Source organism: Mixophyes fleayi, chromosome 9 (assembly GCF_038048845.1).
Source record: "Mixophyes fleayi isolate aMixFle1 chromosome 9, aMixFle1.hap1, whole genome shotgun sequence".
Classification (NCBI taxonomy): domain Eukaryota; kingdom Metazoa; phylum Chordata; class Amphibia; order Anura; family Limnodynastidae; genus Mixophyes; species Mixophyes fleayi.
The window spans coordinates 3,270,825-3,342,913 of record NC_134410.1 but is presented as its reverse complement, the minus strand read 5'-3'; the positions used below and the strand labels follow the sequence as shown (position 1 = coordinate 3,342,913).

General features: G+C 39.4%; 1 long non-coding RNA gene across 2 annotated transcripts; it reads right to left on the bottom strand.

Annotated features, from left to right (window-relative positions):
- Nucleotides 1-28,317: 28,317 nt before the first annotated feature.
- Nucleotides 28,318-58,496, bottom strand: LOC142101395 (uncharacterized). Of its 2 annotated transcripts, none has more exons than XR_012679002.1 (3): nucleotides 58,397-58,496; nucleotides 32,143-32,281; nucleotides 28,318-29,166 (listed from the first exon to the last, which is right to left on the bottom strand). It is a non-coding gene; the product is annotated as an uncharacterized LOC142101395 (long non-coding RNA). The 2 variants fall into 2 exon arrangements; XR_012679003.1 differs by lacking the exon at nucleotides 28,318-29,166 and adding an exon at nucleotides 29,819-30,027.
- Nucleotides 58,497-72,089: the final 13,593 nt, after the last annotated feature.

Genomic DNA, 72,089 nt, shown 5'->3' with positions numbered 1-72,089 from the left:
GTCTTTTCATGTAACACACAAATATTTGATAGCTTATTTGTACACTGAAATTTAAAGTTGATATTTGTGTTACATGAAAAAACAGTCAGTATTTAACCTTTGTGTAAAACAAAACATTTATTTGCACCCCTTGCATTGTAACATGGTTTTGTCCAGGAGACTGAAATGAGAATCCTCTTCATTTAAGAACCTTAATGAATCAGGCCCATAGTCGGCTGTGGGGATTTACGTTATAAAATACACCTGACTTTTTCGTGGGACTGCTGCTATAAATTATCCCTATATTTTACCCCTTTCTCTAACAGTCTATCGGCACTGTCTATAAGGATTTAAATAAAGGCATTGTATAAGGATGAATACAGCACAGGATGGATACAGAGGATATACTGGATGACAATTTATAACACAAGACGCTGAAAACGTCCAATATACGATTAATTGCTGTTTTTACAGACCCTACTCGGCATTGATCCATACATTCTAATCGTTATTATACTTGCCATTTTAATTACATATCCATCTCATTTTACCCGAGAACATGATCTTTTTAATTACATTTGTTATTTTTTCAAGTTATCATTTTACAATTACTATTGATTAACATTCCGTAAGCTACAGTGAGATGAAGAATATTCATTTATTAAATTACTAATGAATTCCTCTGATTATTCCTCTAAATAGGAAAATCATTAAATGTGAGAGACCGACCACTGTATTGTATTTAATTCTCCCTTAATGGCATTTATTCATAATGCACTATTATACAGCACAGTATTCCACATTGTTGTACATTTAAGGGGACACACGAAAACATTAATATGATGGCTCATCTAGTAACATTAACAGAAATATATAACAAAAGCTATCGCTATCTGTTGTTTTATACTCAGTCTGTTTAGGGGATCATAGTGCGCTGTGCATAGGGGAGAAAACGTCCCCCAGGATCACAGGTTTTTCACAGATATCTTCAGTTCTGACGGGCTGTAGGAATATGTAGCTCTATACTTGTGAATGTTACCAATCAATCTTTTTTATAATTCAGGTGTTTTGTTTTTATGTAGGATCCTTTATTTACAAAAGTTACAACAGTAACTCATGAGAGTTTTTACTGAGAAATAAAACCGTATTTGGTACATATCGTTATAAGACATTAAACAGTACGGACTCTGCTTATCAATGGTCGAAAAAAATCCAGTTTGAAATGAGCTTTTGTTGTTCGTAGAAAATTTTTTTACTTCACCCTATACAACTAAGGGGTTAATATCGCTACCACTGGTAAGTTTAGCTGGAAAAGGCTCCCAATTGCTTTTACTGAAATAATTATTTTTAGGTTGTAAATATAACTTCAGTTTTATATTACATCTATCGTGTTTTTATAAATAACAGTTTTGTTGGGGTTTTTTTTTTTTCATTTTTTTTGTTTAAACAGTATAATCCAGGCTTCTAGATCTTATAACATGATAGGGGTTTTATAATTCTTAACCATATCGTTGTACTAGGCTAAGGCTCATAGTAATAATGCCGCATTATGTTTGAGTGGAGTAACGTGCATTGGTGAAGGAAGCTGCATATCTCGTTCTACGTAGTTGAAGGGGATATAGTGGCTATTTGAAAAATGCGTATGTTATGGTACTTTCTCTAATGACTTAAACATGTGTTCTCTATTTTATTTTGCTGAGGGATATAATATTCTCTCCCCTCTGCAAATACCCATCTCCTGATTTGTGAGTTTTGCAGGAAGTGATGGAAAACACACAAACTTCTGTGGACTATATCTTGGTTACCGTGGGGATCCTAAAGGACTAGTAAGAGTTGGATTTTTTTGGTAGCATATTGAAGCCGTATCCATCTATTTTATTTGGATCATACAAAGGCTTGGACTGGCCATCAAACTTGCTTATAGGTCCACCAGTGGACCCCCAAACCTCCATGTGCCATTGTACCAAATGACTCCAAGAGTCCCCTTCTATTTTCTTAAGCATTAACCGGATATATCTGTTGTATTCAGCTGTGTGCGCTGTATGCAGAGATGTAAATCTGGCAAATCTAAGCCCGGAGGCTGAGACTCGGTTCAGCAGCCAAAACAATGCAGGTAGCCGAGTGACCCAACTAGGGGACCGGCCCCGGGGGCAGAATCCCCCCTAGCGGTGTAGCAGGGAGCCATGGCACCTGGAAAGAGCACCTGCCCCTATCGCTATTGATTCCAAAGTGTGAGAGTCTGCGTGCAGCCATTGGTGGCGTGACAGAGGGGAAGACGAGCACGTAAGACCTCCCTCTAGCCACCTTCTCCAAACTCCCTGGTCATTGTATAACACAGATGGGGGAGGGGGGTAATTAGTTGCAGTGATATAAATACCAAACCAGCACTGCCCAACAGTTAAAAACTACATTTATTTCAAAACATGATCAACAAAAATGTCCCCACGGTATATAAAATGTATTAAACACCCTATCAGTTCATGTCTTTACCTTGAACTCTCCAGTATCTGTGCACACATCACAAAGTACGTAGTAAATAACGACAGACGACCAGTTCAATTTAAAAAGAAAAAAGGAGGTCACAGCTTTAATTGAATTGCTGTAGAAATTTGTGGCAAGAAAAACAGTGTGTCAGTCAGCTATAACATCCAATACTATAAAGAAATAAAGTAGGGCATGGCCATACTTCTCCCCTTCCCCATGTGCCATACGGACACTAACCACCCCCTCCTATGGCTCAATCAGAACCCCCTGCAGAGGAAGAACTAATACATACAGCTGCTCAATTAAGGGGGCAGTGCTATGTGGCCCGACTCATCTCAAACTTCCGGCACCAATGTATTGGTCGCCGACCGTGGAGACCCTGGAGAGGAGGTGAATTACAGATGAGAAGGTGGATGGGGCGCTGTGAACCGCATAGTGTTGGCCCTTCTTCCCACGATACAATGCCGTAATTGGGTCATTTTGACATGGGTTGCAGGGCCAAAATGATGCGATTCTGAATGAATCGCGTCAGGGAGGCCAACTGGGGTGGAAAATGTGGACTTTTGATTCGCTGAAAAGGTAACAGGGAAATAATTACTACCCACTAAGTGCTCTACAAGCTCATCTAACCGGGGCATTGGGTAGGCATCAAACCACGTGCCACTGTGTAATTTGCTGATGTTATTGGGTTTTGGTACCAGTACAATTGGACTATTCCACTCGATCATATCCAACTCAACCATGTTTTGCACTTCCAGCTTTACTGCCATTCGGCTCGCTTCAGGGATATGATGTGGCTGTTTGACTACCACCCCAACATGGGAGGTCTATCAATGTCATGTTCAATTAAGGTGATGTCCCTGTTCCAACATATCATGTCCTCAGTTTTCTGCCTTTGCTGGGGAGACAAAGAGGACTCTATTGGCCACTCGGGCTCTTTAACAACGGTTAGAACTAACCCGACCTCTGCGGTTCAGGAGATTTACTTGATAGAGATGTTCCTCCCTTCACCTACTGAACTGCCGTACTTTGTAGTTTACTTTGCCCACTGCCTCTATCACCTCATATGGACCATGCCAATGAGCAAACAGCTAACGCTTTTTTGTTGGCACCGGTGCCAGGACTTTTTTCAACCTGCAAAAAAACCTGAACTACTGCAGACTTTTTGTAGTTCTTCTTTTACCGTTCTAGGGCACTTTGACAATTTGTTGGTCTAAGGGACCTGTTTTTGCCGAACTTTCATACAGCTGTGATACAAATTCAATGATATTTGGTTTATTAGGATCCTGTTGCCTCAACCTTCTTTAAGGACGTCTAAAATAGCTCTTGGTTGCTTCCCATTGGCAGCAGACGCGGAAGCCGCGGCCACCACCGCAACTCTCTGTGCCCTGCTGGTGGCGTCCCGGCCGTCTCATGAAGACCGGGACATCACTTCCGGTTCCTGCGTCCCGGTTGCCTAGGCAACAACCAGGACGCATCAGGCTCTCTGCCGCCGCGCCCGGCCAGCTATCAAACTGCCAGGTAAGCGCGCAGGGCTGTTCAAGTTCAGCCAATTATGACTGATTAGGTTAATGCAGCTGGGTGCTCTGATTTTTCATTGGCAGCAGTGCCAGCAATTTAGTATACAGAACCTGGGAGCGCTTGCAGGGCTCTGCCCTGGTTGGTTCTTAGCACTATTTATGGCAGTGAGGACTGAGCCTCACTGCCGGTTATAGCGTTCTGTTTTCAGTATCGCTGCTGTGCTGTGTTGGTGTTTAAACTTAGATTATTCTCCCGTGTATGACATCTGCCCGTTCCTGGATTCTGAATATTTGCCTGTGACCCTGACCTTCTGCCTGTACTCGAACTCTGAATATTTGCTTGTGACCCTGACCTTCTGCCTGTACCCGAACTCAGAACCATTGCCTGTGGCCATTATCCAGCTAGCACCTGTCATCTCCACCTGTGCTCTGCCACTCCGCAGATCTCTGACCGGTCTCTACTCCGTGTATTACTTCCTGTACCTGTGCGCTGCAGTGTGAAATTAAACTTGTACTGCACTGAGTGTAAGTCCTGGGGGCATCCGAGTACCTGAGAGCATATCCAGTCTCTGCGGGAAAGGCGGCTGCTAAAGTTCTTCTACAAGTTTATGCCGCACTGATTGCCATAACACCCATATAGCAGTTTGAAAGGATTAAAGCCTGTTGACGCTTGTGGCATCTATTGTACCACAAACATTAAGTATGATAGGAGAAGGTCCGAGTCTTTCTTCTTCTGTACTACAGCCTTCCTAATCATGTGCTTTAGTGTGCTATTAACGTGCTCCACCAGGTCATCAGTTTCTGGACGGTACACAGAGGTATGCAACACTTTTACTTTTATGAGCTGTGAAAGAGCAGCAATACATCTGTACTGCCATTCACATGCCTGTCTTACTCTGGTCTTATCCTCTCCCTAATGTCTACCACAAACATGTGAATGTGCTCCCTTTAAAACTAATGGAACTAAAGTATTTGTGGTAACAACAATTGCTCAATCATTTTCCCCTGTACATTACCAACTCTATACAACAAATTGTTTATAATAATATAGTAAGGTACACCTTCAGCTGGCATAGCAGCATTTTCTACACCATTAACTTCAATCACCTTTTCCAAAACATTTTCATGAGTGGCATCATTAACCTGTTCACATATAAAGTATTGCTGACCAGTCAGAATCCTCCTCTGGAGGCCGGGAGACCCTATCTACGACATCCCCACCAGCAACACAAATGGATTGTTCTTTCACCAGTTCAGCTGCCGTGCCTCCTACAATTACGGGAAAGAGTTGCCATAGACTCCTGTACAGCATTCAAAAGTGGCCATCCACAATTTCAGGTTATCCCCTGTATCCTCAAGCATGTCTGTCAAAATCAGATTTTCGGCCTTTAGGTCAGTTGCTGATATATCCGGTCGGACTTCTTGTTGAAGAACTTCTATAAACAACAGAAAGTCTCTGCCCAAAATGAGCGGGTAAGGAAGCTTTGGTGCAATGGTGGCTACCATAGTAACCATCTGGTCTTATTCAGTGAGCGGCAAGAGTGTCCTCTCCTATTCTTCGGTGGTACCATGGATGCACAATACTATAACTCTGGGCAGCCTAATGGTTATGGATTCTGGCACAGCTCTAGACACTAAAGTGAGTTAACTCCTGGAATCCACCAAATCTAAAACTAAGTTTTTATTTACAAGACCAGTCACTCAAAACAGAAAGGGACTACTTACTGTAGGACTCATGGTGCAGCAGCTTGGATACACCTGCATGACCTGGGCAACGGAACAGTACATAGGCTCCTGTAATGTAGGACACTGGGAGTGAAAGTGGTCTGGTTCAGCACACTCAAAGCATAATGGAGCAGAAGTGGCCTTCTCTAGTTCCTTATCTAAAGTAGCTTTCCCATTGACCCTACTTGAAAGGACAGCTAAACCTGGCTTCTGTTGAGACATTGACTTTGGAAACCATATCAGAGGTTTGGATATTTGTTCCAGTGCACCAATCCTCTCTACAACAGTAGCTAGTTCTTCAGATGTCTCTGGATCAGATTGCAGATCCCACCTTTGCAACCTCTGATCGAAACTCTGGGTGCAGTGGTCTATGGTCAGTATTTTGATCATCCGGGTGGGGGAGAGTTTCTCTGCAGACACTTTTTGAGAATCTTGGAGAGATCGGATAGTTGTGACCGAACAAAGAGTCCCTTATGAAGCACTGGGCTTTGGCCGGCCCTGTAACGCCGAGCTAATATTACAGCGTTCAAGTGTGGATAGTTGCAGGCTGTACCTCTTCCAAGTCCATGGAAGGTCGCTGGGCTTCACCGGCCAGATAAGGTGCCAGCTTCTCTGCCCAAACTTCAGGTGCTCATTTGGCCTTTTTTGCAGACCTCTCAAAGGATACCAGATATGCTTCCACATCGTAAAAAGCTGACATTTTCTGTAGACCCGCATCGGACTAAGTAAACCTGTCACAGCTCAGCCTGACTCTCTGCTACCAGCACCACCTGTCTCTGTCATTCCTCCATTTTAACTGGTTGCTGGGTAGGGATGCGGAGTCTGGCTTCCCTGAACAACCCACAATGACACCACTGTGATAAAGACACCAGGTAGTTAACAGGACAAAGCTCAGCTGGTTCACTATATTTCATTTATTTTGTCAGGGTAGCATTTGAACCTCTTCCTTTCCTTAAAAGACAAACACAGCTTGCATCCCTGGTGGTCAAACAGCAGCATGCCCCTGAAAATTATCTTTACACGTTATATTATGTTTCTGTGTAGCTTGAGAAGCTTTTATAATAGTTTTTACTGGAGACCTTATTTATAAATGCCTCTGCAATTCACTACACCATCCACTACTTAAACATTCCACTAGATGGTGCTGTAACATTTGTAGATGTAGAATATCTGCAATTTAAAGTCCAAATAAGAAAACTTAGAAGTCCTGATGCTGCTGTTTACGTTTCTCTCTAACAATTTTCCATTGTTTCTATAATGATGATAAAAAGTTCCTCCCTGATGCTAGTGGGATTCTATGCAAATATCAAACCAAACAGCCGCTGTCACTCACACAGTGGGAACTTTCGCATTACTGGCACACACTGTACCCGGTCGTGGGAGGACTGTGAGATTTTTAGGAAGGTGCCTATTTCTTGCCCATGGGGCCGGGAGAGTATACATGGGCTGAAGAGACATCATAAAGGCAGACGTAGCAGAGGGGTAGTACCACAGGGCAGTGATTGGTCACTTTGGCTGCAACTCATCTCTTATGTACACTGAACTTTTCGTGTTGAAAAAGTGCCTTCGCCACTCTGGGGCGCCAACGGGTCAGAATAGACACAGGGAGGCAAGTGGAGACAGACCTAAGCAAAAGGGGCAGATAACACTCAGGGGGGTAGATATGAGGATCTCAGAAAACACAAAATGCAGAGCTCCCAATCTATTATAATAATCACACTGTGGCTACTTGTACTTTAACAGTGGCTCAGCGGCCAATCAGATCTCACTGACGGAGAAGCAGTAACAGAGTTATTATTCTTATTATTGAACAGTTGTTGCTGAGTTATATGTGGGTCACATTATATTACATCAGACACCATCTGGACGGGTCCCAGCGCGCACTGTCCACAGAACCGGCCGACCAGGTGCCAGTCGGCCCCACGCCGTCTGTATTTGACAGTATTTTGGATGGTCATACTCAAAAATCATGATGCAAATTCCCTCCCCAGGGTGACAGGTCAGCAGGATTTCAAGTTTCGGGCTTCCAGCAGAAATATTGTCATCTGTACATGCAGAAAAGGAACATAAAATTATTTACATCATGTCGGGTTGATGTTTTTCCTACATAGAAGAACTTGGGAACAGATCCTGTGAGTTACATGTAACACACAGATTAATTGTTTCTGGAGCTGTTCCGAGCTGTGTATAGTTTTTGGGCTGAAACATACCCAACATTTCTCATTCATTGGCCGATGTTACCATTTAGACAATTGCCCCTTATTTATCCCCAGCCGGCAGTATTGATGGTAAGGGGGGGTTCAGTGTGAGTCTTGAAAGATGGGAACGAGAAGAAGAGAGGAGGCTGAACACAGTGATGACACAAAGCCTACTGGGGTGTTATTAAGATAAGGGGGATAGAGCGCTCGGTGAGAGGTTTGGTGACAGGTATAGAAGGGAATTGGGCAGCGTACATGGAGCGAAGAGAGAGTTGTGGAGGAGCAGACAGCTCTCCTAGAAGTGACAGAGGTTATTAGAAGTTACAGAGGGACGGTGGAGAGTAAAAAGAGAGAGCTGACAGGCACAGCCACAGGTACAGCAGAAACTTGTGTCGCATACGTGGAGCGCTGAAGCAGCACTGAAAAGGAGGTAAGGAGGTGTTTTTTGTCACCGCTGATCGTACCGATTAAATAAATCCTTTATCGCTACAATTTAGCAAAACTTTGCCAGGGAAGCTGAGCACTAATTTACCGCTTCACCAGGCCAGTCTCTGCTCATCAGATGGTGACACCGCTCCTGTGAACTTATAAACCAGTTTGTAGTTAGGGGGGAATGTTCAGCTTAGTTACTACAGATCGAGTGATCATGTTCCTGGTAGAGAGGATTTTCGGAAACGTTACAGGGTTGAAGATTGTGGGAATGTCTCCAATCGGCAGTATGGGGCAGATTTACATCGACGGAGAATGAAAGCATGCGACCTTAGGCACTCTAAGCCCCGCCCCATCCACGCATCACGCCATTTTTACTGAGCTCTCTGTAACTTCCCCGTCTGTCTTACAGAGTACCTCATAGTGGCAAACTTATGGCAAGTATGATCCGGGAGCCTGCTGGGGAAGGTGGGCGTGCAGGGGGCGGGGTTCCGAAAATCGCGTCATTTTGGCCCCGTCCCCATGACATAATGATGGAAAACGCATCATTATACAGCGGGGGCGTTTCCCGGTGAATCACTGCGTTTTGGACCCAGTTCTGCCCACTTCACTAGGAAGTGGGCAGATCCAGGAGATTGCCACACTCTCCCGGGAGTCGGTGAGACTCACACAAAATATGGGAGTCTCCCAGACATTCCGGGAGAGTTGGCAAGTATGGAGTACCTCTGATAACATGGGTCTGCCATTTTGTTCCTCTCTGCTTTTTCTCGGCTTATCAGAGAATCAGAGATTGTCTAAACTCCACGATCTGACACTAATAATTTGCAGAATTCATAGAACAAGAGAATCAAACTGAGCTAGTGCAATATTTATCACTTAATACAGCTGGTGTCCTCCCTGAGCTCATCTGTGACATTAATAACACCTTAAATTTTACATTTTCTGACTGACTCATTCTGTATTCTATTACAAATGGATTCTGAAGAAAAAAAAAGACTAAGTCAGTTCAATGACAAATATTGCTCTCAGGAGTTTACTTTTTTTCTTATATTTAACAGTTTTTTCCCCAGTGGGTTTGTACAGAGGAACGATTCGATCAGCAGCCATTTTGTACAAACATTTCCCACGTCACCAGCCACCAGCAGCCATTTTGTGCAGCGTAAACCCGTTTTTATATCTGCCCTCAGCTAATTTAGCTGAAAAGATGCAACTGTGACAGAACTTCCCCGTCCGATATTTACCATGAATTATGTTGTTTTGCTGAGGACATTATCAGACTATAAAAGAATATTTTTCCCTCTTTCAACCTTTTCAATGTGTTATTTCACCAAGTCGCCTCATTTCAAGATGGATTAAACTCCTCTTTAAATCATAGAATATTTCTATCTTCGGAATTATTTTGCAATGCTTTGCTGTCTGTTTTATCTCCCATTTCATTTCCTTTAATACCTACACGAGCCGAGATCCACGGAGAAATGTCATTGTAGCCTTGATGTATGGCCGTGTTCTATACATCAATAATTCCCAAAGCCTCGCACTCCGTGGTGATTGAAATTTCCGAGATATCATCAATGGCACATAAAGGATCTGAAAAAAGTGACAGATTGTAAAGGTTGTACTTCTGCAATCTAATTCAGTGTCATCATGACTTCAAATAACTCAACAGCATTAACCTGATAACTAATCCGGCAACCTTAACCGGCTTGTGGGGGCAGGTATGTGACTTGTCGGCTGTGGGAGCCAGTACAGTATAGGCTCCCACAGTACAGTAAGGTGTAGATTCAGAGTCGGACGTACAATCAGAGTTATTTACTATTACAAAAAAAAAGTGCACAGAAATCGAGCGTATGTGTGGCCATATGCAGAGCTGTACGCATCTCAAGATGGATTACGGAAAGTCATCATCGTCCAAGAGTACCTGCATCTGCCCTATAGCAGGTGCAAAACATACATCTCCTAACAAGTCGCTTATGTGAGTTTCAAGAGGTCTACATGTTCCATGTTTGTGTGACCATACCTTTAATGTACTCCAGAAGGCATAAGGATCAGAAACACGCAAGTCTGCATAGAAACAATTTAATGCAAGATGCGCTATATGAACTGGTGTACATCCCACTGAGAACCCACCCCATGTGCAGATTATTCAGTCAAGGGACTCACAGAATAATCCTCAGAGGAAGAAAACCAAGGTCTACATAATTATTTGGGAATATATTTATTCAGTCGTCATCATCATCATTTATTTATATAGCACCACTAAATCCGCAGCGCTGTACAGAGAACTCACTCACATCAGTTCCTGCCCCATTGGAGCTTACAGTCTATATTCCCCAACATACACACAGACACGGGTCAATTTGTTAGCAGCCAATTGACCTACCAGTATGTTTTTTTGGAGTATGGGAGGAAACCAGAGCACTCAGAGGAAACCACTCAAACACGGGGAGAACATACAAACTCCTCACAGATAAGGCCATGGTTGGGAATTGAACTCATGACCCCATTGCTGAGAGGCAGAAGTGCTAACCACTGAGCCACCGTGCTGCCTCAATGGAATTTCCTCCAGGAAATCCTATATACTATCTATTCGTCTGTTATACGCTCATGTATATAGTTGCTTCATTTATCGCCATTTCCTGATACACTTCTGCGTGCAGACTGTATAAACGTGAGTGCATTGCATAAGGATCAGCAATCCCTACGCTTAAAGAGCAGATTATTGTGTCAGTGGCCGATTACATCTTTCATGTGGTATTAAATCCGATGGCCCAACTTCACATCATTTTTTATGCTAGACCACCCACACAAGTACACAGTAATCTTACTACCGAACCCCTTTATAAAACATTTTTCATCATAACACTGAACAGCGATATCTTAAGTTTTTTATTATGTACAATACAATGACCACTGGCTGCCGGCTAATTTCTTGTTTGTCAAAGTTATAATTGCTCAACCGAGATTCAGTGGCAAGGTCTGGGCACTGGGAAACTGCCCTAAATGCCCCTATTATAATCTGTTATGAGGGTCATAATATTTCCATGAAGAACATAACAGGATGCACATAATAAATCTCTGTGAATGACCCAATAAAGTCGCTGATTAACCTTTTCACTGCTGAGCCAAGTTTAGCACTTTTTGAGCTGGTCACTTTCCAACATCAATATCGGCAATTTATTAATACAGGACCCATACAACTTATACCCTATCAGAAGACTCTGGATTATCACAAAATGCCATTAGTTTGCTTCTACCTCTTGTCACTGCAAAAATAATCTACCCAAAATGGCCAAAAACATTTTTTTAAATGAAATTGCAAGAAAGTGACCTAAAAGCATTTATGTTCCCTAAACACGACTGAGAAATAAAGGATTTGACACACAGTTTTTCATAATTAAATCTGCAGTTGAAAATGATAACCAATTCTTTCTTTTATTTTTTGCTAGTTTACACAGTCTTGAATGCAATGCAAAAAAAATGTGTAGGAACAATATGGATAGCCAACAACTAGTTTTGACAACTAGATAACTTACTGCATAAAATGAGGGTGAGTTTATGGGGGAGATGTTGGCATTATAACCCTCCTTTCTGGACCTCTAAATGATTTCTGTAGTGTTGGGTATTATGGTCTGGTGATCACCAGAAAATAAGCACTGAGGAGGCACCTTATATGAAAGAGGGGACTCGTCCAAACATAATCCTACCTCAGGAGAGGTAGGATAATGTTACATATATTCATATGTCATTGAAATAATTAATACATATACTTTATTTTTGTGCAGGAAACGCCTGTCATATCCCCCCCCCCCCCCCTACATTACAGACTTGCTGAGGGCCCAGGGGTGAAGGGAAAGAAAGACATTTAGAAAATTAATTTTCATTGGCATATGGGTAAGGCTAAAAAAAAATGTTAAGTGTCTTAAGGGGCATAAACTGTTTTTTTTTTTTTAATTTAATGTCAGACTATAAAAACTTGATTAAAAATGAGATTGGAAAACATAATACAACACAAATATTATTACAAACTTATGGAAAGGAAAACAGAGAATTATACAAGATTACCTCTCTCAGACCAGTGTTAAACTGCACATTGTGAATCAAAGGTTATGGTTAGATACATTGGTTAGATACATTATTGGCTAAACAAATGATTGGAAAACTGTCAGATTATTTTTTAGATTTACATAGTACGATTAAAAAGTACACAGATCTATCAAAATCAAACTTCATACAGTGTTTGTTGGTCTAAATAAGGTTAAACAACACCCCCAGTGTGTCAGAAGTCAATTTACCCTCACAGGGGGGGCATCAAATTCATTCTTGACCAAAACGATTCTGTGAATCAATCACCCCCATAATGTCCTCTACTAATTATATTGAGAGATACCATACATTGTAAGAAGTTCCAAATAGTTTTTTAAATTGTTAGTGAATTTGCTATCCCCAAATCGTGTAGTGATTCCACAGCTCTTCCGCTCTTACAGTAGAAAACCCTTCCTATGCTAACGTTGAAACCTTCTGTCTTCTATTCACAATTGATAACCTCTTCTCCTCTGTGGGGTCCTTGGTATGAAAGGGTTGATAAATGATACAAACAACAAGATGGTGGCACACCTCAAACTGGATCCAAATTAAATTTGTGTTCAGATGTTTGTATTTAACTTATTACTAGGGGCACATAGTATTCACGTGCATTAAAATTCTGTTGACATACACTAACTAAAGGGTAAATGAAATGGAACACAAGATTTGACTAATTACGGTGGCTAATATCCAGGTATAAAATCTGCCCGGAGGCCATATGGAATTAAATCAGCAGTATGTTTCTGTACGTTGTGTATCGAATTTCACATATTAAGTTGTTAGACCTAATAATACAATATCTGTACTTAAAATGTTTCCTGTTGCAAATAGGAAATACAGAAACCAGGACAAAAGCTTTGTTTGTAGGCTGGTAAACTGATTTGCAGAGCAGAAAACCAAGTTGGATGTTTGAAATTTGTTTACTATAAAGCAGGAGCGCACACATGTCCTTGTGGTCCAAGGGAGGCTGGATTCATTTAAAGGGGCATCACAAAAATGTTAACTACTTAAAAATGTTAAATACATAGAATTTACTACAGGAAATTAGGAACCTATTTGCAGTTATGCCATAGCTATCGGCATTGTCGGATAGAAATGTTTGCAATGCGATGTCACAACACATAGGCACGGCTACGTCACATTGGGGGCAAACCATGCCCCTCCCTCTAACACATTTGGTCCCTCTCACCAACAGACTATAAGCAGAGGGCTCTGCTTCCTACGTGTAATGCATACCATTTATCATAACTGTGAAACCACTGGGGATGTTGGGGGGTGATTTTTGGACTCGTACGATTGAAGTATAAAGACACTTGTGATCCATCTCTCTTTCTATGTACTCTGAACTGTTATTGTCTTTGTGCCTTTCAGTTTAAAGTCATTTGTTGTTACTATGCGTTTGCATTTGGGTAACATGTTATTGTATGGCATGCGTATTTATGTTAATTGCTATATAAATTAGACAAGGTATTCTTAAATGTCACAAAGTATAGTGTTTATTCATGGATTAGAGAGACCAAGAGTTAAATAGGTCTGGGTTAGACAATCAGCGTATACACATATAATAGTATCAACCTTTTCATATTTAGCCAATAAGGTCATTGCTATAATAGTTCCCTGGATTAGAATCTTGGAACCTTCTCCATAGGCAGCCAGCGGTCCCCAAGTATCATGGGGGAGAGCCCTCAGGGCTAAGCCTTTCATTTTCCCATCTATCACAATCTGGCTACGGCCCCTAATCCGTCGCCCACTAGCTCCACTAGCTGGGACTATTGAAGGGGATATAACCAGTGTTTTTCAGTATGGAAGGGTGTTCATGGATTGGTGATTTCGTCATGTGTATGCTGTACCTGCAAAGAATCTTATCTGTCTGGTGATTGTATCGCCAGACAGATGAAAAAATTTGAAACCAAAAAAGAGCAAAAATATGTTATTTTAGCATATTTTAGGATTTTCTCTAAAAAATACCAAAACCAAAACCAAAACACGAAGCTAATCCAGGTCCAAAACCAAAACTAAAACCAGTTCACGGGGGTCAGTGAGCATCTCTAGTAACAATCTACCTAAGTTATTTCAAAGAACCCACTAGGACGTGCGGTCCTCACATTTACCTAAATTAATAAATGACCACTAAATAAAGTTAACTCAAATAATGGACTTCAGAAGGGGTGACTGCAGAATCATGACCTTGGCCGTTGATCTAGGGTAGCGGGTGACCCTCACACCCTATATACTATACGATTAATAGATCTGAAAAAATATCCATAGAACTTCCTGGGACAGACAACTATTTGACATTTATAATAAATTTCTCATTAACTGCAGCACTGTTGAAAAAAGATGAAGATACCATCTGTAATCTGATTTTGAATGAAGGTTTAATGTTTCTGATTCATCTTGTATTGTTCAATTACAAAACTGCAGAGGATGACCTAGAGATAAGTTATCATTCAGCCACCCTCCTAAATATTTATATTCAGCTGTAAATGTCATTCTACTTTCTTATTATTGGAGATATGTGGTAATGAATTATCAGTGTTCTGGGAGAAATCATGGATAATTTAAATTGCTCATTGTATTCAGTGTGGATGACCTGTAAGTTACCCTCTTCCTTCCGCGAAATCAAAAAAGTGTTTTGTCTTTAAACTCTGACACCTCACATCATGTGACGGTAATAGGTCGTCCAAATTATCCTCCTTTTATGAAAGTGGAGATTGAATTCCTATAATAGAGACACATAAAATGATTGAAATTAATGAGTATTTGATATCGTGAAATAAGTTGTAAAAAGGCCAGAATTGGTCTCTGCCAAGACTGGTAAAAAGTGGTATTATCCTCATAGATAACGTATTGCTTTTAGCGTTTGTTTCCAATTTGTTGCTACTTAAATTTGCTGTCCTACAAATAAAGTATGTTTAAGTTTCTTTTCACTTTCATTTTGAAGGGTTTTTACACTGGATTCTATGCTGACTTTCTTAATATAACAGAAATAATCTTAATATGTATTATAGTATTTAATAAAATACATTTGCTGTGGAGCTCTTGTTTCTAGCGTTGTATAATAATAGACTGTTACAGATTTTATGTGTGCATGATCTTGCATTAAAGAAGCAATTACCAAATATAACTGTACTTATAAGAAGTTGAATGCATGATATATATATATATATATATATATATATATATATATATATACACACACACATTAGAGATGCTCAGGTTCGGTTCCCCGAGAACCGGACATCCGACTCGGAATTGAAGACGATGCAAAACGTTGTTATGTCGTCAGATCTCATGAGTTTTGGATTCTATATGTATCTCTCTCCACGGCGATCCAGCACCATTTCACAGAAGGACACAGAAGGAGTAGCACAGTTCTCGGCAGTCTCTACAGTTCTCAGCGTCATAGGTAGAAAAGAAAGAGGAGGGGTTGCAGTGTTCTTCAAAGTCTCCAGTGACATTCTATAGAATGTATTGAAATAGAATTAATAGGTCTGGCAGGCTTAGTCTTTTAAATCTGCAGTCACATCATACTGCGTTATATAGGTAACACACAAAGAGGAGAGCTCCATTGCTAATTGTCATGGCTGAAATGTAAATAATATGGCTGCCCGTCTTGGTGTGATTCTGCAGCCACATTGTACTGTGTTATATAGGTTACACACAAAGAGGAGAGCCCCATTGCTAGTTGTCATTGCTAAAACAGAAGTACGAGGGCTGGCAGGCTTGGTTTTCTGAAATTGTAGTCAAATTGTACTGTGTTATATAGGTAACACACAAAGAGGAGAGCTCAATTGCTCCATTGCTAATTGTCATTGCTGAAATAGAAATACTAGGGCTGGCAGCAAGCTTGGTCTTCTGAATTTGCAGTCAAATTGTACGGTGATATAGAGGTTACACACAAAGAGGAGAGCTCCATTGCTCCATTGCTAATTGTCATTGCTGTCATAGAAATACTAGGGCTGGCAGGCTTGATCTTCTGAATTTGCAGTCAAATTGTACTGTGTTATATAGGTTACACACAAAGTTGAGAGCTACATTGCTAATTGTCATTGCTGAAATAGAAAGAATTGAGCTGGCAGTCTTGGTCTAAATCTGCAGTTGCATTTTACTGTACCATAGCTCACTCAGAAACAGGAGAGGTGGCAGGGTTCAGTGCTGAAACAGAAATTCTAATAGGGCTGTCAGTGTTCTTCAAAGTCTCCAGTGACATTGTATTGTGCCATAGGTCATACAGAAACAGGAGGGGTGACATTGTTCTTGTCACTCTCCAGTCTCAGTCATGATGATACTAATCCCTCTACCTCATGTGCTAAAGTCTATGTTCAGGTGCATAGTGGCTTTAAGTCAGGAAAACAAGAATGTAAATAAAAAGCTTGTACCTTTGTAAAGAAAAAAACACCTCTCTAATAAAGATGAAAGTTTACTGTACAAAAACATAAAATTGCCAACATGCCATTCTACCCGAAATATTACCAAGCATACCAGCATCAGCTAGCTCCCTTCTCTCAGCTAGATCTCAGCATCTGCAATCTACACTGTCATCATATTCATCCTCATCAGTGTGTACATCATCCTCAAACAATACTAATTCATCCCAGCTGGAATCCACCATCACAGAAGTCTGTGTACTTTGATGTAATTGCTGGTAATGGCCTTCTTTATGGAATTTGTAGTTCATTTTACGGAAGAACTGTCACTATTTTTGGGCAATTCTTTTAGACCTGTCCAAATGTCAAAATGTTGTGCAGACTCATCTGCATCACCACTGGATGTTGTACTTACTGTTAAGAGACATCTCCTAACAGGTGCATCTTCTCTCGCTACTCTTACATGTGAACACAATTACTGTTAGTCATTCATACTTATAACCCCCAAGCCTCCCCACCCATTTGTCTCTCCTGACGTAGGAGGCACAAGTACAACTTACTGAGCACACATATGTGTCCATAGTCCATGCACAGTATCACAAAGCAGAATGTAAAAGCCACAGTCAGCACCACACTGTGCCAGGCTGGGCCCACTATAACACAGACACCCGAAGCATGGGGTCCATACACACTGCAGGATTGGAACGACATTGTTCCATCGTTTATACAGATTTTTAGTCTAGTTATAAAATCAAGTGAAATGTTACAGTGTGCTTCGGAGAGATGAAACATGATCGTGGGAGCGTACACACTAATGCGATATCGGACCTAACAATCCTTTATAGTGTGATTGGCCCGATAATTGGCTGAAAAACCTGTAGTATGTACCTAGCTTTAGACATACATTATGTGTGGAACTACAAGTCCCAGTTATCTCTGCAAGCCATTAACTTCTTAGGCATGTTGGTGTTTGTAGAACTACAAGTGACAGCATGTTCTGGAAGCCAGAGCTCGCTGGTAACTGCAGTTTCAAACATAAAATTAAAATACACTAACATGTTGTAAAAAATAATTTATTCTGAATAAAAACTCCCTGATTCGCTCTGTACCATCTTCATTGCTATACTAATTACTTAGGGAATCTTCTTTTCTTCTTTCTTCAAGTAGTGAAAGAGTGAACAAGATAGAAAGGTTGAAGGAATTTTGAGAAATTGTGTATTAGATTATTCTGGAATTTGGTAAAACTCTCAGCAATGTCAGTGCTCTCTTTTTAACTATCAGGTGACCTATAAACAAATATGAAATGGGACATACGCACAACGAAAAAATCTTTCCATACAGATTAAATGACAGGTTAATGTCCGATAGTTGTGTAAAGTGAGGGCTTGAAATATCTATAGTGATTAGCAGTGTTATTGTCACTATCTGCTGTTGTCATTATCTATCCGCCACACAAAACAGAGCAAGAGAAAATAACATATACACCGCGATACACTTTAATCTTTATAACCTAAAAGCTCTCAGTGTTTCCTAATTCCCCGTCTCAATTAACTGTGTCAGTATAATGAATCTAGCTTCCTAGTGCACGGTGGAATTCTGCAGATGCTGATCAGACAATTCTACCATTCCCCATTAGGCAGATATTCTATTGCTTATAGATTATTTATCATTTGTATAGTACCTTACAAGTTAATAATGCATTTAACTGGAAAATTATCCTTGCCAATGGGATTTTCGAGAGCCATTTTATTGACATTTATGTGCTGTGTAATGAAAAGTCTTAACTAAGCATTTCAGCGTTGAATAGGAGCATCATGTTCGAAGATTCCTGAGTAATCTCATGATAACCGTAGTCTGTAAAACACTCCAGAGGTCATAGCTACATTAAGTTAAATGTAAAATAAGCCGTTGTATAAATTAAATACAGGGAGTATATGGATGTTTATACCCTTCCATATTGTACAGTAATACTGTGGACAGCTCCAACTTTAAACCACTTTGCTTTTTTAAGAATCTTAAAACAGTTGCAAAATCAGGACAAACGAAACATCCTCAGTGAAGCCCCAAATGACATTGACCAATGTCATGTTCCACCTGTGCTATTTCCTGTTTCACTAGTTTGTACCTGTGATCGCACCTTATTGCTTCTACTATTCCACTGAGCCGGTTTGTGCTTTATAACCCATTAACTTTGCTCCATTTCCCCCTACCCTGACCTCGGCTTGTTCCTGCAATTTCCTGTCCACACAGACATCAGTGAGATACACGACATGAACAGGAACCAGAGAAAAGTATGTCTGCATTATCCGTTCTCCTGACAGTAGCACAGGTGGATATATCAGAATTCTGGGACAATAACCATTAAGCCTGAGCTCCTCTGCTGAGGCCTAAGGACAAATTTGAGGGACCCTGTGTTTAACATAGACACCTACCAACTGTGAAACTGAAAGTCAGGAAACTTTCAGGTCATGCATTTAAATCTTGCACCGGGAGCGACCAGGTTAGGCCCTGATCTGTCAGAACCACACTGTAATCAAATCAACTACACGCCAATTGAGATGTGCCTGCCCCCATTTTGCAGGAAGAATCAGGACTGTCAAAAAAAAGGTATTCTCTCCAATTTTTTTGTTTACATAGAGCTAAAGAACTATGTAGCTGGAAAAAGCTTGTGTGACGACCCAGAATCTAGATTATAATGGGAGGTAAATGCAGAGATTAAATGCTACATCTCGTTTGCCACAAAACGATGGACCTTTGTAGCCCTGTTGGATATTATACACAGTTTAGTTGCACATACATAACCTATTTCACTAAGTACAGGATGCTCTGCAACATGTTCTCCCCACAAACAACTTGAAAATCAAAGGGAATAAAATAAACAGAGCATTATGTAGCTAATGAAATGTTTCAGGTGTCACTGTTGCTTTTGCTGTCTGTGTAGAGGTAGAATTGTTGACTAAAAGCTTTCTATAGCCATAAAAGTTAAAAACTTGCATTCTACAAGAAATTTCTACACATCACCAACATAAAATGGTTATAAATATGTACATAGATTTAAGACAGTAAGCCTCCCGTAAATAGGAGTCTATCAAAAGATGAGTGACATCACAGCAGAATTTTGCAGAAATCGGGTTTTGCGGTGGAACAGGACGATTCACAGACTTCCAGCAAAATAGTCTGTGAGTTCTGCTTTTGTGCGACCATTCTGACCTCTAATTGTAAACTTGCATTGTGTGGAATGAATTGAGCTGGGGCAACGGTCCATTCTGCTGGGTGGTGCAGTTGGGATAGGACTAGGGACACATAAGGCTGATTTCTGTACGGAAAAAATTCTAAAATCCCATGCCCACACTGTCCTGCTAATGACAGCCGGGATATCCAGGGAAGGTGATCGTAAATGTTACTGGCAACCCGATTGCAGTACAGTGAATTCCTTGTCTGAGCAAGAAATCCTGTGATGTCACAAATACATGCACAAGCAAAAAGCAGCCCAAAGTTGTTGAGTATGAGTGTGAATCAAATAGGAGCAGCTATATTAGATCCAGGTTACACTGGATCCTTTAATGTTGGTAAAAGGGAAGACCCATCAAACAAACCGGGTCTCTCCAAGCTAAAAATAAGAATGATCAAAATTTGTAAAAAAAATATAGCTATTACTTTATGTTCATCCATATGATATCCTTCACATTTTACATTTTAAATAAATGACACATATTTGGTATTGCGACTTGCAGTCATTGTTTAAGACTTTGTACACATAGGCATTGAAAACAACACTACTTAAAGTGTAGACAAAACCTTCTACTTTGTCATCACTTTAGCAGAAGTCTTGCTTCAGTGTAGTGTACTATGTACTTAAGGAACATCTCTGTCATGACAAGACCCTTCTGGGTCAAGTGGGTGTAGAAGGGTTAATAGGTCCAAAACCATCTGGCCTAAAAATGATTAAAAGCCCCCCAAAATCTCTCTCACTATTAAACAGATACCAGTCCTACCACTACTAAAACTTATTTCAAGACCTGACACTCATAGGAAGTCTTCAATTACTCCCTTATTTATCCCAAAATGCATTTTCAGCCTAGTTTTAATCAGAGTTACTGTAAAACATACAATTATCTGCATAAATGTAGCTTTATAAAAGCCAAGTTTATCTGAAACATTATTTAAGAATACAAAGACAGAACATTATTAAATCGGATATATGACAAAAATGTACAATATTTACTGAACAAAAATAGTTATAATAATTTGACGTACATTATATGAATACAGAACAGTTTCTTAAAATAAAACAGAATCAGAAAGGCTACAATCACATATTCTTTCATGTAATGAGTCATTTAATTGGTTGTCTGCACCCTTTTAGTGCAGGCAGCTGTCTTGGTCGTTGTGTATGACAGCTGTTGACTTGCAATTGTCTGGTGTCTGTTTTCCTACAGATACTATTCTGTTGTTTTTTTCCATTGCCTGGATATTGACCATCCTCTGTTTGATCCCTGCCCTGACCTTTTGCCTGGACTTGACCATTATCTTACTGCTTTGACCATTGGGTCAAGTCTTTGGGATATTTGTCTTCTCCTGTTTTCCCACCAACCCCAAACCTCTGCTTTGACATTGGGCATCATTCCAGCCTGAGTGAGTACTGACATATCCTTGTTTTTCACGCCTCAGTATTGTTTTATTACAGTCTCCAATATATCAGGTGTCAGAGGCAATAACTAGAATAAGATAGGAACATTTATGAGAACTGGTATGTGGAGAGTTTGGTTCAATTTCAACCACTAATATGTAAGTGGAGTTTACATGTTTTTCCGTTTTCGCAATGCCATGTTAAATGTTACACTCTTTGCTTAAATCTCAGCGTGTGGGTTTCAAGTGGTTAACCCTCCCAAATAAACCTACTGGTGCACACCCTGATCTAACAAGGTGCCTCTTACAGATGGTGTGGATGAAATTTAAAACTAGAACCTGAGAATGCAAACTCTAAGTGTACACTCACTGTTTGAGTCAGTACAATATGAGTTAGCAGCATATAGTGTTGGATGTTTTACTATTATGATGAAGATAATAATGAAAAAATATCTTTGAGCTCTCTGTAAGGAAAACAATGAAGTATATAGTTCATACTTTGATGAAGATAATTATAATTAGGGATGTGCACCGGACACTTTTGGTGTCTCGTGTTTTGTGTTTTGGATTCGGATTTGCTTGAGGTTTTGGGTTCGGATTTGTTTAGCAAAACACCTGACGAAAGGTTTTGGTTCGGATTTAAGGTTTTGGATTTATTTTGAAAAATAAAGCACAGCACAGCACAGCACGAGATATAGCAGGACAGAGGACCACCTAACACAACCTCCCTCTACCCTGATCAATGCCCGAGTGAAGATGGCGGCGGCTAGCGGGGAATTTATAGAATACAAGTATCGCGAGATCCGACAGCAGGATTATGACTCAGAGCCTCGGTTTCAGTTTTGCAATTGGTGGGAATACCCGGATCTGTCTCGGATCCGGCTCGGATCGGCAACGTTCGGGTGGGCTAGGATTTCAGATATCCGAGCCTGCTCATCTCTAATTATAATGAGGTTTGTAGTTTAAATAATAATGATTATAAGGATGAAGATGACGGATGATGTGAGTAATAGTCCTAGCACATATAATACTTGTAAGAAGACAATGGTTATGGTGGCAACCCCTTGAACAAGAGTAAGCACAGATAACTGCGATAGATGAGGGAAGGAGCAGTCTAGGGCAGTGTAGGACAGTCCAAGGCCAGACGTAAAGCTCTGTTAGTCCTGTGGGGATGTGTAGTAGGGAAGGAGATACTCCTCCTGACCAGTTCTGGTAACCTGGAGGGCTCTTAAAACATGGATCAAAGGTCTGGCTGTGTCTCCAGTGACTCTATTCTATAGGTTGTTATGTAGCACAAGGCACTTAGAACAATTCGTAAATTGTGCAAACAACTGCAATGATTCCAGACTGCTTCTGGACCACTTGCCTGGATGTAACCTCCCTCTGGACTGGAAAAAATATATTCTATATATCTATGTTATAGTATTGTGGCAAAGAGACCTCATTTTCACACCACTCCCACTTAGGAATAGGTGAGGTCCAGTGGAATCTGCAGCTTACGGCTGCAGACCAGGTAACACAAGTGTAGTATTGCACTTGGGTTCTGTTACGTACAGGTCTGAGACATGTGACAAAGTAAATGTAAAAGTGTGATATTTTACTTACATGCTTTGAAGTGTTTTATTTCCACAGCTAACAGCAGAGCTGATAGGGTTGTCTGTACTAAGTAGGAGTTACAGAGCACCGGAGGAGACTTCCTTTAAAGGCAAAGTGTGAGTGTTGCCTGTCAGTCACCCCAAGGCTGTGGGAGGAGTCACAGCTATAAAAGACTGTATTGTGCATAAGTACATTGCAACTGACGCCAGTTAGTGGCCGACTGGAAGTGAGGGAAACTGCTGTATAGCCACATGGAGGTTGCCTAGTGTATCCCTGACAATGTTGTTTCCTAATATTGTGATGTAACAAGAAAGCGCCATTTGATTTGCAACAAAAAGTTGTCCATGTGACTGATGTCTGCCGAGTGCCCGTGTGACAAGATGGGGGATCTTGCTACAGTATATTATTGTGAAGAGACTGAAAACACCATAATAACAATAAAGGAACATTAATTAGAACTTAATATGATATAATGTTCTTTAAAGTGTATCCATCGTCTATATACAATGGAGTTTTAGGGCTGAACCAATGTCTATCAGATAATTCCTCATGAATTTATAGGCTTCGTTCCAATGACTATTGTTTTATCCCACTACTGGGTATAAGAGACAGGTGCTCTTTAAATGTACCTTTTATATTCCCGAATTATACCTTTTATTACTTATAGTTATAACGCTGTAACTGCCCAATTTGTTTCCTTCTTCTAATTAGTCTAAGACACTTTAAGCGCTATGAGTATAATTCACCAAATTGTCCGTCCTGTTTTTTTTTCTTTCTTTTATCATAAATTTGAAGTCGTCATCTTGGATTTGGCCGCCACTGAAAAATATAATCTGACACTTTTAATATGAAGATCATAATGGCGTTTAAAGTTGAACTTGAGCTCTGCTAATTCTATTAGACTGTAGAGAAGCAAATGGCTGCAGACTAATTAATCATTTTGTCAACTTCGCTTCCCAAACCGAGTCAATATAAATTTGAATAAGTAAGAGGCGATTGACCTGGAATACAGCGCGCAGATCTGTGCGCTCCATCCACAAAGTTATGTGTGATTTAACTAACTTTTACAAACAAATCGAATTGTCTCGTAATTTATTTAAAGTCTAAAGAAATATTGCTAGTTTGGGTTTTTTTTTACCTCTTTGCAAAAGAAAAATTACCTTTTAGTCAAATGTTATTGCTGACATTGCAATGTCATAAGTCACATCATCTTGCATCAGTGGCATGGCAGACTAATGTAAGGCGACGGGTAAAATCTGGGCTAGGCTGGCGTGCTAAATATGATGTGTTGGCAATTTTGAATGGATGCTTCCAAGAATAAATTTTTAACGTTCTATTTAAAAAAGAAGAACGGGTCAGATTTGTCGATGTGCGTACACTGGTCTACCTGTTGTCCTACTTTCAGCTCACACACATGATAAATAACACAAATCCGGGATTGCACACAGTAAGTTCCTCTCTGATCTGTCATCCAACGCAAGATGTCGCCTCACATGAAACTCAAATGGTGTTTTTGAAATATTAATTATTTACAACTATGTGCAACCGATAGTTCTCCAGCTGTTATAGAAAAATTGCTGAAAAGCCGCAGGAGTGTTGGGCAGCACGGTGGCTCAGTGGTTAGCAGTTCTGCCTCACAGCACTGGGGTCATGAGTTCAATTCCCCACCATGGCCTTCTCTGTGTGGAGTTTGTATGTTTTCCCTCCCCGTGTTTGCGTGGGTTTCCTCCGGGTGCTCCGGTTTCCTACCACACTCCAAAAAAAAACATACTAGTAGATTAATTGGCTGCTATCAAAATTGCCCCTAGTCTCTGTCTATCTGTCTGTGTATGTTAGGGAATTTAGACTGTAAGCTTAGTGGGGCAGGGACTGATGTGAATGAGTTCTCTGTACAGCGCTGCGGAATCAGTGGCGCCATATAAATAAATGGTATTTATGATGGTGATGATAACACAAGTGAAGGAAGGAAAGAAGGAAAATATAAGAATTGATGTTGAAATATTCTGGCTTCTTTGGAATGGACAATTTCACACTTTTTAACACTAGTGGGAAATACACACCAGTTATCTGCTATCTTGGAATGATAAAGTCATTAAGTTCATCTACCCAAAGTGTCTCATCCTTATTAATAAAGATAATTGTTAGTTTGATACTAGTTAATCCAGTTTAGTTTCCATTTCTAGGTTTTGTTCTTAATCTTTTCTGAAACGTTAACATCACGTTTGTCAATGGCGACGTAATTAATTCTATTTTAAGATTCCGTGCTATAAAAATGTTTATTTTGTTACACTATAACAACACTTCCAATTTTACTCAGGCCCGAGTCGCTGGGAAGTTTAGATGTTTATAACAAATGTGCACTTACTGTAAAAAAAAATGGTGGGGTCCAACCATAAAACGTCATGTAGCTCTAATTGTTCACTAATAGCCTCTGAAATAAATGGCCATTGTTGATTGATAATAGCTATTGCACTTAATTAAACAGGTCCCATTATTCCGTCCTTAGATTGGATCGTGCGCTGGGTGTTTCATTGAAGCTGTCAATTAGGGTATAAACTTAGCATATATATTTCATTCCGTTTTATAGTCTATTTTGCAATCCACCTGACTAATCTGATGAACCAGAAAGTCCCCGGCTGTTTTATTAGACAAATTCTGCAGATAAAACCCTGTTACTACAGACATCCTTCTTCCTGGTGGAGAGAGAGCCGGAATGGTTCCTCTCTGGGAGATTAAAAGCAACTCTGCCGCTTTTGTTTGCCTGGTCAAGGACAATTGACGGCTCTGTTATTCTAAAAGAAAAGACTTGTTGATTGGAGCATAGTCATCTTACTGTCTCGGGTAGAGGATGATAGATTTGGCCGTCATTGTGTTCAACATCAGCCTCTGCAACGGCGAATGTCCTAAATAAATAAAGTAAACCTAGATGTAGTCTATGGAATTGTGTTATGTTATATATTGCAGGTGACAGGTCTCCAAAACAGCCAATAGATCGTCAACGCTTCTCCCTCGTATAAAGAGACTGCAAAATATGTCATTGCTTTAACATACATATATTTTACTGTACTACAGTGGATGTTAAAAAAAGTCTACACACGCTTATTGAAATTGCAGGTGTTTGTGATGTAAAACCGGAAATCAGGATGAATGACGTCAGATCTTTTTCCACCTTTAATTTGACCCTCATGTCAACAGAGGAATTGAATTGATAGTTAGGTTATGAATAGTACACAGTCAGATAATAGGGCATTAAATCTTTCAGGGACAAAGGACTTAAAGCTGGGGTGTCACAAGACTCCATTTAACCAGGACTATTCCCCTTCTCCTTTTCTGGCTCTTACAGCCTGAAAAAAATTAGGTTATTTCAAAATTAAGGGAGCACGTTTTATGGGACAGTGTTTCCAAACTCTGGTTCTCCTGCCCTTCTCCCCTAACAGTCCAGGTTTTAAGGATATCCATGCTTGAGTACAATTGACCTAATTAGTGGCTCAGTCATTGGGATTCCCCGGAATTTGCGCGTGCATGGATATCCTTAAAACCTGGACTGTTAGGAGGTCTTGCGTTGGAAACAACTATTATAGGGTATTTATCGTCTATAATCTGTTCCTTAGAGATCGGGTTCTCAGACTGGTTTGTATTTCATGATAAAATATTGTAACAAATAAAACATGGTACAATAGGTTGGGCCAACCTGAAGTGCAGGCCGTAGTATGGCATCAGGGCTGGGTCAGCCCAGTGGTATGTTGGGTTGACATGGAACGTGGGCTGTTGTATTGGTATGGATGCTGGTTAGGCCCCGGAGGTAGGTTGGGTTAACCTGGAGTGCAGGCTGTGGTATGGTACGGGTGTGCCGGTGTAGCCCTCTAGGTAGGTTGGGCTGACCTGGACCATGGGCCGTGGTATTTGTATGGGTGTTTGTTAAGCTCCGGAGTTATGTTGGGCAAATCAAGAGCGCAGGGCTTGGTTTTATTCGCTGGTGCGGCTTTAACGTGGCGGGGAAACACTGTACAGGATAAACAAGGTGGGTGAAGCGCACATTCCTAGTAACAGACTTTTGGAACCCACTCCCTTCAAGATTTGACTTAGGTTCGCTGCAAGTACAGCTCCCCCGGGCTGGCTTGCGGGGTGTTGCGTTTAGCCCAGAGGGGTGCAGGTTCCGGGGCGCCTGGGGGACAGTTGTCCCTTTTAACATACATATGCTAAGGTTCGCTTATGAATAGACAAGGTGGAGTACAGTGTTCTCTCCCCACCATAATAGCAGTTATTTAAATAAAAAAGTTTAATTTGTCAACAAAGTCCGTGTGGTGTCTTTTATTATAGCGCATAAGGTTTAAGGTTAAGACAAAAGGTCTAACGTTATATCTATATAGATGTGTCACCTTTAGAGTAAACCTTACTAAAGAAAGTTATTGCAGTTTGTGAAAGGAGACAAGTTCTACATTATCTGATTTGTATAAAATCAGTTTGAAGGATGTCATCGCTGACCACAATCACTAACGAAGAACGTTTTTAGTCTGTGTAAGAATTTCTACACACAGTTTTGTTCTAATAATTGAATATTTTTTCTGTGTATATAACTGCGGCCAGTAATATTTTCTACCCACAAACGTTCGTGTGTCGGATACAGCACATATTGTGTGAAACCGCCCAAGTGATGTGTCTGTCATTACCCTCTAAGCTACTGTTTTATAATTTAATATGTGCTTAATATCCTGACAGCTGCAGCCCAGGAGCTGCTTCCAAAATACACAGCAATCGTCATACAAAAATACTGGGGAAGACTGTAAAAGAATAATCATTTTATTGCAATGTTGGACCCAAATAGACACCAATGTGTAGTTGTGTGAATGACTCGATCCACTTTGCAATGTGTTTGTTTAATGTTCATTTTTACCTGCAAGTTTGCTGAGGTTTGCACATATGTTATTAGTTTATTACATACTACAAAGCAATAGCACCCAAATCAGATATCGAGTTGGCTTTAGTCTTTTATTGAAATATACTTTAACAAACACCAAACTATTCAAAGCTGAAATATAATAGTTTTTACAAATTACAGCTCATGACCTTATGCATTTACAAATATACTACTTGCACCAAGTTATGAAATAGGCTTTTATATGTATAGTTCAGATACATGCAAGTTACTCTGTTACATTGTTTCACGTTATGTTAAGTAATACAAACTATTATAACTTTATTTATAACTGTATCTCTAGAGAAAGATAGCTACAGCATTGACCACATATAAGTATAAATCTCTATTGATCGCAGCTTTGCAACACATAAACAATTAAGAGGTGATGGAGAGGGCAGTAACAGTAGATGTAATTAAATGGTCCAATCTCTAGTCTGTTTTTTGAATGGTGGACATTTGCAATTTCCAATGGTGGAGATCACTACATTTAAAGCAGTTAGAAGGATTGTTTTTCTATAAATAGCATAGTAAGTACCATTTAAGCATGTATTATTTTTCTTAGCTATCCTCCTACAAATCATTATTTCATTTTCAAAATCACTTTCGAAGTTGTAAAATATGGCTGCCAATCACAGACACGCTCACAGCTCTCAGAATGGCATGTGATGGCAAAGTGAGGGATGAGGAAGCGGAGGACTTTACTGTATACATTGCAGACAAAACTCAGAGGGGCGTTCCAAAGCCTCTCTGCTCACTATGTCATGTACCATGGGACTGTGGTTGCCATGGTAGTCCAGAATCATAAAGCATTAATAGTAGCCTGAAGAAACAAACCAATGATAAAATGGTAAATAACAAGATTCTTCTAACAGTCTGCCACAGAGATTTATATTTGTCATGTGATTGTTGCTTTAAAGAGAAAGTAATACCAAAGTTTAGTTTATATTTCAGTCCATTAATCTATAAAAAAGTATGCAATTTCTTGGGGTACATTGTTCAGTGAGGGTCACTTGGAAGCTGATATTCTAAGGCTTAGTTGAGTGCTCTACACAAGTCACATTGGCGTAGGATGATGCGGTGGCCATTTTCTTTTATTGGCAGTTGAGTAGACAGCAAAGGTGGCATCAAAAAACAGGTCAATAGAGTTCTACCCTGGACTATTTCATTGGTGGCCAAGAGAAGCCGCTCACGGAGGATCCGAAAAAGAATCTTCGGTTGAAGATTGAAGATTCATCCTGTAGAGATGATGAACTATATTTAAAATATTGGCCCAACTCAAATTGCTTGTTGAATAATTGTAGTCAGATTAGATTGAATGAATTCAATCTAATCAAAATCACCGGAACTGGTGAAGATCCTCAAAAATCAGATTACAAATTTAATTGCACCCTATTTGCTCACATCACTTCTTTACTACTGTGAGTTTATACCATTACCAGAATCCCCGATAGGGCCTTGTAGTAACATACCTGCATCATACAGAATCGCTTCAGTATAAACCAGTCTTTGGCAGACACGAACATTGTTTCTTGCCCTCTAACACATAGAACAAGGTCTGTAATTTGTTCTGTTATATTGTTACAGGGCTGAATAGTGTTCTGTTCTCTTTTCATCCAATTTACATAGTGCGCAATAAAACACATTCTTGTGGTTTTGTCCTGCTTATCCATTTGAAAACATTAAAAGGTTTTGGCATTAATTATATAAATGTTTTGTGGGGCCCAGAGCTCTTGTGATTTAAATATTAATGTTGGGAGGCTTCAAGACACAAAGCAAGGTGTTCTACCGGCTTTAAAGGATTTACCATTCAAAACAAAACAAGGACTTTTAAAGTAAAAATACAAAACAGAGCAAGTAATTGACTTAATATACACAGAACAGACAAACGTCTGATAATTGTAATTATGTCGCAATTATTTTGCCTAATGACACTTAATTGTACGGTTATTTTGGCATTCTTCACTAAAATGTTGAATTATAATTACGGAATTGAGAGGCGCATAAATGTTTGTTTTCAAATAGATTAACCCTTTTGCGAAGGAGCGTTGTGTCCGGTTCATCGGGTGACTGCGGAAAGGCTGGCCCCGATATTTGTCCTAGATAAAACAAAGAGGGAATTTTTCATATAAAGTGTAATTTGGACAAAGAAACAATTTGGGACAGTTTTGTGAAGGGATCTTGGGTTGTAAGCCCTTGCGGCCCTCCTGAAAAAAATATTGGACGCTTTAATCCACAATCGGCAAGATATAGACAACCAATACATTGATGTAAATCCTACGTATATTGTAAATACGCAGTCAAGGTCACCACACTTTTTGGGCACTAGTCATCCACCAAGGATCTTTTTGACGCACAATATTTCTAAACTCCGCTTCATCAGTAACTTTCTTTTCTTTAGATTATTTTTTTTGAATTGTAACTGTGATTGTTATTGCATATCCAATTTCATATTGCATTGCGTTGTATTATTACTTCTTATATCATTATTTATATTAACCGTTTTTTCATTTTCTATAATTTGCTATAATATACACCATTTGTTTTATATAAATATATATATGTCATTAAACTTTTTTCTATCTTCAAAAAACTCATAAAGCAAAATAAATAATAATAATATTTTGAAACCTGAAATATATAATATAGTTATCATTTGTCTTGTTTGTTTTCTTTGTATGTTATACATGACATTGGGGTCTATCTAGATTATCTTTTAGCAAGACAGGTGCGGGATTATTTGGGCAGAGACCTCTGACATAACGTTGCATGGTAATTTGATTGAATGCCTCTCCCATCCCCCAATGCTTTTTTTGAGGAGCTTTAAGGATTTCACCTAAACTATGTTTTGATATCTCACAATCAGGACTATATATATATATATATATATATATATATATATATATATAAAATCAGGACTATATATTCAGGGTTTGGAATAGTTAATGTCAAAGAAATGATCACATGTTATAGATTATACTGCACATTTCATGCCGTATACAAATAGGATGTACACTGGATATATACTCACTCTGTGAGTTTTATCTTCAGTAACTAGGATAGACTCCCCCACTGATCACTTTCACCATGGAAAACATTTACAATAATTGATGCACAGGAGAAAGCCTCTGTGTACTATTAGAAGTTTGCTTTCATGTTCTAAACTTCTAGAAACATAAGTACAAAAGATGCAAGTACATTTGGAAGATAAGAGATATAAGATATAACAGATATCAAACTACTCTCCATCCCGCCCTCTTAGATCTACCTCTGCCCTGCGCCTTGTCTCGTCTCTGGTAACCACCTCTCCCTCCCGCCTACAAGACTTCTCCGGTGCTGCTCTTCATTTATGGAATTCCCTACCACACTCAATCAGACTTTCCCACAGTCCTCAAATCTTTAGACCCTCTTTGATAACCCATCTCTTTTGTAGAGCTTACGTTATCCCCGATAACACTATTCCCACTAATGCTCCCTCACAACTGTCCCAATCTCCACTCTGTGCCACACTCGCTCCTCTTGTTTCAGCTGTGCCCTCTTCTACTTAGAATGTAATCTCTCTAATGAGCAGGGTCCTTTGTACCTTTTGTTTTCATATCTATATTTATTTTGTCTACTTTGTATGTCGCTGTTTTACGTATTTCCTGTTTTCCGTACTGTGCGGCGCTGCGGAGCACTGTGGCGTCTTCCATCAGAAAAAGAAGATGCAATGCGTATGATACTGTCAGGTTTATTGATGATCTAAAATCTTCATGATGAAGCCCCAACATCTGTTACCAATACCTGCTGTCCAAACAATTTTCATCCATTGGAGGCATTGGTGATTCTGACTTGGATAAATATTGAGACGCTGGTGATTTCCTATGGGCCTCATGTCTGTATCAGTATCTCTGGCACCAAGACATTATCCCTTCAGGAGAACATCAGTAGAGATTTTTCTAAGTGAACAAATCTAGTCTGACAACCAGCACAATTTGAGGCCGTACCCTTCACGCTGTTTTACATAGACAGAAGTTATTCATTTGGATTAATTTCTACTTTAATTAGCAGTTGTCATTAATTATTAGTTATTTATTTAGTAATTTACATCATTTCAGTCACTCTTGATTTTTTTCCTTTAATCTGTTCCTTTACAACGTAACGCAGGAGCTACAATGTAACCAACAAAAAGGCTAAACTTCTTCCAGCGCTCAAAGAAAACGCTGCTTATTTACCATAACTAAGTGACGCCACAATCATACATGTTCTTATATAGGGAACGCAGGATGTACGTCCGACTGTGCTGGGTCTTCACACAACGGGATGTAACTCCAACTTGTTTCAAGAATGGTCTGTAATCCACATTCTGTTGTTCTAGAACAAAAGATTTGCAAACATTAGACCTCATTCATGAATCACTCTCGATGTACTATAGCTAAAAGTAACCTAGGTTTGTGGAGAAACCGAAAAAGTCAGAAGAGGCGCACTGCACAAAATGCAAATGTCATAGTCCAACCTCCTACCACTTTAGGATCCCTTTCAAATAAATATTTCTTCTTTGCTGTTAAAATACTACAATTTACCCTCATTTACAGATTATATTTATCTTGAAAGAAGGGAGATTCCAAGTGCGCAGAGGAATGGCCTTGTCCACGCGTGCTTTAATCAGACAATGCAAACTTCTTCTCCTCTGCAAACACCGTCATTTATTCCCCCCACACACATTCAACCACTAACAAAACTATACACAACATACAAGTTTATGAGATAATAAATTCAGCGGAAATCCATGGGGTTCACTAACCGAGTTTGGAAAACATGTTTTTTCTTATATAACAGTATATAAATATTAGTTTCTTACACTAAGAGGGCCCTCTCTGTAAACAACTATTTAAAATCCTCTTCCATACACAAAGTGGTTAAAAACTAACTTTTCATTAAAACTACATATTTGAATTGTGAAATTTGCTCTGACCACGAAGGTATAAAACACCTCCAGTCTTGAAGGAATTAGAGAAAATATCAGCGGCCGTTTTCAGACAATTCAACAGTTGTACTTTAGTTCATATTTTCACAATTAATATCATATGTCGGAGGACCGCGATGCAAAATCCTGACACTCGCGCCTTTTGTTCAATGCATCTCGCTGCTATTGCTTTAATAAATGCACTTCAATTATTATTCTTTTTTACCAGGAGCAAATACAGTGATATTACTCTGGGGAAAGTTTGATTCTACATTGGTTGACACGTTCCTTCAATAGATCCTGAGTTACTGCCGTGTTCTAAACGGCCGACACGACATATACATGTAAGTACACTCTGTCTTGAGTCTTTTCCTAAGTACGTTTGTGTGCACACATACATCAAACTCTACATGACGCGCTATGTAAAGCAATGCACTTGGGTAACGTCAACGTCGGTGTCATCGTGCAAACCTGGTGACATCTTTGTGATATCACACGGGATTATTGCCTCATGTGAAGTCAGGGAATTCGCCTTGTCCAGCTCATCCCTCTAAGATGTAAAAGAGAACAATATATTATAATATAATAACCCTTGTAGGCTGCATGATGTCCCAAACCCACAAATAAAGGAGCCATCGCCCCAATTTACTTCAGTAGTATTTATATCCGCTCTGTAACTGTTTTCCGAGGTAGAAAATATGGCTAAAACCAAAATATTTCTCTATGTTTCTGGGCACAATTCCTGATCAGAACTTACATACTTTGCATCTTTATAAAGGATTAGCCAAATAAAATGTTGTGAACATTTTCGATACATTTCGATACAAATTGCCTAGACGTAGCTATGGGTAGGGAAATTGGAAACTGTATTTTTTCCTATTCATATGGAATAATCATTGATAACTGTCAATTTGCAGACTGTTTGTATAGAGTAAATAAAATACTGTCTTTATAGAACTTGGTCTCTTCGGAGAATCCACTAGGGAGCAGTATAAGTCTCAGAAATGGTTCTTTCCGCACATACTGTGTCCCAGTCTGAATGTAAAGTATAAAATGTATCTAATCTGATCACTTTCTTACAATACAGGAAATAAAACCATTGCACATTGGTGGCTTTGAATGTTGAACTGTGAATAATGACCATGATTTATATGTTTGTCCCAATATGATCTGATATTACAGTAATCAAAATATTCCTCATTATTTAGGAATTTTTAGTGATAGACTTTTTATTTATCGAGATATTGGTGAATTTTTTAATCCAGTCTGTTCTGCGATTTCTTTTGTCATGTTTACAATACGAGTCCTTGATTATTTACTTGTGTAGGGGTTTGTAGGTCAGCTGACGTGAAGGAGCGACTCGGAGATTAAGATCTCTGACTGTAAAACAATGACACCGTGAGAATGGAAGGAGTTGGTTCAGTGGTTCAAATCCCAGTGGCGATTTGTACGAGGAAAAGTCACTTCTCCTGGTGTCCCAGGCACCAAACTAGGATGTAAAATGAATTGTACAGGACAGCTGTGTCTGGGATCAGTGAGGGAAGCTGTCTGCAACATTCTCACTGCCAGTTCTAAGCAAACTATATTCATTCCAATGGTTTATTTGTGTCCAAATACTAAGAATGTGTGAAAAGCTGCTATTTATCTCTCCTACACCTGAATCCTGTCACCTGTATCCTGTCATCTTCAATCTGTAACTCTTATCCCGTCACTTCTGTCATGTAACGCCCTATTCTTTCCTCTCACCTCTGTCCTGTAATCTATATACTGTCGCCTCCATTCTGTCTATCTTACTAGTCTCTGACTCTGACTTTAAACACAGATATAGAATATTTTATCTGGGAAACTGTCATCCAGAAAGTTTTCAAAATCAGAAAGCAGGAAAAAAAAATCAATAAACTGCTATTGACAAGTAATAACGCCAGACTTCCAGACATAGCCACTGTCTCATTCTTCCTGCAGTCACTGTGAGGAGCAGCGATAAACAGTTTAATGAGGAGGAGTGTAAGGATGGACTTTTCCACATGAAATAATTACATCTGCTTTTTTTTTTATTGTTGCCAACATTCTGCTTCCATCTGTCAATATCTCTCATCATTCTATGTGGAAAGTCAGAAATATTATCCTATCCCCCGAGCACAAGATCATGGTCATTTTACACTAGGTCACCCAACTTTTGACCGCTCATTTTCTTATTGTTTGTTTTCAAGATTTACCCCGGTTACCATAAGACCTCAAGATGGCCCTGACTTTGCTATTGAGCATTGCTAACTCATAACATTAAAGTACATTTTGATGAAACCTAAGTTTTTGATAAAATCATTGGGGCTCATTTGAGTTGAACGTACATCATTTTTTATTCACATTTCCTTACTGTACAAGCGTAAATAAAATAGATACTCATACATCCGTATATAGATTTTTGCAGATCTTTGACTTGTGCCACTTTACACCTGGAAAGACAGACGGAGGGAGGTCACGCATTGGTTGATTACAGTAAGGACATGTTCACTTAATTCCAAAATAATTAGATGTGGTCGGATACGCCTTTTAGGAGGCGTATCGCTTACTGGTGCTGGAGGCAGCACTATCTAGCCGCCTCTGGTTGGCTGATAGTACTTAAATCATCAGCATTGCAGCTATATTATATCAAGTCGCGACCGTCTTTTTGCATCACTTTGAGTATTCGATTTGGACTACTGGAGGACAGAATATTTTTAAAGGGGAAAACAACAGATCCCAAAATCTCCAGCCACTGTATATTTACCTTGGATCTAACTTTCCAATTTATTGTGTACAATGCACTGTACCTTTGGCCTTGAGGTTTTAGAAGGCTCCAATAAATCCAAAATATATAAACATATAAAGACAATGAATATAAAATGCTTTTTTCCCCTCTGCGGCTTAGTTACAAAGTATCATTTAGTGGAGTTCTCCCCCGTCGCAATCATAAACTGTCACAACCCACAGCTCTATGGCTGAAACTCTCCTGCTAGGTTTCAAAAAGCTCAAATGACAAACCATAGCATGCCAGTTATTATTACTTTACTGCTCTTCCCTTTTTCCCAGGAAGAAGTTTATTTTGGGAACATCTTGGGCGATGCATTTACACACCTTTATTTCTGGCCTCCGTGCATAAATCCTTTGGTGCCATTCACTGATCACTAACTGATGACCGCAGAGGAGAAGGCTGCAATTGTTGTCAGGAGCAACATTGAAGCAAAAAAGAGAACTTTACCCAGACTCCACCAGGAATTTGCCTGTGGAGCTGGTGTGGCAAGGGGAGGGAGGAGTGGAGGGGTTAATAGCTGGGAACATAATGACCAGCGATTGGGGGAGCTGCAGTATATGGCTGTAGTTGGTGATGAGGCTTATATCCATGCAATGTATGTCTGGCAGTGGAATTCATTTCTGCAGTATATGCCTAGCAATGGGGTTTATCTTTGTGCAATATCTCATTAGCAGTGGTGTGTATATCTGCATTATGTGCCCAGCACTGTGGTTGTCTCTGTTTAATAACTCACCACCAATAGGCCGTAGGGAGTATCTTTATGCACTATAGAGCTGGCAATGATGGTATCTCTGTGTAATCAGGGGAGATGCGTGGGGAGAGCAGATGAAGCATGTACCCTTGGTACGAGATGAGCTTTAGGGCACCGTGATGACCTGTGGTGCCCGCAGTCCCTGTTTCTTTGGTTTTTATTTAGTTCTTTAATTTTTTCTCCCCATTTTTGTCCATTGTTATGACCAGCACAGGATAATGTTGGCCAGTGAGGAGCCCCTTGACCTGTCTTTCAGCCTAGGGCATGATCCATTCTTCCTCCCGATTATCCAGTCGGTTCCCCTCCTGTTCTGCCTCCTCCAGTCTGTTCTTCATCTTGCCTTTCCCCTCACCTCTCCTTCTGCCCTGCCTCCGCTCCAATTCTTCTGTGCTTACCCTCTGCTCCCTCTCTACCTGTCTGGGACAGCTTTCCCTGCATCCTTCAACACAAGTGGGGATGGTGTCAGCTCCCCACATATACAGAGGACTTTATCTCCTACAGCATTCAAGCTCTGTAGAGCAGATTAGTGAGGAGGTGGAATATTAATGTAAAGTGGATGTGGCTATTAAAGTAATGTGATGGGGTTACAATGTAGTATGGGGTATTCCTTATATATAGCAACTGGTGAAGGTTATCAGTTTAATATGGAGTTGCTTTATTAAATATGAGGGCTACTAATGTAATGTGGGATTGATGGTAGCTATTATTCTGACTAATCTCCCTCCAATGCTGCGTTTTGATACTGGAGCTGAGGTGCGGACTATCATGTACTCGCTCCAGGCATAATGACTCCTTGTTATACCACTGTGTATAATATATAACTGCCGATCTGGGATTGATTCATTAAAGGATCAGCCTTCATGTCCCTAGCTTAGAAATATAGCTATGAAAGAATTGTTCTTATACAAGAGCATTCATGCTAAGATGTGCTGTAGCCAAAATCACCAGTAACCTTAGTGTAAATCATTTTCATTACCAAGGAGACTGGAAGCCAAACACTTAAACCTATAAAGCTTTCGGTTCTCATGTCCGTTCCTGTGTCTGAGTGATGCATGCTGGACAATCTTCTCCCCCGCAAAGGATAAAACTTATCATGTCACCAATCCATCGGCATATAATTAATTAATTAATTTAATTTTAAATACTATTTATTTCATGATAATTAAGCTGGGTAATGTACAGGTTTAAATAATTTGTAATGGCCAACAGTGAGTGATGCTTCTAAAAACTGGCATCAAGCAAATACAAAGTATCACTGATCGTGTAAAGAAAACTATGAACTATGAAATGGTTTTATATATCCAGCAACAAACAGGCTATACCGTGTTACATGTGCAATTAATATTGAAAGGTCTGTTTTAAAAGCCACCAGCAGTGCTTGCCAATTCCTCTTCATAGCCAAATGACACTTAACTTTGGTGCCTTAAATCAAACCCTAACTTGCATAAAGTCGCCTCATTCTTGCAGTTGTGCTCAAGTTCCTAAACTTTCTCCTACTCCTGCAATACTAAAGTTTTGCCTACCTTATGCGCAGATTGCTGGAGAAATATTTTATAATAATTACATTTTAATGAAGAAAGGGCTCCCCTGATTAGTCTTTGAATTAGAAATTGTAGAATTGAGGTAGAAATGCCACGCTCCATCCGCGTAGGTATAAAACTGTACATTTGTTACATCTTAAGCCAATAAATTAATGAAAAGGTCATCGCCACATTTTTTTGTGATGTATTTCAAACTATCGCAGTAGCGAGAACAGGACCAAAGGTATTTTTAAAGTTTTTTTGGCCAAATCCCAAGGAACGAAAGAAAAAAAAAAATACACCGCTTGGATTTGGTTTTAGAACTGCAAATTTGTATTCATCATTCTTAAGTAATTGCTCTCCTACTGACTGTATTCCAATTCTTTGCCATTATTTAGTGTCATCAAGCCGCTATCCTCTGGAGTCGCTTCCCTTGTAAAATGTCGCCTGGAAATAAATTATAACTAATATAGCTTACATATTTTATCATTTGGTTAAGGTTTTTAGGCACGTCACCTCTGCCAAGCACTTTGCATTGACTGTTTGATGCCGCTCGTCCTAAATATTTTAGAGGTGGTTTTTAATTTCTCGCTGCAATGTTACAAAGCAGCCATTGCGCAATATGTTTTATGTCTGAAATTAGTAGATAATGTTTTATAGTTAAATAGCTGGCGAAGATATAACTGTGCGACGGACTTAATGTACACCTTTGTCACCAGCCTTGCATTATTTTATTGATTGATCGGTTGGAGCGGTCTCTGTTTGAAGGACAGGAAAGGTCACAAGCAGACTTAAGATGTGGCTTCTTGTCTTATTTTCATTTGAAGCCTCACACAAAAGTCATCATGCTGTGTTTGGAGACAGAGAATATGAATTCCGTATTTTCCTGCGTCCATAATGAACATCTGGCCACAAGGTGTTTGGTGTTGCATAACAATAAAACAAGATATATGTCATAAAAAGCACCGTTCAACCCTTTAAGTCATAGTCCCTATTTCTAACTTGTTTTTTTTCTCATGCTGATCTTTGCATATTATAGAATTTTGTAAACGGCAACAATCATTTTTTATTTTTTTTATTTTTTTTAAGACCGAAAGGAAAAAAAAAAAATTCACAAGCTCATAAATATTGCATATATTAATTGTGTAGCTTAATGGAACATTTTATGTTTCAGAATAACTTCTTTACATAATTAAAATCTTCTTTGATCTGTAAGTAAGTGATTTAATCATAATGCTCATTAGGCTGAATGGGTCTTATGTTCCGTTCTATCAAGATGTTGAAATGAAAATGCAATTCTTAAAATAAAACTGAAAAAAAAAAAAAACATTGTAGTTTGTTGGTAAAATCAACAGAAACGATTCTGTTTGTGGAGTGAAATTGTTTCTTTAATCTTATTGGTTTTAGGCAAACATTTAGATAAAAGAATATTTTTTTTTCTACCTTTTTATCTGATTTTGTTTGTTAGGGAGCAGGTCGGAGCAGTAAGTGCTTTCTCGGTCAATTTATGTTCATTAACCAGTTCACTGCAAAGAATAATTAATTCATAAACCATTTTGTCTGAACTGTGCTCTAAAGATGCATAATTTGTCTGTTGTAAGGGGGGGAAAACAGTAATTTGCATTTTGTATTGTTTAACATTTAAAAGGACATTAGAGGAAAGAGAGAAAAAAATTAACCACTTCCGTCCGTTAACCCTTACTCTGCCATAAAACTGGGACTACCGTTCCAGATGGCCAAGTCAAAACAACCAGGTTAGTGATAGCTACGTTATTCTACATTTATCTATCATAACCTCTTTTTTTTTTTTTTAAAAGAAAACAGCCAAAACAAAACTAGATTGTAAGCTTGCGAGCCAAGCCCTCTTACCCCTCTGTCTGTATTACCCAGTATCGTTTTATTAATGTGTTTGTTCCCAATTGTAAAGCACTACGGAGGTGACACTGGGGTGCAGTTGTGCTCCGATCGATCACCACTAACTGCTGTTAGTAGTGTTACCTCAGAGCGCCGAAGTTGCAGCACCAAAGTCGCAGCTATCCCACCTCTGCACAGGCAAAACGCGTCAGTCTCTCTATATTATTACTGGACCTGGTTCCTCTCTCTTGTTCCACCTCAAACACTGTGCGGGAGATTAAAACAAATAGAGTACAGGGCTATATGAGGTGTAACTTAGACAAATAGCTTGTTAGGGCTCATTACCAAACTAGGGGAGTGGTCCCCTTGAGAAAACGGCTCCTAAATTGCGGCTGTCACCAGATTGGCTGATCCCCATCACACCTTCTCTTTGCATTCACATCTGAACTTACAACTGAAGTTATTAATATATTTCAGTTTCAGTTTTCTTCACATGTGAACATGAAGAGTATTTGTGATTGGGATGAACTGAGACATTGGTCTTTGGCCTGAGAGTACTAGAGAGGTGTCTGACACACTGTTATCTCATTAGGATCTCTGCAATGTATTATTAAAACCAACACTCAATGATAACGCTTTAACATGTGAGGCGGAGACACTGAGGATTTTGCACCACCTTTTCCTGGTGGCCCAATCATAGCAGGGTGATTTTCTTGTGCTCCAGCCTCTGGTGAAAAGAGGGGTGACCCCAATCTCCCAATAGTTGCGTCAGTCAGGAAAAGGAGGTGGGTTCCCCGGAGACTAAACGAGAAATTTATGTGTCCGCAGCAATTATTCAGAATATATGATTGTTCAACATTAGATGGTTTTGGTACATTAGAAACTTGTAATTGTTTCTAATATTACATTCACTTTTTAAAAAAAAACAGACTATTCAGATTAGGGACATCTGCACATAAGTGTTTTCAACATCTATTTTTTTATTTATCTATAAAATATTGTCAAACAAACACAGGGCCTGATTCATTAAGGAACATACATGGCGATATGTGCTGTATTTTGCGCAAAATGGGACTGCGCACTGAGAACACTCCAGTGAACGCAGCAACAGTCTACTCAAACACAAAGGACCATTACTACAGCCTACGATTTCATGGGAAAACTGGGGAGTGAACTGGGCGTATGCACGTAGTCAGTGTACAGTAAGGACGTGCCAAGCTGCAGCGCACACAGAAGCATCCTATTCATGGTTTGAGCATCTCTCAGGTAGGTTATTTTCAGTTGTATCACTTGCGACAGCTACAGGTCGGGGGGGGTGCCGAGTGATAGTGATGACAGCTGTGTGTGCAGCTAGAACATGTGTTTGTATCAGGAGCAACCGTAAAAATCCATTTTATGTACAGTAGACAATTCTAACATCCTAATAACTGTATTTCATGGAGAGAGAAAAAGATTAACAAAAACCTTTTTTTTTAATGTTTTTTCATTAATGGCTATGTGTCTGATTCATTGAATTCATTGACGAAAGTTAAGCAAAAAACTGAGTTTTGTTAATAAAGTTTTCTGGACAAAACCACGTTACAATACAAGGGGTGCAAATTAGTTTATTATTTAATATTATTTCGTTTTTTCATGTAGCACACAAATACTTGATAGCTTTATTTTTATACTGAAATATAAAGTTGATCTAGGACATGTCCTAACCCCAACTATAAATCTGTCTTTAGATTTTAAATTTACCTCCCCCTCCAATGCAACATGGTTTAGCCTTACTTACTTACTTTGGCTTAACTTTCCTTAATGAATCAGACCCTATATTATTATTTCTTGTGCGTTCTGCTGGGCCTTTGTATTCCACATAGGCATTGTACGTATCCTGCAGTGTCTGTCTCAGTACAGAAAGTGCCATATACGCTGAGTGCACCTAGACCCGTATTCAACAAGAGACATCTCTTCAGTTCTGTTTGTAGTTGAACCCGGTCATTATTCAGTCATTTCCCTGATCACACAATGTTTTAAACATTCTATCTGTGTAAAACATAGAAAACACAGGGCTGGGATTCTATAATGCAATAATGGAGTTACAGATATATTTATAGGGTTTAGTTGATGATATGAGACGTGATAGTTGAATCATGAGAAAGATGAATTATGTACGTAAAATTAGTTTTCCATAAGACATTTTATTTCTTACTTTGGATGAAAGCAGGACGGGTCAGAACAGAATCGAGGCACTTGGGGGTATATTTACTAAACTGTGGGTTTGAAAAGTGGAGATGTTTCCTATAGCAACCAACCAGATTCTAGCTATCACCTATTTAGTACATTCTACAAAATGACAGCTAGAAGCTGATTGGTTGCTAAATTTTTACACCAATGAACCTCTCATTATGCACCAGATACACAGTAAAACTTAGTACTTTATTTATCTGCTAGAGATAGAAAATCTTCGGCAACACAATTTATCAGGGAATTGTCACCGTGGTAGGTAAACGATGGTCAGCTCCCCGGCTATACTGGCTGTCAGCGGAGAGGATCGTCCTACCACTCACTAGACCAGTGCAGGGTCCATCTATGTATACGTAAGACAGCCTGTGTATGTGCACAGGGACTGATAGCCTGGACCTGGGTTTTTCTGTTTCAGATTCAGAAGAAAAAAAAAATTAACAAAGTACAAAGAACAAAATACTTAAAAAATGCCATATTTTAATAAATGAAGCATTCTTCTTGGGCTGACCACTGGCTAACGCCATCCTGAGATGGCAATAGTGATGTCCTTAGTAAATAGACTTAACCACCCAAAACCTTCGCTCCCCACACACATCAATGAGCCCTGGGAGCCAATGACCCTGTCACCGGTTTACCGGTTGTCCTTACTTGAACCACTTTTGGTAGGTACTAACCATTGAATACCGGGAGCACCCTACAAGACCGGCCGTTTTTGAGATGCTCTGACCCAGGCGTCTCGCCATCACAACTTGGCCCTTTTCAGATATAATTTGTTGCATTACCCCATAACACAACTACCCAGCCGATTTGCAGATGGTGGCATTAATGACCTTCAAAGAAAGCCTGTGATCTTCCATTAGTAGATAAACGATACTTACTGGTTACTGTTTCCTTATCACTATTTAGCTAAAGCTGTAAATATTGATGTATTTGAACATCCTAACACAACTTAACTTTAAAGTAACACAACTTAACTTTAAAGTTCACTAAACTTGACTTAAGTTGACTCATTGCTGACCAGTCATTTTCTGCGGCATCTTCCTTCCAGTCCTCAGACGTCGATATAATTATGCATGCGCTTGATAAACCATCATTTTATTAGTATGTAGCGCACATTGTTCCTTGTAGACACACGCAGCCGTCAATAAATTCAAATCACCAGTTACAGTGTTGTCTACCTGCATTGTTCTCCTGCACAAGAACATTTTAAAGAGTAAAACAGATATGATAGAAACACAGACACAGGGGAAATCTACATACATAAAAAACAAAGAATACTGAAATACAGCAATTGTGTTACATTATTACATTAACACAGTGATACATTGTAGCCATATAAATGCAGCTGTAATGTTAGGAAATATTTATACTTTTATATAGTTTATCTAAAAACAGGAATTTGATGTTGCCAAAGATACGATCTCTTATTATACTTTTAATGGACACATGTAATTAACACCGTCCGGACGACTCCTCGTTCCCATATTAATTGGTAAAATTGAAGCTCACCAAGCAGTATGATGGGAATGAGGATAGACAAGTTGTGATGAGATGGAAACTTGTTACAAGTCAAAAAGGGTTTAAAATAAATTATTATTACACCAGATAAATAAACATATTAAACACTAATGAGGACTGATTTACTGACATATTGTATTAATTGTACAAATATATACGATATCTGGGGTGTAAGGCAGTGGTACCAAAAACAACACCTCTACTGGGCTTTCTCAGATATACAAAATCGCAGCAGGAACATAATGGACCTAATTTAGAGCCGGAGGCAAAGTTCGTTTTAGGCGCATCCACCAAAAAAACACTACCACGCATGTACAGAAAGCACCAAATCCGCCTGCATCTTGGACGCAGTTAACACTTGCGACAGCTTGCGACTCACTACGAGAGAATGGGAGGAACACATTTGTGAAGACGTGACCATGTACATACATCCATGTCGCAGTGAGGCGCAGATGCAAAACAGGGTTAAAGCTGTGCGGCAGGAATTAGGTGGCGCAAGTGTGAGCTAGCTGCAGGAACTGCTCGCAGCTCGATAGGGTATTAGGAATGGGACGCAACTGGGATTGCTCGCCACTTGTAATACCCTACCAAGCTGGGGCACACTCCCACTCCTACACTTCTTAAACGGACTTTGCGTCCGACTCTAAATGAGGTCCTCAATATATTTACAAATATGTGAAGGAAACTGTCTTGACAACCAAAGAAATGGAAGGGTAGAGATCACCGGACGGCAATTCACAGTCCCACAACTTGCGCTCGAACCGCGAATCCATCCCCAGACTTCTTACCAAGATCTAACGACCATTAATCAGAATATTTTGCATAATTGGAGCCTTCTCTCTAAACAGAAATCTAAATGAATGTATTTATAATAAATGAACAAGAGATGTTGGGAGGTTATAGTTTATAAATCAGATCTTCCGAAGCCTGGGCCCCTAATCACACCAAAATGGCAACAAAGTGATGAGTGGACAGGACATTGTCGCTCTATCATTATCTGCATTTACTAAAATCGCTGTCAACTACTTCTGTGCGACTATAACCTGTCACACAAAGTGATAGACAGTGATCACCGGCTTTCTGTAGAGGATTACAAGTCATAATACCGCTCACTGAGACGGGGACGAGGGCCACCAGAGGGAAGTATACGGGGTTTCAAATGTCAACAAAAAGAGCAAAAGAGATTAACTTACAGAGGTGTCAGCGATACAGAAAATATTTTATATATATATATATATATATGGCAACAGTATTTTTAATCAAAGGAGGGATTGGTTATATATCAGGCTCCTTAAACGAAGGTTTGGCAAGCTCAGCTTAGCTGTAAAACTAATTGCAGACATTGTTCCTGCCTTCCACCCATCTTCATAAAAAGTTACAACATCTAGAAAGTAGAAATGACTCCTTTGGGACGTTCCCGTGTACACAAGGACACTCTCCAGCTTTATTTGTTAAATAAAAAATACATCAAGTGATGAGTTTTGCTTGCATGGCTGGTTGCTCAGATTGTTCGTATGCAGCAGTAAGGAACAGATGATGGATAAAGTGAAGCTCTCACTGTCCGGAAGTAGGAAAGTGTTATCAAGAAGACTTTGTCTTTTTCTCTCTCTCCCTCACTTGTCCACTGTCCTCTAACCCCCCGTACGTCTTATTGTGAGACATCTGCTAGAGGACAGATTGTGCACGTTGGCCATGAGGCTGTTTGACAGGAGACATTTCATGCTAAAAATGAACTACACAAGCCGTAATTCTGATTACCATGGGGGGAAAAAATGCTGCTTTAATAGGATTTAACATATTTCATATGGAGCTGTGTCACATGAAGGATGGTCGGTGGTTTACAGGGAGTTTTAGATGCAGATATGGAGAGAATTGAAGGTGATTCTGATGCTCTCTATCCAGCACAAAGTACAACACTGATATATTTACTATCCTCTGTATAGCATAAAACCCAACTGTCCTGATGACAGCGGGACAGTCCTGATTTTAGGACTCTGTCCCGCTGTCCTGTCAGGGAACATGTTTATCCTCTGGGTGGGAATGGTGGGGGACAGGAGGCATATATTTGGCAGCCGAGTGCTTTATAGCCATAGTGGGTCGTTGCTACGTCCCCATCGCAATGTGTCCATGCTCTCATTTTGCCGTGGTCACATCTCCTGTCCCGTTGGTACGGGCAGACATGTTGGGAGGGATGGTATAGGAATACAAAGAAATATACTCCCATATATGCTTTTTGTTAAAATATTAAGCACCTTTTCATGTTTGCCCAACACACCTCTTATCCTTATGTACGATTAGTAACTGTCATAGGCTCTGGGTAATGGCAGGAAGCTCCACCCCTTCTGACTCTTTCAATTGGCTGATTGGTGCTGGCCAATGGATGGATCCACTGTGTTGTCAGGTGACGCATCAAGTCCGCTGGCCGAGGGCAGACAGGAGACAGACTGACTGCAGAATGGTGATCGTCTTTCTGAGAGTGAGCACTGACTGGTGCAGTATGGGAGGCTGAGACAGGACCACCAACCCGCGCCGATGCCACGGATAAGGTGAAGCGGAGCTCCTCGTGGGCATAAAATAATAACTGCAAGCAGCATAAAATTATGGATCCATAGTGAGTAAGGGTACAAATCCATAGGCAAACCTAGTGCCTGGAAACCCCCCTCCAAGCCTGGGGCACTGTATAATTGAGGTGTCTGGACCCTGCTCCCGCTTCACACGGCTCTGCTTGAAAAGGGAGAGCTGTGTGCACCTAACAGTAGTGCACGCAGCATTGCCCATGTATATTATGGGGATAGGAAGAGTTGGAGAGCAGCTAAGCACTGTCTAATATTATAGCCACACCCCCATGCATGCTGGTCACGCCCACTGGCAGCGTGGTGTGGAAACCCCCCTCTACAAATCCTATGTTTAGCCCTGTAAATCTGTGCGAGCAGTCCAGCCGGGGAACAAGGAGGGGAGCAGAGTTTAAGGTCTGTTCCTGACCATTCACAGAGCTGTTTCATTCAAGATACAGGGAATTATGTCCGAAGATGAATCAGATCATTTGTGCCCCAGTGATATCACCGATTCCTGACATAAATTCCTGACTTTTAATAACCGTCTCAATTATATATAAAGGTTTGCATATATCTGAACGGTCCATCCAAGCCACACCCATATATGCCCCAAGCCCTGCCCACAATCATTGATGCTAAACCCCCAAATAACTAAGCCCTGCCCCTTTTGTCACGCTGTCTCTATTCATTAATAGACATAAAGACATGAAGTCTGCAGCGCATAGGTCTGTATTACTGATCAAATACCCATCCTGAATGTGACATTACATATAGTTCTGTGAATATTATTTTATATAAAGCAAATTTAAAGGTCTAAATACATTGCGCAATACACCAAAATCCCCCTTTGTTAAGCATGCATCTAAATATGGTATTTGATATTCATATTTTTAATTCCAAGGTTGTTGTTTTGAGCTAATAACCGGTGCTAGAGCAGGGATGCCCCCAGCCCACTGCCCTGGGGTGAGTTATCTCCTGTTACTGCTGAATGTGAATCCTCTGTAGGATGACCTAAAGAGAAGATTGAAAACTTCACTCTAGATCATTGACCAGCAACCTGATACACTTCAGGGGCCCTCTAATCTTCAAAAGGGGCCACACATTACCCTTAATCTCAGTAATAAGCTAAAACAATACTTTTAATCAAAGATGGAGCCACCTATCTGTAATAACATACCAGCAGGGATTTTAAACAAGTGTTACAAGCTGTTACAAACACACAAAATCAGGGAGGAGCTGGGGGCCGCAGGTGAAGGCTCGGAGGGCCACAGGTTAAGGCTCGGAGGGCCACATGCCGCCTATCGCTGCTCTATATTGTATCCATAGATTTATACAGTTAAGTCCGAACTGTGATCTCCTAGGAAATACAGACACTTTTATAACCTGCTTTTCTCCCGTTTATTTGCAAGCGTTAGGATGCCGGATAATTAACTTGTCTAATTGCCTATCAGCAGAAAGCTGTCGCTTCACTAACATAAGGTTCTGCAAAAACAAAAGCTTCTTCTCTGTAAATATTATTATTTGTTAAATTCAAAAGGACACTTTGTCTTCCTACGCCGAGCAGGTCAGATTACCGTAAAATCTCTTTATGTCTGTGAATATAATATATTTCTTTGTATGTGGGAGTCAAAGCAATTTCATATTATTGTTTTTTAATGAGACCATTGCACCTAGTTTATAAAATGCACTTCCAGTAAACATTATAATTTGCAATATTACCTTTACCTTCGTGTCTGCTATATTTACAAGCCGTCTGCTAATAAACCTCTCCTACATCCAGAGAGAATCTCATTTTTATTTTAATGTTTTAGATTTTCTTGTTATTTATTGATATAAAGTATAAATCGGTAAATAAACATGTACAATAACCCCTTATAAAAAGATACTAAAAATCAGCTGTAATATCTTATTTTTATCATTTATTATTTGTACTGCTACGGTGTAAATTTCACTTTTTCAGGTTTTTCAGATATATATTGTATTTACAATAAAAGTAGGATAATTAAAATGGTCCTATAGATCAGTGTTTCTTAAACCCAGTCCTCAGGACCCCTAACAGGGCAGGTTTTCCATATCTCCTTGCTTCAGCACAGGTGTAATCATTACTGACTGACACATTGTAACAGATCCACAGGTGGTAAAATTATTTCCCTTGTCATCTGGAAAACCTGCTCTGCTAGTTGTCCCAAGGACTGGGTTTGAGAAACACTGCTATAGATTATAATCTATAGGACCATTATAATTATCCGAGGAATTAATAATTATTAATTGGCGGTAAGATTATTGGATATTTATGAAAACTAGTACATAACAGTAACCAATCAGATAGTTGCTTTCATTTTTTTTTAACTGCACTAACATAATGACAGCTAGAACCGGATTGGCTGATGTGGGCAATACCACAGTTTGTGCGCTAGTATTCTATTAATGTGCCCAATTGAGTGACTATCCTCATAACCCGTTCTCTGCTGCAGGAAAGTTGACAGTATCTCAATCTCACGGACCTATAGAAATATATTTGTCAGATTTGAGGTATTTTGAGTGCATGAGAACTGTCAGTGTCACAGATTATGTATCTCAGCCATGACTTAATTTATTTTTTTCTTGTTATCATCCTGCAACGTCCTGCCCAAGTGTTTCAGTCACTGCTGTTATTCTGAAAAAGTCGTCCAGATATATTTAATGATAGTTGAGTTGAGAACCCCAGATTAAAGTGAGTTGGACATTTAGATTAAAGATGGCTACACACTCAACGGTCTGCAGAGTCTTTGAGCCAGACCACATCGCCCTTGGTGTGTAGGTATGTGTTTCTAGTAGAGACAATATTAGATTGTAAGCTCCACTGAGCCAGGGACTGATGTGCCTTACTAAAGTGCTTTGCACAGTGCTGCTAAAAATGTTGGCGTCGTAGTTATCATTTATTTAGTACATTCTACAAAATGATAACTAGAATCTGATTGGTTGATACAGACATCTCCTCTTTATCAAACCCGCAATTTAGTAAATATACCCCTAATCTCTCTCCAGTACTTATACTACCAGCCACTCTGCTACAAATGCAATAACTGCAGGAGGAAGTGCAGGTGATTATTTCCATACAGCGATCTTTTCCTCTGACCTTTGCTGAGGTGACATATAGATTTCCTAACTAAATATCCAAATATTCTTGCCTAAAATTACCTTGATTGAAACATTAGACACGTGGATCTGTACTCTATTGATTTAATCAGGCCACAATTGTCTTAGTTTGGAGATTGAGACTCCTCAATTATTATGCATCTGCTCAGAAAATTCAGTCAATATGCAAAGTTACGTTAAAGCCTGGGAATGCAAATTATATCCTCTAATTCAATATTTTTGTTTTATTCCTGGCTATTTGTTTGCATTTATTTTTTCATGTGTTTCTGTAGCCTGCAATTTCCGAGCATAAATAAATACATACAGTAGCTAAGCCATAGCAATTATTACCTCATTAACTGCAAGCTATGAGTATTTCTGTCTGCATTGTAAACCTGTGCAATTTTAAGGCTGATATTTATTTTGTTTGTACCACAGTGAATGTTTACATTACGAGGGACCTCTAGATTTCTCTTACGCAGACAAAATACATGAAGTCGGTTTTAAAGGGTCCTAAAACGTTATTCTTGTGACTTAATTAAGTGTAAAATGTTGCTCTGCTTCATAAAGGATTATAAAAGAACATTCGCTCGATGGATACACAGACATCCTCACCAGCTGTTCATCATTTTCAGCAATTGAACTTGTTCCTTTATGAAAATAATTACAGAACATTAACACATGGTGTACAGACATATAAAAATTATAACGGAAACAAACGCACAAGGCGTCTTATTAAGTGCCAATGTAACCTGTACACAGGAAACGTGCGGATGCTGATCTGGATTAATGACGGTTTAAGAGACACATTTCACTTGTAACCAGACATAACCAAAGAACCAGTAAAATATTAATAACATTAGTTATTTTGTGTGTAGCTGAGTGGGCGGCTCAGAAATCCACAGTAGTTTCTCTTTGTATTCCAGTTATATCCTTTTTGTGTAAAGTTCACAATATTTTTGAAATCTGTCATTAATTATTCGGTTACATTTATTGCACGATTTTAAAACCTTTACATGGAACCGGCATGATACGTCATGTGTGAAGCAATCGCTCCGTGCTCCCGCTGGTGTGCTCTAACTGTGTATGTTTGCAGGCGCACACGTTGTTGCATTGGCACGTGTACTCAGGTGATGACTGTCCTGAGCGATTGTCTCCAGCTTCTTTGTCTCTCGATTTTGTACTTTGTGCTAATTTTGACGTGACCGTTCTATTCCCGTATTGTGCCCCATATTGATCAGGGTCTACATTTCACCCCAGTGTTGTTTAGTTGCCGAAAAGCCTAACCAATGGTTTGTATGTGGCCTACCAGGGTATTTTCTTAGAAAGGGCAGCACAGTGGCCTGGTGGTTAGCACTTCTGCCTCACAGCATTGGGCTAATGAGTTCGATTCCCGACCATGGCCTTATCTGTGAGGAGTTTGTATGTTCTCCCCGTGTTTGCATGGGTTTCCTCTGGGTGCTCCGGTTTCCTCCCACACTCCAAAAACATACTAGTAGGTTAATTGGTTGCTATCAAAATTGACCCTAGTCTCTCTGTCTGTGTGTGTGTGTGTGTGTGTGTGTGTGTGTGTGTGTGTGTGTGTGTGTATTAGGAAATTTAGACTGTAAGCTCCAATGGGGCAGGGACTGTTGTGAATGAGTTCTCTGTACAGCGCTGCGGAATAGGTGGCGCTATATAAATAAATGATGATGATGATGATGATGATGAAAGGCACAATGTAATACCCAGCTCAGGGTAAGGCCATGCGATATAATTCGTTTGGTACCCACATGCGATTTAGACTTACTGCATAGTGCAATATCTTAACTTTTTGCTAAAAAAAAAAAACATATTCAATTTATTTCTCTCTATTAAGCTTCACAGCCTTCTGAATTTCTACAGACATCCAGGTCCTGACTCATTAAAGCACGAAACACAAACCTATTGTGCGTTTTTCTTTTTTTAAAAACGCACGTAAATCGAGTATATGCACATCCGTGTTCAACTACAAGTGGATCTGAAGAGACGTCTCTTGTTGAATACGGGTTTAGGTCCGCTCTGCATATATAGCACTTGCAGTACACGTCCAATACATAAGTGAAATATAAGTACTAGCAGAATGCACAGAAAAATTTTCAATTATTGTCACCTGTTAATAATATTGTCAATGAAAAAACATTTTTTTTAATGAAATACATTTATTAGGATGTTGTTAATATCTACTGTACATAAAATACATTGTTACAGTTGCTCCTGATACAAACACATGTTCTAGATCAGGCCTGTCCAACCTGCGGCCCTCCAGGTGTTGTGAAACTACAAGCCCCAGCATGCTTTGCCAGTAGACAACCTGTTGATAGCTGGAAGGGCATGCTGGGACTTGTAGTTTCACAACATCTGGAGGGCCGCAGGTTGGACAGGCCTGTTCTAGATGTATACAAAGCTGTCATCACTAGTAATCAGCACTTACACCTGACCTGTAGCTGGTGCCAGTGATACAACAGAAAATCACGTACCCGAGAGATGCCCAAATCTTGAATCGGACGCTGCTGCATGAGCTCCAGCTGGGCACGCCCCTTACTGTACACTGACTACGTGCACACGCCCGGTCCTCTCCCCGTTACACCCATGTAACTGTAGGCTGCAGTAAGAGTCCTTCGTGTTAGAAGATGAATTGCATGTTCTTGTGTTCACTGTCATATAGTCCATTTATGGGCATGTGCAGTGCACGTTTACACAATATAGGGCACGTATGGGCATTTATGTTCCTTAATGAATCAGACTCCCAATGTTTACTTCTTTAGACATTTATACCCCTAAGTTTCACAGTGCTATGAGTGAAAGGCATCTGGTTCTATTGGCCTTGATCTCCGTCCAATCAGGTGATGCTTTCACTACACACCTGGCAGAGCAAAAGATTTCAGTTACCCACCGACTTCTGAGCCCCAGCAGTACTTTCTGTAACAGTGAGAGTACCGAACAAAGAGCAAAAGTTGCCCCAAAGTGGGTAACCTCTTCACGTCCATCTCTTCATACCAACGGGGCACAACACATACTTAAACATAACTCACACTTATCGGACAATCCTGAGTATACATGATATATACAATTACCCTTTTATCATGTATGATACTATTATAACACGCTGGTTACATATTAGAGCATGTAGTACTTTTAATACTGACTTTGTCAGTCTAAGCACATATTAACATACAAGCCAGCCTGGAGAATAAAACTGTGAGCACGTCTTCTGTATCTCCACAGGATGCCGAAGGTAATTAAGCAACCATTAAAATGATGTATTAAAATGCAACTGTTCATATTGAAAGTATTTGACGGACGCTTTAGAATTTCCAATTATTCTTCTTATTAATGAATTCAACTTTTTTTTATTGTTTTCTAATCTGCCTGGAAAAGGTATTCAGGAGCTGAGTTGGCCTACTTTATGTTTCAGTAATTAAGGAACTGCACATCAAATAGTCATTTAAACTGATTGCAATTAATTATTAGCAACAATTTTTCTTCCTTACGGAACAGGCGCACGTCTTGTTGTGCTTTAGAGTCCACTCTTTTATGTCACGCTGTTTTCTTTACAAATCTGTCTTCTTAAGTTTCATCACTTTTGTTTGTTTTATGTCCTTTATATTCCTATTCTGTCCTTGTACAGCAGAGTACAGCGTTGCATTGTTATCGCAGTAAAACGATTTACATGATTGTATCGGAGGTAACAAAACATTTCGATCGTTGTGTCCATGGAAACATTCTTACTTTTATGTATTTGAATCAGACTATTGAGTGTAATCTGTTGTGTAAGAACTGTCCACAATAGAAGACTGACCTGTCGTCTGTCGTTTATGTGATGTGGTTGGTCCCCCAATGTCTTGTACATGACAGGCGCTGCTTTGCTTATTCCTGCTTGCTCCCGCTCGCTCCGCTGCCAGTACATCATCAGTGGACAAGCGTTCCTCATCCTCATACATATACTAGTTTTTTATTCACTAATATCGACACTTTGCCTGTGGGACTGAGTAGAGCACTACTACACATATAAGATTTCACCAGACCCCAAATAAGTTATTTTTTGGGGTCCCATTATGTTAACTTTTCATTTTGGGTGGAACCTGTTTGAGTATAACAACAGTTACAGGCTAAGTATTATTTAAACGACTATACAGGAGGGACAGTAGGTGGCGCTGTGTCTTAAGCTATGTAGTCTCTATTTATTGGGATAATCTCTTTTATCTCATCTCTTCTACTTAGTTCTCCGTGTTATGAATTTTTACCTGTACTGGTCACAGTAAAGTTTTTTCCACAATCTTCCCTGGGTGTTGATGCTTGAATATAAAAGCATAATCTGCAACAGAATTAAGCTTTAAAGTGTGTACAGTACCCGTGGCTTACAGATAGTGGAGGCTGCCATTTTGTGCACTTAACCAATGTTAGTGAGAATACTGGCTATCCTTTCACTAGAACCTAGTGGCATCACTGAGACGCTGGAAATGCACAGTGGAGGCAGCCATTTTGTAAGCTGAAACAATATTCATCAGTATGCAATCTCTAGGAACTATTTGCATCTCTGAGGCAGGAGATAGGTTGTTCTTCATGTCTCAGTAATGTCCCTAGCTTCTAGTGCAAGGCAACATTCTCATTAATATTAATTACTAATACCTCAGAGATGTCATTAGGCCTTTGATGTAATAGAATGCTTTATCATAATGATTAGTTCAGGCCACTAGACTGCTGCCTCCACTTTGTGCAGGTGAGAGATGCTCATTATATTACTGAAATCACTGTGACATCCTTTAATTGCAGAGTACTGCAGTGATTGGAGTGATTGATTGTCAATTTCTAAAGTGTCACCTCAGATTTTGTGCTCCCATCTGTGACCGACATCTCCAAATCTGACCGACATCTCCAACTCTGACCGACATCTCCAACTCTAACCGACATCTCCAACTCTAACTGACATCTCCCAATGGTGACCGACATCTCACAACTGTGACCGAAAAGTTTTAGCATGGTTATTGGGTCTTAAAATTTATTTCAGCGCTCTTCCTAACGTATGAATGTGCAAAAATGGCAAACATCTCTTTACGCAAATGCACCAAATTGCCAACCTATTGCATTCAAAGCCACATGTCAACATCCCGGGACATGAAACCTACACCAGAAAATCAACCTGCGCATTGTTTTGTAGGATAGCGGGTCCAACTGGACTAATATCCACATTTCCATTTTGCTTCTATGATACTGTGCATTTATGCCTCATTTATGCCTCATTTATGTCTCAAATTAATGATGGAAGTTTTGTTACATTGGTACAAATGCGCGCCCATGTAAAGGTGCATCTGAAGAAAATAAAAGACGTCCGACTAAAAGTTTAGGATGACTCCCGGTTATGGGCACATACGGATTATCTAGAAATGTTAAGTTCTTTTTTTGGGAGAAAAATCCTGCATGGTGTCACAAACAGCATTTGTATTACATGTTCCTAGATGACCGCAAGTGACTTGGTAACCGTGTATGAGAGGTTTTCCTTGTTTAGGGATCCTGTGTGGGCAATACTACTTACTATAGCAGAAGTCTCTTTTATTTTTTACCGAAAACGCTGAGCACTTTGTGCGTTCGCCAGAATTTTAAAACCAGACAAAACCTAAGAAACCCTTGTAGAATTAGGCAGCCCCTGTTAGAGATTATCTCCGTTATCCCATTATATAAATCACTCATGGGGGCATATTCAATTGTAGGCGGAAACGCAGAATATCTCGCGCTCTGCGCACTATTACCGTTATTAAGGTGATTGTACACGTTAAAAAATTTATTACGGTAGTTTTCTCACTGGATTTCAGCTCGCAGCTCCCAGAGCCGCGAGCTGAAATCCAGATAACTATTACCGTAATAATGGTAGTAGTTTTAACGCCGCGGGGAATCGAAAGAAATGAATATGTCCCATAGGGTCTAAGCATTATAGAACCATGTAGCTTTGCAGGTACGGTAACCTTCAAAGGTTTGACTATGGATCACACAATATTTGTTTAAATCACTAAATGATCAAATATTACATGGACAAGTAGACAAAACAAAAACTTTGAAACATAATGTAGAGAAACAAAGTGATAGAAAATGTTAAAAAAAGCTGACAAAATATAACATCTGCTATAAAACAAGTCAGGTTCTCTAAATAGTCCCGACCAGCTGTTAGAACTAAATTATCAGGTAACGCAGTGTTTTTGTGTGTGTGTGTGGGGGTGGTTTGTGACTTATAAAATATTGTTTTGTGTCACTGTTTTTAGATGTAATTTAACTATTTTAACATTATAAGTATTAATCACTTTGGCAACAAATACTTTTATCACTACATAGAAATCAACAAGTTCAGAGTCAAACATTAACTCTGCTCTGTGTCCTTAAAATGTTTCTATTACAGGTCAACAAGAAATTACTGAAATATAAAAGGTATTATTATTATTATTATTATTATTATTATTATTATTATTACTACTATCATTATCATTATTATTAGTACAATTTATTCATATGGTACCAGGAGATTCCACGCCGCTGTACAGTATAGAAATAATACATGAAAAATAGAGGCAAAAAAAACAGAATATTCAAGAAGAAAAATGCAATAATACCTAGAAATTCAGAATAATACGTCATAGGCATGTAAAGTGCCGTACGGAACATGAGGACAAGACGACAGGAGGAACAGAGCGACACTACACTGGTAATCCTCAGATTAGTATCAGCCAGTATCGCTGGGGGCCCGAGCATGACATATTCTACATTAACTGGGCGAAAGACAATTTTCTATCACTGTGTAAAGAAAGTGAAAGAAAACCTTCATTATAGATGGGTCTTGATAAACAGATCCCTAAATATGTTTCTAATTGTAGTAAATAGTATGCCTGAAATCACAGACTAATTTATGTTTAATTAAATAAGTCCTACATGTTGTTTGTTCTATACTTTAGAGGAAGCAGACATTGCTTAAGTGGTTGGTGTCTCTCTATCTTGTATCATTTTGGGGAAGTCAGATGTCAGAATTTGGTTGATTGACTTGCAGTCTTCTAGGTAACAGAAATGCATCATTTTAAACATTGTATTTTAACTGTGGGTATGGATGTAGTTGTTTTGAAGAAGGAGGAGGACTAAATACAGGGCTGCCGTTAAAATCAGATGAATACTGTATACCATCATGTTTTATATGTGATAATGTCAATGTTGGTTTAGTGGTACACATGTGTGTTACGGGCCAGCCTCAACATATGTGCAATGACATGAAAGGTAAATGGGAGCAAGGAGGTGCTCATTGAAAGAGCAAGTTAGAGTCATGTAAGTGTTTGTGTATATGTAAACACTCTCTCACTCCCTTAAAAGACCATTTACAGAATTATTCATACAAAACACCAAAAGCACATGACTAACAAGTCTCTAACTATGTAACGGTGAATGGTGAGGAAAAGATAAGAGATGGGAGAGAGCATATGAGCAAAAAGAACATTTCTATGATTGTCCAGAATAGGGTGTATTCTGTCTCCTTTTATAAATGGACTTATCTAACAATGGAGAGTTCGGTGCCCTGTATAGTCCTTATATAGCTGCCCCCTGTGTGAGTTTTATGTAATAAAATGGGATTTAATTTTAGTTAATGCACATTTCAAACACAGAAGTTGTTCCACTAACATTTCTCCGGCAAAACAGGAGACAAATCAGTTTTAAATTGTACCCCTATTACAATATTGAGAAACTTCTCTAACAAAACTCCAACTAAAGGAACGGAAGAAGAAACAAAAATATAATAATGTGTTGTGCTATTTGGCTATTTTCTTTCTTTTTATTTCACGTAAATTTCTCATTTAAACATAAAAATGGCAGAAGTAGCAGAATCTGTAAGTGGTGAGATGTTTATTGAGTTACCCAAAACGACCAACAATATCAACTCCATTACATCAGGCTCAATCATTTCTAGCTTCACCCCCATTTTGCCCCAATTCTAAAGTTCTGCGAACTATGAAGGTGCTATCAAAATACCTGCTAATAAAATAAATATGAATAATGTTGGTCTTATGGCTAAGTTGACAGGGTACATTGGTGGCACCGTTAGGCAGAAGAACTTTGTTATCACCCAAAAATCTGCCTTGTTAGCCTATCAGTAAAGTCACTGAACATGATGGCGCTAAAGTTTACATACAACCGAGCAATCTAGGAGGACATCTATAAACAGGGGAGAATTTCTGTTTGCAGAAAAAATTGGACCAGAAGGTAACATCTCTAAATTTCCTTGTGAAATTCTCAAAAATTTGAGAAGAAGTTGTGTGTTTCGGAATTAAATCTTTCTGGTAAAATATGGTAAGTGATACACTAAATGTAAGGTCTTATAGTGACGGTTGTTGGAGTCGCTCCTTTAAAAACCATTTGGGAAAACTTAATAATCTGGCGCGTTGTAATTCTAAATTTGCGTTTGTTCTCTTTTCTGTTTCCTTTGTTTTATTTATGCTGCTATTTATTTTTAATATGTGCTCAAATAATATTGTATATCAAGCAAAACAGTCCTATAAACTAATATGACAATAGACACTTACTTGCTATTTGACGATTGTTTTGTCAACAATGTAACTAGACAGGTACAGCAAGATTAAGGGCTAGATTTACTAAGCTGCAGGTTTGAAAAAGTGAGGATGTTGCCTATAGCAACCAATCAGATTCTAGCTTTCCTTTATTTAGTACCTTCTACAAAATGACAGCTAGAATCTGATTGGTTGCTATAAGCAACATCCCCACTTTTTCAAACACGCAGCTTAGTAAATCTAGCCCTAAGTGACATTAGCACAACACAAAGGAAACATTTTATTAAATTGGGTAAATGTTGAGCATTTTATTAGCTCTTACTGCTCTTTTATGTTGAAGATTACTAAAAGTACATCTAGCGCATTAAGGTAAATACCTCTGTGTTTTTCCACTTATATTTGCCACTAGAAATAAAATTTACTTTTTGTTTAATTGAATTTCAGTTCTGAATGGCTGATATCACAAAATTAATTAAATAGGAAATTATAAATTATTCTGCGAAGAATGAAAACCATTGGATAACCCAAAACAACCACATAAAAGTAGACACTTAATAACCATCTATCTTCATGTCTCTGCCTAATGCAAAATAAGAAACGCTGTATAAATAGTTGTGTTTTCTATATTATTACCTTTCATCTGCCGGGCGCATTGTGTTTCCTCCTTCTCTCCTGATTATATTCTCTGAAAGTCCTGTTTGAAGTAAGATACTTTATTTTAATATGTGCAACAAAGCTTTCAATAGCCGGGTTCAAAAAAACAGTTGTAAATGAAAAAAAGCTGTTGCAAGGCTTGGGGCCGTCTGCCAAATTCTTTTTAAATGGTTTATTGTGCCTAAGCAATTCAGAGATTAAAAACATCTCTTGAATTACAATGACACATCAAAAATAAAATTAATGTGGGGTTTTCATTACAAGAATTGAGTCTCTGAGTGTTATTCTTTCCATTAGATATGGGGAAAAAACATTCTCCAGTACATTGTTTTTGCTGTCAGAGCAAAGCTTTTAGACAAATACACAACATCTCCCCGAACATATCGCTGACTCAGTCGTGTCCTGGACAACTTGTTTTGATCATCCGCTTCTTCGATGGAGGCGATGGTATTCGCACCTGCGTGGTTTGGGGTACGCTGCTGAATACTCCTTTTGTTGGAGTGTTTTATAGGAGTACAATGTACTAACATAATAGACATTATCCACTTTAATTATTAGACTATTTCTTTCAAAGTGTATTTGTCTTATTATGATGGTATTAGTACTTAGAATTAGTTTGATTAAATTGGAACTAAACCTTATAAGTTAGAACAAAACTTATATTAAAGATATATCTGTTCTTACATGTAAAATTGAAAAATGGATATTTTTATATACATCAGTTAAAGGGGAGAATCGTTGATGGATTTTTGTATAGTAGGTTAAAATTCAATAAAAATCACCATAATTCCCTATAGTAGAATCATGAATTCTAATCTTGTAAATTTTGATTTCATTCCTAAATCAAACAAATTGTGGCGATTTAGATTGATGTGGAGTGCTTTGAAAAAGGAGATACTCTCCAATTATAGGTGCCCATTCATTAAAAATGCCAATTCACTTTAATGGGGTTGTGCCCTACATTCAGAAGCCCCATTGAAATGAATAGGCCATTGAAATAAATGGAGCTCTACAGCATTTTCAATTGTTTATTTGTGTGTGCCTGGAAGTCTCTGGGAGTCGGGATACACTGTTTTTCTTTGCAGCCCACCACCCAATAAAGGCATCAGTGTTGGGCGAGGAATTTGAGAGGGGGGGCACCAGGTTTCACATTCATTTCAATGGCACATTCATTTCAATGGGATTTTCAGAATATATTATAAACCAAATTAAAATGAATTGGCCATTGAAATTAATGGGTACAGCTCCATATATGCATAAAAGTTCATTTTCGTTTTTTACTTCACTCATCTCAGTGGTTTTAAGACAAAATTAAATGAAGCTAGCCAGATAAGTTTTGGTGATTTCCAAGGTGATTTACTAAATGACTGTTTACTAGATTTCCCCTGTTCTATACTTCACAATGGAGAAATAGATGGTTTCTATGGTTTTGCGATGTTTGGAGGTCCTATTTGTAGCTCTGAAAAAGTTCAAAGTTCCATAGCGATTTCCCTTCAATAGATATGCCATAAAATCACTTCTATCTTTGTTAGATCCCCCTCCTAGTCCATTCTGTTTTATGGAAGTGGTACTGTGCCAGATGTACTGAGATCTTTACATAATTTTAACTGTGGGAATATGCAACTAAATTTTTTCATCAGCTAGAACAACTAATTGTACAATAAATGAAAACTGCCAATTATTTCAATATATTCATTAAGTTTATTTTACTATTTATATATATATATATATATATATATATATATATATATATATATATATATATATATATATATCACATTCATGCTGTATACAGACAGTTTGTTTACCCAATGAAGCTTACAGGACTCATTTACACAGACGTGTTGATGTGTATTTTGCATGTACTCTTGTATTTGTACAAATGCACAACACACAAAACACTTCAATGTAGATGTGTGACTCCCCACATTTTTGTGGTTTTAGTACGAGGGATACAGGTTGTTCAATTTTGGGCTCTCCAGCAAGTATCCCTAACCCAATGAGCTGCATCCTCTCTCTAAACCAGCCTACAATGGATGCTGGACTTCCTGTGCTTCTGTTGTGCAGTTTGAGGCCGAAGGATTGAAAGCTCATTGTGAATCCTGCAGTAGTATCATTGGAAGCTTAGACAATCAATTTCCTTTTCTTTAAAAACTTACATTCTATTAGCTTTCAAATCTACAACATATCAAACAATATACAACTAAATTACAAGTAACGTAGATGACACACATATTTACCTCTCCACCCCTGATCTCTCTCCATCAATATTGGCCAACATCTCAAACCTGTGCTACATGTCTAACACATGTTCTTTCCTCCAAGCTCCGTATCCCCCTCTACATACATTCCCACCGTGACTATTGCAACCTCATTCAGTTTAGCCTATAATGACAAGACTATTTCCGGTGGCTGTTTGAGCTTTGGGTGCAGAGAGGTATTTGCCCACTGGGCCGACCCATAGTGGGCTACCTTGAGATGGGTCACTCAGCTGCCTGCATCCCTTTTCCTTTAAAATGTTCCTGAAAAGCTGCTGAGCCAAGCTCCCCCCCCCATCCAGCCACCGACTAGTCCCACTGCAGTCAATCATGAAATGTGAGTTTAAACTACACTCCCTGTCCTTTCTTATCTGCTGCTCCTTCTCTGTCAATCACTCATTGGCTTCTAACAGGCTTCAGAGTAAAATTCAAAGTGCTGATCCTTTCTCCAAGATTATCTATAGCTCTATCCATAAATTCTCTCCCAGACCTAGGCTCCTCCCGTTCTCTTCCAGTGACTTCCTAATAATTTCCCCCCTCGTAGCATAATCCAGAGTCACATTTAGAATCTGACGTATGAAATGCATATAACGCTTGGCTCTATTGCAGTCACTTCACATGCTAAGGCATCTATCAAAGACACACGAAGTCTGGCCAAACCGCTTAGTCCTGAGGAGAATGGTAGTGAGGTACAAGCTGAAGTCAAAGGACTGGAGAAGGTAGAATAACGGGGGATGAAGCCAAGGTGGAAGGATTGGAGAAGGTAGAATCTGTATGTACAGTCCAACAAAACAAGTCTTCATCAAGCACAAGCAGTGAAATCCAAAACAAAACTTTGCTCCTGCAAAGATTTGGTAGAACTGAGGACTATATATGAGCTACAAACAGATGAGATGAATTGTTCTGATTGACTTGACCTTTTCCCTGAAGGGCTGATTGCAGAGTAAGAAAAGCTGTGCAGTAGTCCAGGTGAGGTAGATAGCCAGATTGCTGTTCTTAGCAGAGTGCTGATTACAGGAGTTGAGAAACGGTGTTTGTAGCGGTCATTGTAAATAGTTTTCTGACAGCTGTTATCCGGAGCTAGTGCAGTGAATCCTCACAGTAATTGATTTCTGACAACTGTCATCTGGAGCTAGTGTTGTGAATCCTCACAGTAGTTGTTTTATGAAAGCTGTCATCTGGAGCTAGTGTTGTAAATCCTCACAGTAATTGTTTTCTGACCGCTGTCATCCAGAGCTAGTGTTGTGAATCCTCACAGTAATTGCTTTCGGACAGCTGTCATCTAGTGCTAGCATTGTGAATCCTCACAGTAATTGTTTTCTGACAGTTGTTATCTGGAGCTAGTGTTGTGAATCCCCACATTCACCATACACCCGCTTGTGTCTTCTATTTAATACAATTTACTTGGTACACTATATACTCATGTGATGTTTGATGACGTTGATTTTGTGGTATGGAAAACACAATCGATTCTGTGTAACAAACCTAATTGTGTTACCGACAAAATTGATTTTGCGGCTCAAAACCAAGTTATAGCACATTCATTTATTTCTGTGAGCAACGCAAAAAGCTGGATGTTGTGCATCTGGAATAAACTTTATGTTATAAAATCAACAGAAAGATTTATTCTGTAGCCCAATAACCAATTAATTGCAGGTCTATTTTAATTATGTAAACAAAATAGTTAACAAACAGCTCCGTGTAATAATCCTCCATGTACTTTCCAATGGAAAGTTGTTAAACTTCAGACCTCCCCAAGTACTTTGTAAAACAGAACACAGTTAAACATTAATGCTTCAGAGAATTAGATATATTTTTTAACTTTCATAAGTGCCGCATTTCAACCTTAAGGCAGCAGAAAAAAATTATTGCGTTATAATCATAAGAAAAACTTTTATTAAAGTGCACAATTCAGCTGACTAGCAACCTATGACATTACTAAGACATAAGGGCACATTCACCTGAATATTGGCTAGCGGACAATATGGCTGCCTCCCATGTATAGGTGATACAGACTGTGAGCTACTGTATATACTAGTTTAGCTCAGATTAAGGTCAAACGCTTGTTTTCAAACTGCTTTGGCGCCTGGCAGACAAGCATCACTGCCGGCTGATTAGTGCGAGAGGAGAGATATTCAGCCAGCGAAGAGTTATTCTGCCGCAGTGATGGATACAATCACGGAGGAGATCAGGAATCTTTTTTTTAAAATAACATATTCCTTTTATGACATTTCAATAACGTATTTTGAAAGCATAAGTAGCTGACAGTACGAATTAGAAATCTTTATTGAATAGTAAATTTTCTTTTATGCTGACTGACTGGGATCATTAGATATACTCCTGCAAACTTGCTCTGCTATAAAGATTCTTTTTTCTATTCTCATCTGCCATCTCCTCTTATAAAATATGGATCACTTTTCAAAGAGGAGTATTAAAACACGCAGGGAATCACTGGCAATTGCATCCAGTTAGTCATTACACTACATATACAAACAAATTAATTGCCTGTATGCACAAATCCGAACAAATAAGCTAGTGGGACGATGCACTGAAATCCCGGGTTTTTTATGATTTAAATCAAAACAGGCAATAACAGGAATGCTCTGGGGAAATCACGGAGGGATAGGACTGGGGATTTCGCACAGACAGAAGGACATGCATATGAAATGCCGTTTATTCATTTTGTTACACAAAAAAATATTTTCTTTAATTTTCTCTGGCTTACAATAATATATCTCTGTGTGTCCTGTCTCTGGTGAAAAATGTTATCCGTCTATTTTGCCTAGAACGGAGCAGCGTTTGCTGGCGCACTATTGCTGCAGTGCTGTACAGAGAACTCACTCACATCAGTCCCTGCCCCATTGGAGCTTACAGTCTAAACTCCCTAACACACACACAGACAGACAGTCAGAGAGAAACTAGGGTCAATTTGATAGCAGCCAATTAACCTACCAGTATGTTTTTGGAGTGTAGGAGGAAACCAGAGCACCCGGAGGAAATCTGCGCAAATACAGGGAGCACATACAAACTCCACACAGATAAGGCCGTGGTCGGGAATCAAATTCACGATCCCAGTGGGCAGAAGTGCTAACCACTGAGCCACCGTGCTGTCCTGCATGCACCCTGTGGAGGAGAGAGGAATTTTTCTATGAAATGCCGGAATCAATTTAGGGGATTGTTCAAGTCCTTTAATAAATACGCTGATGGTTAAGGTTGTGTGTAAATTATGTATGTATGCTATACTGAACTGAGCATTTATAGAAATATAAAGTGGATATAAATGTGGAATATTTTTCCTTTAACCTTGAGGTGTCATGAAAATATAAAGTGTATTGTAGTTGTCCGTAATCATATTGCACAGATGACACATAGGTGTAGAATGCAAAATGGAGGAGTTGCCTATAGCAACCAATCAGATTCTAGTTATCATTTACCTAGTACATTCTAGGAAATGATAGCTAGAATCTGATTGGTTGCTATAGGCAACATCTCCACTTTTCCTTTTTAGAAGTTTTAGTAAATCTACCCCAGAGTTATTTTATGAGAAAGACTCAATCCATTACTGAGCATGTTTCATGTGCTCTGTCCGCTGACCCATTCCACGGTCACACGACAGCGCATATTCTCCACATTATCACCCTACAGACAGCACCTTTCTTATTAACCAATGTGCTTCAGCTGTAGTATACAAGCTGCTTGAACTGTCTGCAAACTATAGGCTTTATTCTCAAAATACCTTATAACTGCACAATATCAGTTGCAGTTATTTTATTTGGGTGACCGACATGTCACGTTTGCAGCTACTTATTTTCTTATCTGCTTTGCTTTTATTATATATCGTCAAATTTCATGTCCCAACTTCCCTACAACAAAAAAAACCAAGACCTGTTTCTGCGCTGCCATTAAGTATGCATTGGTTTAGGTGAAAGGATGGCTCCTTCTTTTTTTTTTTGTGCTTGAATAACTTGAAATTGTTTGACACTGGGTGTGACTCAGGGAAGGATATGATTCATGCAGATAGAACAGATTCGAAGTATCTGTATTGGTGCTTATTAATTACTCTAGCAGACGTGTTTTGTTCCTTATGCTTCTCCAGAGAATTAAATGCCACAGAGCATATGCTAAATTTTGGCAATCTTATGTTTGCAGAACTTTAAAAAATATTTTGAGCAGTTGTGCATGAAATTATTTAATATCTCTCATGAGAGGAAATACTAACAATGTTTAAACCATGTACCATTGCTTTCTATGAATGCTGTTTTTTATTTCTATCCCGTGAGAACCTCCCCATAACGAGTGCGCAATTTCCACTGCTACAGCCTGGAAAATGAGAGGACAATACGGAGACACGTGCGGTCAGATATAAATAGCAGAAAAAGGACAATTGAAAATGTGAAATTAACAGGGTCGTAAATCTCCATGAAAATGTTCTGAACTTATTGTCTCTGAAGGTTGTACATAACCGTGTAACTTAGTGAGGCTGTAATAATGTTCTCCTAGTGCTGGGAACTTGCACTAATTACAGAGAAGTCAGAAAAGTGTTTACTGTGTGCAATTCTATACTTATAGTATAATACACAAAGAGTATTAATATGGAAACTCATATAGAAATGGTGCTTGGTCATTACTTATAATCCTTGTTTAATGATATCACCGGCTCTAAAAGTCATTTAATGAAATGCAAACTATATGTCTCCCACAGCGCTTCTGCCATTGGCTCCTAGATTTTTGTGAATGCATCTGTTTTTACAGAGAAGATCATCATCATCATATTATTATTTATATAGCGCCACTAATTCCGCAGCACTGTACTTATTCACATCACTCCCTGCCCCATTGGAGCTTACAGTCTAAATTCTCTAGCACACCCAGACAGACACACAGACTAGGGTCAATTTTATAGCAGCCAATTAACCTACTAGTATGTTTTTGGAGTGTGGGAGGAAACCGGAGCACCTGGAGGAAACCCACGCAAACACAGGGAGAACATACAAACTCCACACAGGCATGGTCGGGAATTGAACTAATGACCCCACTGCTGTAAGGCAGAAGTGCTAACCACTGAGCCACCGCGCTGCCATTGCTTACCTTGGCTGGTAAATCAAGGATTTTCCAGCCATGATAAGAGACGTCTGTATGGGGGTGCAAAATTTCTGAGGGCGGACTGGGGTGACACGATTCGGCGCGAATGATGTCATCGAGGCCACTGTCCCGCCTATGTCACTATAAAGTGGGCAGAATGGGGGAAAATTACCTGATCTCCGAGGAGACCTGCCCAAAATTTGGGAGTCTCCTGTTTGCCCAAATACAAAAAAAAACAAGATTTTGCTTTGCAGGATAAAATGATTTAAATGTGATCTAAGAGGTGTTCCCTGTTTATCGGAGGCACTACAGTATTATTCTACCCGAAGGTGAAATTTATGGGCATTCAGGCGATTGTCTCATACTTTCCATTCTGTAAAAAAAAAATTGCCAAATAAGGGATCAAAAACCCTTTGCTCCAATTTAGGAAAAAAGATTTTAGATTGAAGGGTCCAATAGAAACACAGAAAGAGCACACAGTTATTAAATTATTTATTGCAAAAGTAGAAACAGTGTTGCTATCAGTGAGCGCACCCATAGTTACTAACACTGAAATATTTTGTATTGTTTTAACGCTGCTAGAAGTACATCTACTTGAATGCCTGATCAAATCCTTGTTTCTTTTTAGTATGAAATATAAAGCGGGAATTATATACATATTGTGCTTTTCTGGTCCTTAACGCAATGATTATGTGATGTGACTCAAGGATAAATAATACCAGTTTTGCTCATCCACATTTTGTAAATTAAACTACAATGACGTTAGAGAAGGAAGTGAAACAATGTAGCACTGAATCATCACATAACTATGAGAGGTTTCATGTATTCCTATGTAAACATTATTATTCTGATGAAGGTATGGGGAACAGATTTACAGAGTTCATTTGATCTCCTGGAAAACTTTCCTGTGATTATATTACATAGATCCTGATGTTTTAGCATGTCCTGCAGATGATTTGTTGTTTCAGAGTATCCAGTGAACATCAGGCGGTGTCGGGGCAATTTGTCTTCTCTGTCCTAAAGATTTCAGTTATACTTTTTAGTTTACATGTGAAACACGAGTTTTCGATTGAACGTTGCGAGGGTTTTATTAAGTCCATAACCTCTACAATGTTATATCTCTTTATCCAATGTTTGATTTGCAGGGGAAAGGTTTGTAGCGTCCTGGGGGGTGGGACGAGAGGATCTGTGCGTTGTACTATTCTGATATCAGAACTACGGATGTGTCACTACAGATGTGCCAAATAAGGGATCAAAAGCCCTTTGCTCCAATTTAGGAAAAAAGATTTTAGATTGGGTCCAATAGGAGCACACATAAAGAGCACACATTTCAGTCGGAGAAGTCCCATCATCAGGATGCACAGGGAAAATTTGCAAAACAATGCAAACATTTGGTTTAATTTCTAACTTTGTACTACAACAATTTGTCCATTGTTAATGTATACTAAATTAGACCATTAAGAGGCCAACAGAACAACAGAGTGTTATTTATTTATTAAAAAGTACAAGGTGACAAATAACTTTAAAAAAACTCCTACTCCACCATCCAGTGACAGCTGCACCTTGAATGTAAGTTGCAATACTGGGCTGTCCTCAGCCGCTCCATCGCTGCCTCCCTTGCTGCTACGGCTCCATCAGCTCTAGGTTAGTAAAGAGCGGTAGAGACAAAGCTCAGCCCAGTAAAAACTCACAGATTAAATCACCCTCTGGTCACTGCTGGGCAGAGCTGTGTCTCTTTAGCGCCACCTGTCTCCTGAACACATTATTGCTTGCTACTGTTCTAGACACCTGGGATGAGTAACATGCAGGAGGGGAGAATGGCAGGGGGGGGGGGGGGGGAGACAGAGAGTGACCCAGTTCTGAAATTAGCATGATGGACACGCTCGCATCGGGATGCTCTCATTGCTAAGTGGGGTGGTGGGAAAGGTTATAGTTCTTTTTAATAAAAGTAATTCACCATTCTGTACTTATAAAAAGAAAACTACTGGATCTTTGGGAACAGGTCCCCTTTAGACACTGTATCAAAGTTTGTTTGGGCCTCTTGCAGTCTGTTTGTTTGGGCTTTTTTCTGAATGAGGAGTTATTTACATTGTGACCATCTGTAATGTACAATGTGGCTATCTAGGATGTACAATCCTCACTGCACACAGATTTCCTAGATTGGTGACAGACCGAAAATAGAGATTGCTCTGTGTATATCCGGTTAAATTCACCTTTAATAGGTGATTGTCCAGAACAGCCGGTATTGATTGAGTTGTTTAAAATGTCGCACAAGGGTTTTGGCCCATGTTCATTTCAAAGCACCACATAGTTGTTGTAAATTATCTGGTTGTGGATCTCAAGCTGGTTCTATTTCATCCTACATATGCTTGATTGGATTGATATCCAGTGACTGGTGAGGGTACTGCATTCAGCTGAAGTCATTGGCATGTGTCAGGAACCATTCCTGAGCTTGTCTAGCTGTACGGTTGCAGAAAAAGTCAATTCTTGGAAGGGTATGTTCCTGCCATGATAAATGAAGTCCCAGGTCCACAGTGATGTTCACATTTTAGGCATTCAAGCATTGCTCTAATCATATCAAAGAACCTAAGTGTGCCAAGGAACACCAGAGCATCCCTGCCATCACCAGTCTTATTATTGACACTCGGCTGGCTGGATTCCTGAACTTGTATCTTTTTCCTGCTGTCAACATAAATATATCTTACTGTGTTTGTCCTCCATAGCTCTCTCTGCACTGCACCTTTTATGATTTTCATTGATAGGATGGAAGTTGGTTGCTCGTCATTCACTAACTGTAACAAAGTTCATGATCATCAAACATATTCAGTAACTTCAGATTTATTTTTGCTGTTGTGGGCATTCTCATGGCGGGGCCATCTACATCACATGACCCACGCAACATAACCTATTGCCAACCACATCACACAAAACAATTGCACGAGTTGCTCAATTTACAGTTGTCTTCCGGGAATCAATCCTAGTTTTGTGCAGATAGATGTCTGGCTACCGGGTTTGGATGCACCTGAACATCAATGATTTTCAAATATTCTCTGGCATAAAAATATTGTTCTTCGTGTATCAAGGGAATCAATGTTTATCATGGTAACATACCCAACACCAATATACCATCACAGCAACATCATTAGCAACCAGCAAGATAGATTCATTGATCCTTCTTCTTTTTTCGTCAGTGTGAAACAGCAGGACCAGTATCCAGCAAGTAAATGTTTTTTCAAGTGTCCTTAGCCAATTGGCATCTGCAAGTTGTAGTTTTTCACTGATAGGAGTGTCGGCAACAGCACTCCATACATGACAAAGTGCAAGAAATTGTGCTATCTGACTGGCCTCTCTTGGCACCACTGTTGCATTCAGCTTGTTGACTGACTGTATCACAGATGTAACAATACAAACATCAGCCTTTGTCAACTCCCTTCCACCAACTGACCAGTTCTAACTGCAAGAGAGCCGTTGGCCAGATGTTCTTTGGATGATCGTCAATTCTTGATACACCCATAATACTGTTTCTGAAAAACTATCGTGCCAACGACATCCAGTATCATCCACATTTAGTGCTTGTCTACTTGTTTTAAATAGCATTTTCTGCACATATAATGTAGCAATACGAGTGCAATAACAGCAACGTTTCCATATAATGTCTTTGACATTGAAGGTTGCAAACGTCTCCTAATTTGTGAATTCCATTGAAACAAATAAAAGGTGACAACTATTACAAACATTTCAGAGGCTCCGAGAACCAGGCATCTGGCATTGATGCAGTATAACTGTTCAATCCAAATGGTTTTCCTTTATTTGTGTATCTTAAAAAGATGTGTTGATTTGCTGAATGTTTCTCTGGGCATCTGTGCCAACAGGAAGTTCACAGAAGTCAAGGCCATAAAATATTGAAAAGAAAATAAGAAAGTTTGAACGGGTGCCAGCCATTGTATTATTTCTCTGCTTAAGACAACACGTTGGCAGCTAGAGAGAGACTTTTTCAGCAGAAGTTGATGGTTTGGTAATCAGTGGAACAAAGCGCTGGATTCTCCGTAGGAAATACACAACACGTTTCCTGTGCTGTTTTTTATTGGGAATGGTTGCGTTTTTTTTACATTTGGCACTGACGGGAATTTATGTAAATAAATGTCACTTTCACTACATGAGGAAAACTTGGGTGAAAAAGTGGCACATTGGGGCATAGAGAATGACAGCAGCAAACAGCCACACATGGCCCATCTTGCATGACTGTTTTTATTCCTAAAAACCACACACCCTATTAGAACCATAGAAATTTTTTCCAGATTTTTGATAGCGCTATGTATATCCCAAGAATGTTTAAATCCCCACACCCTCTATCATAAATCCTGGTACATGAAATAGAGGAGGTATTAATAAACAAACAAACAAACTAGTGATGCAGAAATTTGCATAGGCTGGGGCGATGGAATAAGGACCTTCTGTCTGAGCAACAGTCAGGACTTGCAATAATTCAGGAATGGTCAAAATCCAGGTGGTAGGTCAGGGCAGGCAGCATCCAGGAAGTCCTGGAAGTCTAGGCGAAAGGTCAGAGCAGGCGGCGACCCAGAAAATAGCGAGAGGACAAGCAACAGTAAGAACCTTAACTGATACCAGACCATAATAAATGGCCACAGACCCAAACGGTACAAGGTAATTACACCTATTATGTGTAGCGTAGAATGGGACTGTTGTCATTATAAAGCTCAGACATCCAATCAGTACACTCCTACAGACACAAGCTGTATTAAAAAGTTTGTATGGTATGGAGCAAAGAGACATATTAGTGAATCTATAAAGAAAGAATAGGAGTTATTTACATTGTGATCATCTGTGCGGTAAAGTATCTGTAATAAATTCACTATTGGGCACTATATTACAGGTATTTATCTCTAATAAATTATGCAATAATGTGTTGCATAATTTACTCCTCAAGCCCTTCTATGTGCTTTACAGATCTTGCTGTTAGTCATTTATTGAATTTGCATAGCAGATAGCAACTGTTTAACCAGTTCTGCAAATTATTGAGAAACCAACAGAAGGCTTTTTTTGTCAAAAGTTCACTGTCCGTTTTAGATGTTTTTTTCTGATTTTAATGGTGTTTGATGCATATAGGTCAGTGAATGACCTGCGTACAATGAGCTGCCCTTGACACTGAAATGCAGGCTTAAATGTTTTGATCAAAATATGAACCAATACCTCTTGTTTTCATTTTGCTAGATGTGCACAAATGTGCAGGGGTAAGGACTAACAACTGTCTCTTTTATTTGGATGTTTCTATAAAGAAATTAGAAATAAAATGTCCCAAGAATTCTACAGAAAATGTATAGTGTTATTAATACCACCGTATGTATCCTCTTAGTTTAAATACACATAAATTTACATTGCAAAGTAATGTGTTGTGCTTTCATACTCTAAGTTGAGACGCACAATTACTTCCCCATCTCTCTCTCTCTCTCTACACATATCCCCTGGTTTCCCAGCAGGTCTAAACACAGATGGCTGCCTTATTGCGACAGAAGCAAAAACTCTACATTAATGTTTAAAGGGATTAAAAAATCCTCTTGGTAGCGGCAGCATATGTTACCAGTTAATTGTCAGATCTGGAAGCTTTCCTGCTGTTTAAAACATGGAGCACTCTTACATACGTTCCACAGAGCTGTAAGAAAATGTCACATTTGTTGGTATAAATTCTGAATTTACCAACAAAACTCCCTGTAAAAAGTACATATTATTTCAAGAGCTTGGCTATAAGTACACAGACTCTATTCATGAACGCTGCTCGAGTTCTGCAGTACAGGTTGGAGTGCAGAATTTATATAGTGAGATCTCACTTATTCATACTTACCTACTTTCTTCAGCTCTCTTCCGGGAGCCAGCCAGTGGAGGGGGGCGTGAGGGGGCGGGGCGGCCAAAATCGCGTCATTTCGGCCCCGCCCCCGTGACGTCATGACGCAAATTGCGTCATTTGACAGCGGGGGGCGGGGCTAAACGCCGCGATTCATCGGGAATCGCGGCGTTTGGGATCTAATTCTGCCCACTTCACTAGGAAGTGGGCACTTCCTAGTGAAGTGGGCAGAATTCGGGAGATTGCCACACTCGCCCGGGAGTCCGGGAGACTCTCGCAAAATGCGGGAGTCTCCCGGACATTCCGGGAGAGTTGGCAAGTATGCACTTATTGTCCTTTGAACTAACTCAAAAGCGTTATATAGATGTTGATGTTGTTGCAGCAAATCAGACAGAACTCCGCAGCAGAAAGTATCCAATCAGTAAAAAATAGATGTTCCACTTTTATAACAAGGATGTCCTGCTTAAAAAGG